General features: G+C 60.6%; 1 protein-coding gene across 1 annotated transcript; it reads left to right on the forward strand.

The window, feature by feature from the left end:
- The first annotated feature begins 273 nt into the window (after window positions 1-273).
- RTN4R (reticulon 4 receptor) lies at window positions 274-27,866 on the forward strand. Its single transcript, XM_039462526.2, has 2 exons — window positions 274-594; window positions 26,173-27,866. Exons 1-2 carry the CDS (start codon window positions 573-575, stop codon window positions 27,570-27,572), a joined length of 1,422 nt encoding a protein of 473 aa, XP_039318460.2. The 5' UTR covers window positions 274-572; the 3' UTR covers window positions 27,573-27,866.
- Window positions 27,867-53,942: the final 26,076 nt, after the last annotated feature.

Here is a 53,942-nt window from a genome sequence, read left to right on the forward strand (position 1 = left end):
CCGCCAAACCCTCGGCCGCCTGCAGGGGCCGCCGCCTCTTCAGGAATGCGCCGCCTTTGTCTGGGGCCGCGCGGCGCCGGAGCACCCGGCGGGCTGAGCGCCTCCTGCGGCCCGGCCTGCACGCCCCGGCTGCCGCGCCGCCCACGCCCCCGCCGCGTCCCGCGCCCCGCGCCCGGCAGCCCCAGCCCGGCCCGCGCCCGCGCCCAGGTGAGCGCCCCGCCCGCCGCGAGGCCCCGCCCCGCCCCGCCCCCGCCCCGCCCCGGCCGGCCGAGGGACCGGGCGGATTCCTCGCGCGTCAAACCACCTGATCCCATAAAACATTCATCCTCCCGGCCCGCGCCGCGAGCGCCCCGCCAGTCCGCGCCGCCGCCGCCCTCGCCCTGCGCGCCCTGCGCGCCCGTGGCCGGAGCCCAGCCCGAGCCGGGCGGAGCGGAGCGCGCCGAGCCTCGTCCCGCGGCCGGGCCGGGGCCGGGCCGAAGCGGCGGCGCCTGGATGCGGACCCGGCCGCGGGGAGACGGGCGCCCGCCCCGAAGCGACTTTCGGTCCCCGACGCGCCCCGCCCGACCCCTACGATGAAGAGGGCGTCCGCCGGAGGTGAGTGTCCGCGCCGCGCCCGGGCCCGGCAGGCGGGGGGCGCGGAAGGGGGCGGCCTACCCCCTCCCCGGAGCCGCAGGGCCCGTCCCGGGCTGCCGAGGCGGGGGAAGCGTCACCGGGCGGCCGGGAGGGCCACCGCAGTGCCGCGCCAGGCTGGGGCCGCGGGCGCCCCAGCCCCGGGAGGGCGGAGCCGGAGGCAGCAGGAAAAGTTGCTGCTTCCCGGGAAAGTTGACGGCGACGGCGGGGCCGGAGGTGGCGGTCCGGGGGTCCCCGACGCTGGGCCAGGTCCTGGGTGGGGGCCGCGGGCTGGAAGGGCGGGGTCCAGCCTCGGAGCGCCCCGGCCACGAAGGGGTTAACGATCGGGTTTTTGCAGAAAGGTGGGTACCGGGGGTGGGTGGGGGTGTCGAGCCGCCTCCGCCCCTGCCTCTCGGACTGGGCTCAGAACCTCCCGTGTCTCTGAGGTCAGGCCGCAGTGGGATGAATGGGGGCGTTGGCGGCAGTAGAGGGCGTGGGGGACAGGGTTGTCCCAGCGCTTCCACCAGGGCGGGCGGTGAGAGGAGGCAGCTATGCCCCGCCATCCGCAGCCCGAGGGACATTGAGAGGCTTGGCTGGGCGAGTCAGGGGCGGTGGGGCAATCAGGAACCCCGCCCTGGCAGTCCTTATGGGACTCCCCCCGCCCCCCGCACCGAGTATGAGGCAAGGGAGGGTGGGCTCCATGTGAGTTGGGCATGCCCTGCCTGGAGGGTGCTCCCCAGGTGCCCACCCAGGCTGCCCTGCTGATGTACATGGTGCCGCAGGCTGCACACACGTTTCCTTGCACGTGCACGTGTCTACACGGACTGCACACTTGCACACCGCTGGTGCACATGCATGCCAACGCCGCTCCAGTGTGCACATGCACAAACACTGGGTGCACACACGGACTCTGAGGATGCATATCTGTGTCCTCGCCCTCGCCTGCACGCCCACGGCCACACATGCATGCACGCGGCATCCCTGCTGTGGTCTCCACGGGTGGCACATGCTGGGGCCCCTTTCACAAGACCCACTCCCGCACCCACATGCCCATGTGTTGAGTGGGGAGGCCGGGCCCACTTGCCTGCCTCTGTGTCCTGGGGTTCTCCTCCTCGGTGTGTGTGTGTGCATGTGTGTAACTTGATATGCGTCTGCACGTGTGTCTGTGCGCGTGATCATGTGTGCCTGGGGCACATAAGCATATGTCTCTTTGCCTCCGGGGTGTGGGTACTCCTTGTGTGCCTAGGTGGGTTGTGGCCTCATCTGGAGCAGAGGCCCTGGGACTTGTGTTGGGGGCTTGATGAATGCCCGCAGCCCAGGGTATGAGGGGCAGGGTCTCCCAGACACTCCCCACCCACCAGGGCGGAGGCAGTGATAGGCAACAGTGGGCTGGAAACTGCCTGGGCAGGGAAGACCCATTTCAAGCCATGAGGTCAACACTGTGGCCAAAAGGCCAGACCCTGGCATGCTTGGTGGCCACTGCAGCTTGGGTGACTGGAGCACATGACCCAGCATGACTGCAGAGAAGCCCTGCCTCCAGTGCCTCAGTTTCTCCATGGTGAGGACCTTCTTGGTGAGGGGTTCTGTGGTGGGCTCCCCTGCCTCAGGTGTTGTGTAGGGTGCTGAGCAGGTGGATGCCCTGCTGCATGATGAGCAAGGGTGGCCCACTAGCACTGTGGCAGGGGCCCTGGGCTGGGGCTCGGAGTGGCCGGCCACACCTCCTGCTCCCCTGGCCACTACCAGCGGCTCATCTGTAGAGCGGGGACCAGCAGATCATTCTTGTAGGTTGTGTGAGGGTGAAACATGCCAGCAGAGGGGCGGCTGGAGCAGTGGGGCTGGCCAGTCTCTTCTTCTAAGCCTCAGTCTTCCCATCTATAAAAGGGGTACTGTTCTCCGTTCTGCTCCATTGAGGCGAGGAGGAAGCGAGCTCCATGCCAGGGGTGGGTATGGGTGGCCATCAGCACCTCGACCCCACCTGGCAGAGGGGCACGTGCAGGGCCTGCTATGGCAGAACCATGGCCTGGATTTGGGTCCTGGCTCAGCCACCTGCTGGCGGTGTGACCTCTGCCTCAGTCATCTTCACCTGCCACATGGGTCCATGTCAGGGATTATCGGGGCACTTCCAGGCTGAGGCCGGATGGAGTTGGCCCAACTTTCCCCATGGAGTTCTGACGCCAGTGCTCCTGCCCTCAGAATGCCCAGAACACCTCCCCATGCCCCCCCACAGCAGAGTCCTCCTCGGACCTCTGCACTGCTAGCTGGGCCCCTCACCCCATCCATTTGCAGAAGGGACAAAAGCCTCTAGTCAGGCAACTCAGGCCACAGGTGGGTAGAGGGGGTACAGGGCAAGGATGCTGCCCCGCTTGGGGGACACCCCCGCAGTCCCTTCACTCCCTTCCTGCCCTCCCCCGGTTCCTCACCTGGGGGAGCTATGGAACCCCTGAACCTCCGTTTCCCTGTTCCAGGGTCCTTCCACTGGGACTGGCAGAAATGTAGGTTTGCATGGAGTGAGAGGCAGGGGGGACGCTGAGGGAGGGCAGCGTGGCCCAGAGGGTTTCTGAAAGCCAGAGGGTTTGTGGAGGGTCTATGAAGGACACTGCCACAGGGGCTGGGGCCCTTGAAGGTGAGGGTGGGTCCTGCTGTCCTCGGAGGCTGGGGACTGGCCCACAGCACATGGAGGGGCTGGGATTTGTTTGCTGTTGCTGTGAGTGACAGGCGAGCGGAGAAGGCCAGGGTGTGTGGGATGGTGCCCGCCCCCTCCCTCTGCCCAGGGACGGTGCAGCTGCCTGGCACTGCCCCTCCTTGTCTCTGCCCCGGCCTTGAATTCGTGCTTTGTGGCTCGGACAGTCATGTGCAGCCGGTGCAGCACCAGGAGGGTCCAACTGGTGAGGCCAGGACGGGCGGGAGGCAGAGGAGCCCTCCTGCTGTCCTGGGCCTGTGGCCCGGAACCTCTCCCTGGGAGCCTCAGTCTGTGCACCTGGGAAAGGGGTCAAGAGCAGGAAGCACAGGGAGAGTTCCAGGATGACCTGGAAATGAGCAAATGTGTGTGTGAGCCAGGCGCCCCGCCCGGCCCTGGCACAGGGTTAGTGAGGGCTCCTGACACTTGGCTACTGTCTGATCAATGAGGTTCATGCTGTCCCGTCCCTATTCTGGTGAGCCCTGACCTCTGACCCCCACGCTGGCCTGCCTGACCCTCTGCAGCCACCCAGGGCATGGGCCTCGGGGTCCGCAGGAGCTGGCCTGGCCGCCCGCTGCCTCTGCAGCTATGCAGATGCCTTCTCAGAGCCCTCTCTGTACCCCTCAGTGGCCCTGCTCTGCCGCCTGGCTGCACCCAGGCCAAGGTCACAGGCGCCCTCCTCAAAGCCAAATCCCAGATGATGCATTTGCCCCAACCATCCATCTGCTTTCTCATCTGTTCATTCATTCATTCATTTGTTCCTGGACTGTCAGATTCTCATCTGAGCCAGGCAAATCAAGGGGTGTGATCCTTGGCGTCATGTATCTCTAGGATTAAATGCTTTAAAGGAGAGGAGGTCACAGAGTGGCCTGGGGAAGCCTGACCAGAGTGGCGGGCGTGCTGTCCCACCCCGCAAATCTCCCTGCACTGTCCCTGGGGCCCAGCTGGGTCCCCCCACACCAGGTGTTCTGTGCTGCCGTTTCTTCTTTTATCACTGTATTTTAAACATTTTGCACATCGGGAACTATTCTTGTGCATCATGGGTTTACTGGTGTGCGTGGAATCCCTTCCTGAGAATGCACCATCTTTTATTTATCCAACCCGGCACTGGCCTCCTGCACTGCCTGCAGCCACGGGGCTGGGCACCCAGAGACGCCGTTCGGCACAGCCCTCCCCACCAGGTCCAGGGCTTTTCACGTGCCCCTCCCCTGGTGCTTGGGCTGATTTCAGGGGGCTCAGCAGCAGGGCCAGATGCCCCCGCTCCTAGCCCACTGAGGCCTTTGACAACCGTGGGCCAGCCGGGTGGGAAATGGGAGTGAATAGAGCCTGTTTCCAGCCATCAGCTCTCTGGACGGCCATTTGTGCAGTGGTGTCTTGGGGCGGCTTCTCCACTGCCCTTTCACCTAGCCTCTGGTCTTGTCTACTATTGCCCGTGGGGCCTCTTCTTCGGAGCAGCGGGGCATGGGGTGATGCTGGCAGCGTCCCGCAGCTGTGTCCTGTCTGATGGAGGCAGCCCATGGCAGCCAGACCCAGGAGGTGGAATAGAAAGGCAGGGATGGGGGGCCGGGTGCGGTGGCTCAAGCCTGTAATCCTGGCACTTTGGGAGGCCGAGGCGGGTGGATCGCAAGGTCAAGAGATCGAGACCATCCTGGTCAACATGGTGAAACCCCGTCTCTAATAAAAATACAAAAATGAGCTGGGCGTGGTGGCGCGTGCCTGTCATCCCAGCTACTCAGGAGGCTGAGGCAGGAGAATTGCCTGAACCCAGGAGGCGGAGGTTGCGGTGAGCCGAGATCGCGCCATTGCACTCCAGTCTGGGTAACAACAGGGAAACTCTGTCTCAACAAAAAAAAAAAAAAGAAAGAAAGAAAGAAAGGCAGGGATGTTGGCACATCTCAAGAGTGGCTTTAGGAGGGGCTGAGTGGGCACAGGCCAGGGTCCCCATGTAGGTCCACACAGGCCTGGAAGGCGGTGAGTCCCATTCAGGGCCCTGGCACATGGAGCCGGGCTGATCTGGGAGTGGGTGTCAGGTGCCGGCCTCACTCAGAGCAGCCTGCCCTGGGCCCCTGGGTGCCTCCTGGCTCTCCAGTAGGCACCCTGGCATTCTTAGCTGTCTGTCATGGGTCACGGTCCATGGCGTTGAAGTTCTTTGGAATGTTGGTGGGTTTCACATAAAGGCTTTGTGGTCAAATGTGGGACCTGCAGATCAAATGATGCTGATGGCGCTCCTTTCCCACAGGGCGTCTTGGGCCCTGTTTTGCGGGGGCAGTGCCTTCTCTGAGAGCCACCCCTATGCGATGCACCTCAGGGCCTGGTGTGCCCAGGAACCCGTTTTGGGAAGGTGTTTGAGGTGCCTCAGAGGACCAGAGGAGGAGACCCGCGGGCCCCCAACAAGGGCTCCGGGATGGGCCCTGCCACACAACGCCCACACCCACGGGGCACCCAGTGGGTGGAGGGACCACTGCTTTTCCCAGCAGTTTGAGGCGATGTGCAAATTTAACCTTTGGATTTATGACTCTATTTCTTTGCAGCAAATGTCACGGGAAATGTCAGGCCGAGGCTGAGGCTGGGTGAGCGGCCCGTCGAGGAAGTGGGTAGGGCTAGGCAGGCTGGAGTGTCGAGGAGGGGCTCAGGCCAGAGAGGGCTCCAGGCCCCCTCACCTCCTCCTGGGAGCCTTCCTGGATTGTCCCTTGCTTGCCTGGATCCCCGGCACCGTGTCCTCAGTTTGTCCCGGCTGACACGACCTTGTTGAGATGTTGCCTTTATTTGCCTTCTGCCAGGGCTCAGATGAGGCCAGCTTGGGGACATGCCAGAAGTCACACCTTCCCCAAGGCTGGACAGCCGTGAGATCAGCTTGTGCAGTGCCGGCTTGCTGTGTGACCTTGGGCAGCTCCACCCTTCCTGGTCACTGTAAGCCTGGTCTGCAGTCCACGGCTGGTGGCCAGAGGTAGCGTTCCCAGCTCAGTGCCCTCAAGAGTAGGAAAACAGGTAGAGTCCTCAGTGTGCGGGCTGTGGGGCTCTGGAGGAAGTGGGTGGGGGCTGAGTGCAGGGCTGGGGTCGCAGAGGGCTGGTCGTTGGTGGTCCCAGGGCCTAAAGCAGGCCCTGCACACAGTAGGCACTCAGTAAAGAGCAAAAGGCAGTGTGTGGATGTGGAAGATGGAGGTAGATTCCAGCTGGGAGTCCCCAGTCCCCAGTTATGTGTCCCCCTCCTCTGCCACATGCCACATGTCATCATTCCAGGGCCCCAGCCTGGCCTGTCACCAGCTTCGCCCTGCCTCCCAGGTCTGGGCGGGTCAGGGAATGGTGCCTGCCCCCTGCCGCGTGCCAGGCCTGTACACTGGTGCAGGGACTCAGGCTCCCAGTGTCCCAGGAACTCGGCATCTCTCCCTCACGCACAGCTTCCCCCACTGCACACCTGGGCCTCCACATCCAGCCAGTCTGCTAGTGTCACGTCCTCCGTACCCAGGCCAAGCCCAGAGTCCCAGCCTCTTCCCACCTGTCCCCAAAGGCAAAATCAGTGTCAAACGTGCACCCCGTCTCCCGGTCCGTCCCCTTTACTCCTCACTGAGGGGGGGCCTCAGACCTGGCCTCCATCCCTGGCCTGTGGCTACCATGCCTGCCCGCCAACTCATTCCCCACCTGGGATTCCAGTGCTTCCCTAAGACATGTTACCAGCCAGGCGCTGCCTGCCTAACCTCCCCCATGGCTGCCCCTAGATGAAACCCTGGGCCCTTCGTTCTCAGGGCCTGGGCTACAGGGTCTCATGTAGGAACCTTCTTTTCCATCCTCTCTGGGGAAGCCCCTGTCCCTGGATCCCAGTGCCTGGCACCTGTGCCTTCCCCTTTCCACATGGCCTAAGGAGCTCAGGCCTAGCTTGAGGGTGCAGAAAGCCATGAGGGGTGAGGCAGCACACTGGCAGGGATGGAGGGCCCAGGTGCCGGTGAGGAAGAGCCTTTGCACCTTCATGGGCAGAGCCTGGTTCCTGTCTGTCCCTGGGTCAGCTCTGGGAGACCCCAGGGCTGGTGACCCTTCAGGCTGGCTGTCAAGTGCAGATCCGTTGGCCCAGATGGCTGCACAGGGTCGCGCTCTTTCCCCGGGGGAGCCACCTGCCCTCTGAGCCGCCTGCACGTGGCTATTGTGAAGCTGGAGCAGTGGTCTGGGAGCACCGCCCACAGGGCCTGGCCGTAACGGGAGCTTGATTTGGGCGAGCTGGAGGCTCCTGGTGGACCTGGCTGCAGGGACCCCTTGAGCACCCCCGTGTGGCATGGGCTCAACTAGCTGTGGATATCGAGACTGGTGATGGGGCCTTGGGGCCTTCTGGGCAGGGGTGGCGGGGCCTTCACCCCTGTCCTGCCCTCGGGGGATCCAGGGTGGACCCTGGCCGGCCCGTGTGGCCAGTGAGGACAGGCATGTGGGCCCTGCTGAACTGGAGCTGGAGCCTCTGCAGAATCCTGGGGGTACAGAGAAGGAACTGCTGCCTGGGGCCGCCCCTTCCATCGGTCCTTCTGCCATGAGGGTCCTTGTAGGATGTCCTGAGAGACACATTAGTTCATGCCAGGGGAGCCCAAGTGACAGTGGGGCTGAGGGAGAGGAGGCCTTGTCCCTGCCTGGTCCTTGGGCAGAGTCCTTAGTGGTGTCAGGGCAGGGTGGGACTGAGCAGTGGGAGGGTGGCCACTTGTCTCCGGGCATGGCCCCCAACCCAGAAGCCCCTTCCGCCCACTTGGGGAACTCGTTTGCCCACGCCTGGCCGGCTAGCAGCACAGCTGTGGAGGGAGGGCTGAGGCGCTGGCCCCAGGGCAAGCTGGATGTGCGCGCTGGAGTTCCTGCCGCCACCGCCTCCATGCACGCCACCAGGAACCTGGGAGTCGGCCCTGCACCCCCTCCTTTGGGGAGCCCAGCCAAGTTCCCACCCACACACTCTCCACTGGCGTCTCCGCTTCCCTCCCGGCTCTCCCTGGACATCCAGGCCCCCTTTCAGGGAGCATGGAGCTGGCTGGTCACTGCCCTGCCCAGCCCAGGGCCTCCTTAGGGCCTCCCAAGGGATGAGGCTGTGTGAGGTGGTACCCCATGAGCCCAGCAGGGATTGGCTGCTTGGGGTTCCCTTTGGGGCTACAGATGAGCCCCCCAGGGCCAGTGAGACAGCAGCAGGACTGCCATGGTTCCCTCAGCTGGGCACATCCCCTGCCCGACCTGCTGGGGCCGTGGGAGGGGCTGTGGTGTGAGTGTGGCCTGGCAGGTGAACCCCAAGTGTCCCCTGGGGAGGGCCCTCCCCCCGATCCTTGGTGCAGTTTCCGGCACCGAGGTGCACTCCCAGGGGACCTTGGCCCCCAGGGTCACTTGCTTCGCCCTTCATTCTCTTAGCAAATGCTTCCTGGCCTCAGTTCCAAGAGAGTCCTGTGCTGCGCAGCAGGGACCTCGAGATTCTTGACACGCTGTACCCCCAAGAGCCCCAGATTCCAAGGAGACACGCAGAAACCCACAAGGTCCCTAGGAGTGCCAACAGGGTGGGGGTTGAGGACTCTGAGCCCCCCGAATTAAGTACACATGGAAGCCACACTGGCCCCAGGACTGAAAGAGGAGCTGGAGCTGCTAGCCTGGGTGCTAGGGGGTCTCCAGTGTCCCCTAGTGGAAGCTGAGTGGCTGCAGGACAGCCCACCACCCGTGTGAGACGGTTAGGGGGGCTCTGGTTTGGGGGAGGGCGGGTGAAGAACTTGTGGGTCTGGAGGGGAGCAGAGGGAGGGTGGAGGCTGCGGAGGTGGATGGTGGGGCGAGCCCCCCTCGGCCCCAGCGGGAGGCTGCCCGTGGCTCTGGTGCTCCTGCGGCCTGACACGTGGCCCCCGCACACCCGGCCGCGTCCAGGCTGTCTTTTATCTCCCCGCCTCGGCCCCAATTTATGTCAGGCAGAGGCTGACACAGGGACAGGTGTGACAAGTGTCTGGCTTCCTACTTGAAAATTGGCAAAAGGAAAACTCTCCCCGTAAAGATATTCTATCTACATACCTCCTGGATGTCACTGCGAGGACCCGTCAGGGCCAAGACAGATGGCGGCCCTAATGGACTCCATTCTTCACTAGCTGCCGGAGCGGAGGCTGGTCCCCTGGGGTGGCCTGAGGCAGATGATGGGTGGCGGGTGGGGCACCAACCTCTCTTCCAGCCCTCCCCTACGCCCTGGCCTGCCCCCAACCCTGACCTGCCACCAGGGCCTCTGCCACAGCCAGGAACTCCAGGGGCAGGTGACCCAGACACCTGAGACCCCAGTGGTTCAGCGCCTCCACCCTCCTGGCTGAGAACCAGTGCACGCTGGACCCCAGCCTTGGTGCATGTCAGGACCGCCCCCACTCCCCCTTCCTGGCTGAGGTATCACTTCCTCCAGGAAGCTACCCCAACCACCTCACCTGAAGGTGCTGCTAGTGTCCCCTGCAGGCAGAGCCCTCCAGGAGGCAGGGTACTCAGGATCCCCTGGCCCTCAGATCGCAGGGAGCTTGATGTGGCAGGATGGTCTCCATCACTGCCTCCGGGTCCGTACATGATGAGGACCCTCGGGGCCAGGGGAGTCACAGGTTACCCTCTGGTGAACTGGGGGAGGGAGGGGCCGCAGTCCTGCACAGCCCCTGTGGCTCACTTTCTGCCTGGGGGTCCGCTATGTTCATCATCCCCACTGGCATGGGGCTACCCCAGGCCCAGAGTGAGGTCAAGACCCACCCAGCCTGTCACTCATGCTCACCAAGCTGGTGCCCCTCCCAACCTGAGTACTCCAGGCGCAGGAGGTGATGGGCCGTTACCCGGCTGGGATCCCATGGTGGCCCCACTGGGTCTGAGGATGGACACCTGGGGCAACACGGTGGTGCAGACAAGGGAGGGATTGGAAAGGGGCCAGCCTCCTTAGGGGTGGCAGGGGTGGGCCTGGGGTAGAAAAGGCCCCGGAGGGAGTGTGTCTGGAAATAGGGCAGGGCATTCTGGAGGGGAAGCTCCTTGAACAAAGGCCAGCAGGGGCGATGGCTTTGGAGCAGCAGAGCTCCGGGTGGTGCTGGCTTCAGGCCGGGGGTCAGGGCCAGGTAGGATGCCAGCAGAGCCCTTCCCCGCTGCAACTTGGCCTTGGAGCTGGGCTTTTGTTTTCTGTGGGGTGGGGATGGTGGTCCCTCCGGGGGTGATGTGAGACGGTCCTCCAGGGAGAAGCCAGGTGCAGGCTGCCCCATTCTGAGTGGGTGAATCAGGCACTTCCTGTGCACCCACCATAAGCCGTGTGCCACCCCCGCCACGAGGTGGGCCTTGCTATCTCCATTTCCAGCGGAGGGAACCAGTTCTGAGAGACTGGGGGGCCTGCCTGAGACCTCCCCAGGCAGAGCCAGGACCCCAACCCCTGGCCTGTTTGCAGGACTGCCCTGCAGGGCTGATCACGATGGGCAGGCACCACCTGCAAGACAGGCTCAGCCACCCTTCCTCCTGTCCCAGTGTCGGCATGAGACCAAACAGACAAACGAAAAACACCCTTGATTTTACGAGGTCGTCGTAGAAAATCTAGAAAAATACACCAAAGTTTTTTTTTTTTTTTTTTTTTTTTTTTTTTTTTTTTTTTGAGACAGAGTTTCGCTCTTGTTGCCCAGGCTGGAGTGCAATGGCACGATCTCGGCTCACCGCAACCTCCACCTCCCGGGTTCAGGCAATTCTCCTGCCTCAGCCTCCTGAGTAGCTGGGATTACAGGCACGCGCCACCATGCCCAGCTAATTTTTTGTATTTTTAGTAGAGACGGGGTTTTACCATGTTGACCAGGTTGGTCTCGATCTCTCGACCTTGTGATCCACCCGCCTCGGCCTCCCAAAGTGCTGGGATTACAGGCTTGAGCCACTGTGCCCGGCACCAAAGTTTTAAGAAAGAAGTTGTATTCGTCTGATCAGGCCGCCATGACAAAATACAACAGACAAGGTGTCCTAAACAGCAGAAGCATATTTCCTGAGAGTTCTGGAAGCTGTGAGTCCGAGATAGCATGGGCTGGTTCTGGTAGGGGTTCCCTTCCTGGCTTGCAGATAGCCACCTTCTCACTGTGCCCTCACATGGTGGGGGAAGGAAGGGTGGAGAGACAGGAGGGCATGCGTTTTCTGGGGTCTCTTTCTCCTCCAGGCCACTAATACCAGGGTGAGGGCCCCAGCCTTGTGACCTTATCTAACCCAATCGTCTCCCAAAGGCCCCACTTCCAAATACCATCACACTAGGGGTTTGGGCTTCAGCACGTGAACATGGGGGAGATGCAGACGTTGTAAGAGAAGTAAAGCCATCCGTGGTGCTACCTAAAGACGGTGCCCTTGGCACTAGGTGTGGGAGCCATGCCCCCACCCCGGGAGCATCAGTGCCTCATGGGCTGTGGGCCAAGGCTCTCTCCCAGGGCAGGACATCCTGGGCAATGCTGTCTCCAAGCTGCACGGTCTGCCACGTGCCCTTAGTGATGAGCATTTAGTGCATTCACATGACAAGCATTTATGGAGCACCTCCTGTATGTGGGCCACCAGCCCCTGTGGAGCACAAACCCCAGGGTGCTTCAAGCGACAGAAAGACCTGCTAAGCAGGCCAGCGAGGTGTGGAGTGGAACCTGGCAGTGGGCGGAGGTGGAGGGGCATCGAGGAGACCCTGGGAGCAGGGCCGCAGAAGTGCCTCACCCAGACCCAGCCCTCCCATTTCTCAAACGAGAAACCTAGCCAAGAGGCACAGCTGGTGCCTGAGTAGGGCCATGTGGCGGGGCCTGGGGATGACCCGGCCTCCAGGCCCGCTGCAGCCAAGACCGGGGTTGGAGAAGCAGCCAGCGGAGGAGTGGCCGGGGTGGGCGGGGCTTCCTGCAGGCCTGGGTCGCAAGGTTTTAAACACGCATTAACAGAAGAGGTGCTGAGGTCTGGTCCAGGGGGCTGCCCCGAAGAGTCTGAGTCTCCGGACCCTTCCCTGTGAGGCTGGGGGAGGAAGGAAGGGGGATGGGGGCAGGTCTGTTGTAAAATCATCCAGACAATTTTAGGAGAATGGTTTATGCCTTTGAAGATTTGAGAAGCCACCGTTGGGTGGTCTGGGCAGGCCAGGAGACCAGCTGGGTCCTGGGGTGTCCTCTGTGGGATGAAAGGTCAGGCCGCCCATTCTTTGGGGCTTACATGGGGGGATGAGTGCAGTGTGACCTGTGCCTGGTCCCCTGACCCCTGATGACCCTGTGTGGCCTTGGGCTTGGAGACCTCTCTGTGCCCTGGGCTCAGTGAAGTGAGTCCCAGACCAGACATGCTGAGGCAATGAGGCTAGACTGCCCGGCCTCCCTGAGGGCAGCTGACCCCCTTCCACTGGCCCTGCCCAGTGGGGCGGCGCCTCAGCCTCGGGAAGTAGCCGAAATACACTGACCTCGTTTTCCAAGAGGCAGCGGCACCTGGGCCTCCCACCCTCGTGGGTGAGAAGCCGCCAACAATTTCCATCCCAAATTGATTTCAAATAAGGAAGAGTTATCACACACAATCATATAGGAATAATTTATCACTTGTTAATAAAAGAGCAATTACTTATTCACGTTGCCGCTGCGTGCGCGCCTCGGTTTGGTTGCGGGGACACACTGGGGGCTCTCACAGCAGCTGAGAGAAGCCTGTGTGCATTCAGCCAAGGTCAGGAAGGAGGCCCAGGGCTGCCCACCCACCCAGTGTCAGGCGGCCCTTGCCAGGTATTGGCCGTGCACCCCTACCCCTTGCTCCTGAGGGACCCTGGCATGGAGTGGGGGCTCGGATCTGTGACAGAGGGGATGGGAGCAGGCAGGGGTAAGGGGAAGCTGGGAGTGGGGCTTCATCACAGGGCCAGGGCTGGGCAGGGTCAGCAGGCAGGAACTCTGAGGCTGGGCGAGGGGAGCAGCTGCCCGGCCTGCAGGGAAGGCCCAAGCACAGAGCTGGATTTTTAAGCCAGAAGCTGCCCCTCCAAGGTGGCTGGATTGCAGAGTCTCTGGGGCCAAGAACCCATCTTGTCCTGGGAGACCCAGATGCATCCTCAGCCACCCCCGGCTGAGCAGGGGATGGCAAATCAGCCGGGATCCTCCCTGGCCAGACGCCAGCTGCCCTGGGGCTGCGTGTCCACGTGCTCTGAGCTCTCACCGCCCCTCTGTCTCTTCCTGTACCTCGGAGATACCTGCTTCTAACCCACGTGTCTCCGCCTTCTGGAAGATACACTTTCTTTTTTTTCGTTTTATTTGTCTCTGTTTTCTGAGATTTCAGTGCCAACTATGCCGTTGTTTTTAAAACAATAACGATCAGTCAGCACTCTCTTGCACAGGGTTAGCACCTGCACCCAGCCTCGGAGGCTGATCTGGAGAACGGGCTCAATCTGCCCCTGCCCCAGTCCTGGGAGGCAGCCGATGCCTGCTCCCTGGCTTTGCCAGCGGTTGCCATCACATTCCCACAGCTGCTACTCCAGCTCTGTCTCCTCCAGCACACTCCCCAGCATGGCCGTCTCACTTCCATCAGTTACATTCACAGCCAGTGTTTCCCGACCCAGGTCACATAAATGATCTTCACCGTCCTGCCGTGGGGTAGGTGACCTTCCTTCTCCTTCATGGCCTTTTGTTTTTATTGAGGTTTACAGTTGACCCTTCTTCCCCCATCCACCACCCTCATGGGGTTACTCTTCCCTCCATCAGGGCTTGTAATGGGGTCTCATTTCTTTCCCTGGATAAAGATTCACCCCAAGCACTTATCCTGCTGCCCCATAACGTTTCCCTCTACCACCTGTTGAGGTTCCAGTTAATGCTTCCTGGATCATGCGTTTCCCTCTCTCCGGGTTTGCACCTTGTTTTGGCTGAAGCCTAAGCCTGACTAACTCTCTGAAGGAGATACAGTGAATCATTCCAGAAGTCTTCCTGTATTTACAAGGATGTTCAAGCTGGATTGTCTCAGTCCAGAATTCCGTGTTGAAATGAGTTTCCCCTCAGAGCTATGAAGCTGTTGCAATTTTGCTTCCTGGCATCTAGTGTGCTATGCAGAAGGCCAATACCACGCTGCCTCTTCCTTTTTGTGTGTTTTTTTTGGAGAGTCTCACTCCGTCACCCAGGCTTGGAGTGCAGCGGCATGATCACGGCTCACTGCAGCCTCAAACTTCTCGGCTCAAGCAATCCTTCCACCTCAGCCTCCCAGGTAGCTGGGAGGAAAGGCTTACATCATCACGCCCAGCTAATTTTTCAGTTTTATGTTTTCTTGTTTTTGTTTTTGTTTTGTAGAGACAGGGTCTCACTGTGTTGCCCAGGCTGGTCTCAAACTCCTGGCCTGAAGCTGTTTTACACACCTCAGCCTTCCAAAGTGCTCGGATCCAGGGAGTGGACACTTCCTGGATCACCAGGCATGCATGACTGTACCAGGTTGCACGTTGCATCTTTGTGACCAGCTTCTCCTCCTGGAGCTTCAGGCCTCTCTTGACTCTCAGGTGCCTGAAAGTGCACTGTGAATGCCCAGTAGAGGACTGGCTACCCAGCTTTGGGAAGTTTTCTGGTGTTATCTCTTTGTTAACTTTTCTCCGATTTTTGTTTTCTCTTCTGAAACTCCCCTTAGGTGTTCAACCTGTATTTGTCTCCTGAATCTCATTCATTTTTTTTTTCTCCTTTTGTTTTGCTTTTTGGAAGATTTCTTTGACCTTGTTTTCCAACACTTGTATTGATTTTTTTTTTTAATTTTAGCGATTCTATTTTTAATTTCCAGTCACTCTTTCTTCTTGCCTGATGCCTCCTTGTTCATAGTACCCTGTTCTTGTTTTAAATCTCCTTCTGTGCCTAGGAAGACACAAATTAGATGCTTCTTTTAATTTTTGTCTTTTCCCCACACTGCCTGCTTCCTCCAGTGTCATTTCTCCCTCTTTTTCTGCATTGATACGTATTCCAGAGGCCTGTTGGTCACTGGTTTTCTGGACACTTTTATGAGGGAGGGTGGTTGGCTGCTCTTTTGAGACGTCGCTTGTCTTCTGCCCATCTGCCCCAGGCGCTCCTGGGTGCCAGCGGTGGAACCCCTTTCTCTGGGTGTTTCTCCAGGGGAGCAGCCTGCCACTGTGCTCCCCACCCCTCACTCTGCATCACCCTCATTTTAGTGGATCTCTGGAAGGAGGAACACATGTCTCTCATGCAGATCCCTGTGTCCCTGTGTCTAACACACGGTGGGTGAGCAGGGGAGGGGGACCATCCGAGCTGCCTGAGAAGCCCCAGCAACTCGACTGAGCACAAACCTGGTCTCCCGTGAGATGAATGGGGCTGCACGGCCCCAGGCCTGTCCTCCAGCCTCCTTTCTCTGCTGAGGCTGAGATGGCAGAAGCAGCGAGGAAGTGGCTCCAGGTGGGTTTGTAGCACAGCCTGGCTGCTGCCCCCTCCTCCAGTCCAGATGCAGCCTGGCCCCTGCCTGCCACATCTCCGTGATAAAGCAGGGCTACTGCCAGCTCAGGCCAGAGTGGCCTTGCAAGACCACTGGAGCAGAGGGGTCCTTGTGGCTCTGAGATGCTGTGAGCTGTGCCTTGCCTCCCTGGGATCCTTACCTGAGACAAGGCTGACCTAGGTCCGAATGGCAGGCCTCTGGGAAGGCAGGATGCTGGCCCCGGGGCCCAGGCCTGGGTGGGGGCTGGGTGGGGTTTCTTTGGGGTCCTGCGGGGAGGTGGGTGCTGGTCTCTCATTGACCTCACATCACTGGTGTGGGACAGACTTGGAGGGGGCTGGCAGATTCTCTGCCTGCTCTGTGAGGGGGTACAGAGGCTGCCTCTGAGCCCAAGGCTGCAAGACCCCAGGGCCCACCCTCAGCCGTCCCTGGGGAAGGCAGCCTGGGCTGAGGTTGAGGTGCTATGGGGGATTAGGGAGCCCAGAATGGCTGCCCCTCCTTGCTCTGTCATCCCTGGGGCTCACGGTCTACGCTGGTCTCCTGGGGATAATGGTGATAAGGATATTGGTGATGAGGATGGGGGGTGGGCAAGGATCTTGGAGCCCCGATTTCGTGCACTGGCTCCTGGCCTCACAAGATGGCCAGCAAGGTGCTTGCCTCAGTGCCTCATCTGAGGAGTGGGGTTGACAGTCACCCCCTGACTCTACTATGGGAGGCTGCAGCACAAGGATGTCATGAAATCTCCAGGATTAAGGACAGGCTATACCTTGGGCTGTCCCAGGAGGCCAGGGGCCCTCATCCCTCACTCCCCCTCCCTTATCCTCTTCCCCTCCCCATCCTTGGGCCAGGGCCACACAATACTGTCCCACTGCTCACCTGGGGTTTCCTGTCCTCGTGTGAGGTCAGCCCCAGGCTGCCCTCTATCTAAGGAGCTTGCACAGAGCTGGTATGACGGTGGTAATGATGATAATGATGGTGATGAGGATGAGGATGGCGATGATGGTGACGAGGATGGTGATGGTGGTGATGGTGATGAGGATGGTGATGGTGATGGTGATGATGATGATAGTAATGGTGATGACGATGCTGATGATGATGGCGATGATGATGATAGTGATGGTGACGAGGATAAGGATGATGGTGATGATGGTGATGAGGACGGTGATGGTGGTGATGGTGACAAGGATGAGGAGGGTGGTGATGGTGATGATGGCGATGATGATAATGATGGTGACGAGGATGCTGATGATGATGGCGATGATGATAGTGACGGTGATGAGGATAAGGATGATGGTGATGATAGTGATGAGGGTGGTGATGGTGATGATGGTGAGGATGCTGGTGATGATGGTGATGATGATGATAGTAATGGTGATGACGATGCTGATGATGATGGCGATGATGATAGTGATGGTGATGAGGATGAGGATGATGGTGATGATGGTGATGAGGATGGTGATGGTGGTGATGGTGATGAGGATGGTGATGGTGGTGATGGTGATGAGGATGGTGATGGTGATGGTGATGATGGTGATGGTGACGAGGATAAGGATGATGGTGATGACGGTGATGAGGGTGGTGATGGTGATGATGATGATGAGGATGCTGGTGATGATGATGATAGTAATGGTGATGACGATGCTGATGATGATGGCGATGATGATGATAGTGATGGTGACGAGGATAAGGATGATGGTGATGATGGTGATGAGGACGGTGATGGCAATGATGGTGGCAAGGATGAGGAGGGTGATGATGGTGATGAGGGTGGTGATGGTGATGATGGTGAGGATGCTGATGATGATGGTGATGATGATGATAGTAATGGTGATGACGATGCTGATGATGATGGCAATGATGATAGTGATGGTGATGAGGATAAGGATGATGGTGATGATGGTGATGAGGATGGTGATGGTGACAAGGATGAGGAGGGTGATGATGGTGATGAGGGTGGTGATGGTGATGATGGCGATGATGATAATGATGGTGACGAGGATGCTGATGATGATGGCGATGATGATAGTGACGGTGATGAGGATAAGGATGATGGTGATGATAGTGATGAGGGTGGTGATGGTGATGATGGTGATAGTGATGAGGTGATGAGGATGCTGATGATGATGGCTATGATGATAATAGTGATGGTGATGGTGATGAAGATGAGGATGATTATGGTGATGATGATGGTGATGATGATGATAGTGATGGTGATGAGGATGCTGCTGCTGCTGATGGTGATGATGATAGTGATGGTGATGAGGATGAAGATGATGGTGATGATGGTGAGGATGCTGATGATGATGGCAATGATGATGATAGTAATGGTGATGAGGATGCTGCTGCTGATGGCAATGATGATAGTAATGGTGACGAGGATGAGGATGATGGTGATGATGGTGATGAGGATGGTGATGGTGATGATGGTGACAAGGATGAGGATGGTGATGGTGATGATGATAGTGATGAGGTTGTGATGGTGATGGTGACGATGAGGATGAGGATGATGATGGTGATGATGACAGTGATGGCAGTGATGGTGATGAGGATGGTGATGGCGATGAGGTAATGGTGATGGTAGTGATGGTGGTAACAGTGATGAGGATGGTGATGATAGATGGTGGTGATGGTTATGATAGTGATGGTGGTGATGGTGATGAGGATGGTGATGATAGTGATGGTGGTGGTGATGGTTAGGATAGTGATGATGGTGATGGTATGGTGATAGAGATGAGGATGGTGATGATAGTGCTGGTGGTGGTGATGGTTAGGATAGAGATGATGGTGATGGTATGGTGATAGTGATGAGGATGGTGATGATAGTGATGGTGGTAATGGTTATGAGGATGATGGTGATGGTGATAAGGATGGTGACGATCATGATAGTCATGGTGATACTGATGGTGATGGTGATAAGGATGGTGACAATCATGATAGTCACGGTGATACTGCTGGCGATCATGGTGATGAGATGATGGTAATAAGGATGGGGGTGATAGTGATGTGATGTTGGTGATGGGGATGGTGATGATGAGCATGTTTACAATGATGATAACAAGGACAGAAATGCCTCTGCAGCCTACTTTTCCTTCACAACCCTGGCCATGGGTCTGCAGGAGCAGCCAGGTCTTAGGCCATGGAGGGTGCTCCAGGGCATCCCGTTTGCAAGCAGGGACTGTTCTCCCTTTCCTCTTGTTTCCTGGACCAAGTGTTCTCATCTTCAACATTTCTTTGTTCTTAACTGTGAAGATCCTTTTAGCAGAGGCTGGAATCCTGATGTCTTGGGAAGCACATCGACACGTCCGGGTCACCTCCTTCAAGGCCCTGACCAGCCCAGGGAGGCAGCTTGATGTTAATGGGTCATAAGCCACCTTGGTGTGACCTGGCCAGAGTCCCTGGTACAGGGTACAGGGAGGGGCCTCGGCGCAACCTCTGCAGTGTTTCAGGGTGGATAGACTGGCATGGAGGGGCGCTGGCCCCAGAGAACCCCTACCTCAGTTAAACCACCGCCCTCCTCAAAACTACCTGCACTAGATTTGTCTCCTCTGAAGTGCCACCGAGTCCTTTCCTCCCAAGCCGGACTGTGTCATCCAGCACGTCCTCTGCTGTCCCCTGCTCCTTACAGCCATTTTGTTCTGTATGTGTGTGTGCGTGCGCATGTGTGTGTAATCCCAGCTACTCAGGAGGCTGAGGTGTGAGCCACCCCTCCCGACTTCTTTGTGTTAAGTTGTCCTTTTATGCGTGTTTGACTGTGAGCCTCTCGACAGCCTCTTTTGCAAAATGATGGTTTTTCTTTTGACCTGCAGAGTATTTCAGTATTTCTGAGTCTCCTTCTTGCCTAGAACCCCTCACCCCAGGCCTCCATGAGACGCTGACCTTGCAGACCTCAGCCTGCACCGAGGTTGCTGGGCTCTATTCACCTGGCCATGTGACTTCAGCAGGACGGTGGTCTTCTCTGACCCTTGGTTTCCTTTTTATTAGGCGGGGGTTTGAGTGAGCTCTGCTGGGGCCATTGTGAGGGTGAAGGTGGCAGCACCCACACCCGGCTTGCTCACAAACCAGGTCGGCAAACTGTTTCTGTGAATGGTGTGATACTAAATAATTCCAGCTTTGTGGGCCACACAGTGTGTCATAACAACTCAGCTCTGCTGTTGTCGCGGGAAAGCAGCCATGGACAGTGCGTGAAGACATAGGTGTGGCTGGCTGCCAAGAACACATCCTTTACAGAAGCAGCAGCCAGCCCTGGGGCCAGTTTGCCAGGTGCCAGCAGAATACCAGGCCTGAGGCCTGAGGCTCTGACAGGGGTTCCACTCTGGCCCCCGACTCAGAGCTCTGGCCTCGGCTGGGACGATTCCAATGGGAACATCCCAGGCTGAGGAGGATCCTCTGCTGCCTCTTGGACCTCTCATCCCATGAGGAGCGCTGGATCCCACTGGCCCTGCATGGCTAGGCTTCTCCGTGGTCTTAGCAGGCGCTGTTCACGTGTCGTGGGCTGGCTGCTGCGCCCAGCTCAGTTTCTAACGTGAAGGGCTGGGCAGTCCCGGGGACAGCTCCAATGGGAGCCTGTCCAGCTACTCTCCTGCTGACTGAGACTGATCTGAGGCTGCTGAGAATGAGCCAGCAAGAGCCTCAGGACCCACACGTGTCTTTCAACAGCAGAATAAATTCTGCTCGGGCAGAGGCTGCTCGCCTGCCTGGTTGATCATGTTTTACAAGTGCCGAGGGCACGAGAATGCATGGGGATGTGCCCACCCATCGTCCTCCACTGCAGTGGCGGCAGACCTACCAGCCGGGCCTTGGCTCCTGGGAGGGGCTTGAATCCCAGCGACCCTCTACTGCTCAGCAGATTCTGCCTGAGCCCTGACCAGCCCCGGGGGCTCTTATTGTGTGTTTCTGGTTTGCACACCTACTGTGTGCACCCCAGGGTCCATTGCATGCACGGGGTCTGTGCTCCTGCCTCCTGCACCCTGAACTTGTGCTCCCATTCTTCCTCCTGCCCTGTCCATGCGACACTCTGGGCTCACAGGCAGTGGTCAGCCTTGTGCATACAGCAGATCCGGGGGTCCCGGGGCGGGTGTGGAAGGGCTGGGGCTTAGGTCTGGATGCTAGCTCATGGGAATGGGCGTGGCCCTGCAGAGCTAGGCACCAGGTACTGGGCAGGATCAGGCAGGCAGATGGGCGTCGGGGGGCGGGTGTGTGGCAATGCTGGGCCCAGGCCTGGCTCAGGGTGCATCCCTAGGGTGGGGGCATGCCAGCCACCGGCCACTTCCTCATTAGCATCCTCTGGGGACTCAGCTGGCTCTGGCTGCTGGATTGAATTAGCTGCGGGACCCAGATGAGCCCTTGGTGGAGACAGGATTCTCCAGATAATTAGGAAGCGGGTGTTTGTTGGCTCCTGGTGGAGTGTGGAAGAGCAGGGTGGGCTCTCGCTTCCTGTGGGGCAAGGGGGAGCTGGCTGAGCAGGGGTGGCTGAGCCTTTAGTGCCCAGCAAGACCTTTTAGCACCCCTGGGGCCATGAGGCTGGGAAGCCTGCTAGCCCTGGGGCTGTGGCGTCTCCTGCTTTACTTAGTATTATTTGTCTGATAATATCTTTAATTATAAGATTTTGTGTACTTTTAGGCATGTTTCTTGTAAGTAGCATGTTGCATTTGACCTTTGGTTGTGTTTGCTATTGATTATACCCACATCAGTTCTCACGTTCCTCAACTTGACACCCCCTCCAAGAGAACTGGCTGGACTGAAGGGCCCAGCCCTGGCCTAGCCTGCTGGCCCTGGACCCACCCACATCCCGTTGTCTCGGTGAGCTCAGCATCACGGGCAGGGACAAGCCCTGCTCTCCAGGGCAAGGCATGGAGCCGAGGGGGCTGAGGGAGCACCAGGCATACTCGGGAGGCCAGTTCCAAAGGCTCTGCTGACACTGGGCCTCAGTTTCCCCCACAGCATGTAGCTAAGTCCGGTACCCTCTCAGCAGGCAGGTGTCCTTGCCAGTTATTGACCTGGCCTGCCCACCCCACCACTGCAGCCAAGATCAATAAGGAGCAGGAGCCGGGGCCAGGGCAGCAGGGACTGGTGCCCACAGCCCCAGGAGATGTGGGGCCCCTCAAGGGCAGACTGCCCCCACCAGGAGTTGCTGCCAGCCTCCTGCCCCCGCACCCGGAGCCCCGGAAGGGCACAGGAAGCGCCGTGGGAATGGAGCTGCCCCTGCACGTGTCTGGGGGCCTGAGGATGGACGGTGGGTGGGTGTGCATGTGAGAAGCAAGCGAGGATGGGGGACAGATGGATGGGGGGCGGGGGGAGTGAGTCAGTAGTGGAGGGCCAGGAGTGGGGAGCAGGTGTGGGAGGGGTGCCCTGACCCTCTGTGGTGTGGGGATGACACAGGCCCGCCACCCCCGCCCAGAGCTATTTCTGGCCTCGGTACGCTGAGCTGTGGCCTCTTGTTCTGCCTCATAACTGTGGTCTGTGACGTGACCGCCTCACGGGGACATGGCTGCTGTCCGAGAGGATCCTGAGCTGACTGATGTCCCGGCTGTGCTACAGCTGGCCCCACCCCGGCCCCAGCCTTGGGAAGCAGCAGCTCAGAGCCTCCCTGGAGACTCCCCTCCCAGCCACCCATGGCACAGGAGGGCAATGCCTGCCTCTCCGCCTGTGGCTGCAGCCCAACCCCTCCATGCCCTCCCCCATTACTAGCCAGGCCACCAGCCTCTGTGCTTGGGCAGGACACGCCTCGTGGCCCCTCCGGGCAGCACTGTGACTCCCTCCTCCGGCTGCTCCTCCTGGGTAGTCTGGGGTGGGATCAGGCAGGGCTTCACCACTCATTGTCTGTTGCTTCATCTGTAAATGTATTGCTGACTCACATCTTTTTATAGCAGATGATGGGACCCTCCGGTGATCCCAGCCCAGGGGTGGCATGGGGGCCTGAGGGCGCCAAGCTGCACATGGATGAAAGCAGGTGCTCGGGGCCTCCACAGCTGCCTGCCCTGTGCTGCCTCCTGGCCTCGCTGGGCAGAGGCAGAAGCTTGCCTGTGGGACCTCAGGCCAGGCTTGGCGGGGCATGGAGGTGGGCAGGGCCCCAGGAACAGTGGGGGCCAGGGATGACATGAAGAAGGCCATTCCCGCTCCGCTCAGCTCTCTGGGCTCCTGGGGTGAGCTGCTGACCTCAGCAGCCGCCTGCCAGGAGCCTCCCACTACCACTCCCCCATCCCCCTTCTCCACCCCTCCCTTCTGCTCCTGCCCTCCTGGCCCTCCTCCCTCTGGCTCCTCCTACCTCCTCCCCTCTCTCCCTCCCTCCCTTCTCACCCGCTCCTGCAGTGAACATGAACAGACCTCTGCTCACCTGGGCCGCTTGCCGTTCCCGTCGGGGGGATGCGTCCTGCACTGTTTTCTGCCCGGCCTCCTGGGCCTTCAGCCTGGTGGTCCTGGGTCCTGCCCTGCCCAGTCTGGCTGCTGCAGGGAGAGGCTCCGGTCGGTATCCAGTCACTGTCCCCCACTGGGAAAGATCAAAGCCTTCCAGGCAGGACAGCCAGCCCTCCCCCCACTGTGGCTCCTGAGCCAGGCCTGGGCTGAAACAGGACCACCCAGCCACGACCCAGCCCTGACAGCAGCAGGGCCATCCTCTGGGGGGCGTCCCGGAGGAGACCCTGGAGGAAAGAAGAGACGCAAATTGGCCTGGGATGGTGGGAGAGGCACAGAGGTACCAGTCTGTGTGCAGCTTGGGGGTCTTGCAGGTTCAGGTGGCCGCGGGGCCAGCCTGGGGGGGACAGTGGACAGGCACACTCTGCAGTTTCTCTGGGAAGAGCTGGGGCTGCGGCAGGGCTGCTTGCTCACCCCACGTGCAGGGAGCAGGAAGGACAGAGCACATACTGGATGCTCCGTGAGAACGGGGGGCCAGGGTGAGAGTGGAAAGGGAGGTCAGGGAGGCAGGGAGGCCAGGCTGTCTCCGGAAGGATGGTAGAGTATCCTGTTGGAGTCAGCCAGGCAGAGAGAGGAGAGAGAAAGGTGGGCGAGATGGCCAGAGAGGCCTGGTGGCCTTGAGGCTGCAGAGCCCACGGGGACGGGTCATGGGCCCTGGGCCAGGGAGGTTTTTGGGGTAGGGAGGGGCTGCAGTCCACCATGGGGACGGGGGGAGGAGGCTGGTGAGTCACCAGTCGGGCCCCTCGGGTGGGGTCAGAGGACGCCCTCCCACCACCTGCCTGGGTCGCCCTCGTCCCAAGGCCCCGGCTGTGAAGACAAACCCATGCCACAAAGTTGGGTTTGATTATCTCATAAAAGATGCCCCCTCCTGCTCGCTCAGCAGAGGGGTTGCCATGGAGACCAGCGGGCAGGCCCCAAGGGGGGCCGGGCTGGAGCCAATTACCGTGGCTGCAGTGAGAAGAGAGCCCACCTCACCCAACTCTCAGAAGTTGGTTTACGAAAAGCAGTTGTCTCGGCAGGAACCGAGCCGTGTCTTTGCGCCCGATATCCACTTCCTGGCAGAACTGAGCGCCACGTGGCCACTCCCCCACGTCCTCCCGTGTCGTCCCCCCTCCCGCCCCCAAGCCCGCGCCACCATGTGGCTCAGTCCTGGCACCTCACCGGGGTGTGTTTAGAGTGGACACAGCGGCTTCGGGAAGGAGGAGATTCCTGAGCACAGGGCTCTGTTCCGGGGGAGTGAGCTAAGCCCTGACCACAGCTGAACTCACAGCCCACAGCTTCGGGCCTGGAGCCACAGGACGGTGGCGATGTGGCGGGCGTGGTCACCATGCATGGCTAGTCTTTGGTGGGTGCAGTCAGTCGCATGGTATGGTCGGTGACAAGGCTCAGGTGGTGACCCCCACAATCAGTGATGTGGTGTGGTCAGTAATATGGCAGAGTCCCCCCGACACAAGCACCTGGGGCTTCCAACCTCCTGGCCCCCGGACAGGAAGTGCCATTTACATAGCACAGTTTCCCTCTGGTGACAGCAGGTGAGACACCAGTGGGGAGCTGGCATGGTCAGGCCCCACCTTCCCAAGAAGAGTGTATAGAAGGAGAGCGGAGGGGTGTCCGCCGTGTAAACAGCACCAGGGCCAAGCGCTTTCCTCACCCAGCCCACCCAGGGCAAGGCCTCCAGACCGCCAGCCCTGGGCTGCCATTCTCTCCTTGGTAGCCAATAAATGGCCCTGGGGCAGGCATGGCACGGGAGGCCCCCAGGCTGTGGGGAGGGGGTCTCGGGACCTGCGAACCTGAGTCTGGAAGGATGCACGTGACCAGGGCCCACTGTGTGTGCTGGGCTTGCTGGGCTCTGCATTTGGGGCGTCTACACTGTCCGCCCAAGTTGAGAGGACCCAGCGGGGCGGGGGCCACAGAGTGGGTTGGAAGGCCCGGGGATCACAGTTCTGGGTCAGGGAAGCTGGCTGTAGTCCGCTCCTTCCTCCTGCCTGGCTCCAACCCCAGCACGTAGCCTCGTGTCTGCAGAATCCTGCTCAGGCAGCTGCCGAGGAAGGTGTTAGCTGTCAACCCAGGTGTTAGCTGATAACTCAAGTGTTAGCTGATAAGCCATAACCCTCCCAGGGGGATTCACTTTTTAATAGACTCGCTCCTGAAGGCGGAAAGAATCTCCAGCATTAGAAAAGGGGTGGGGGCTCAATGGCGGAAGGCGAGGCAGGAAAGCTTGCTCCGGGGTGATTGGCTCCGCTGGTGAGACCAGCTCTGGATGCGGCACCCCAGCAGGGGCTACTGCCCATGTAGAGCCTTGGTGAAGCCCCAGGTGCGTCTGGCCCTGCAGTGGAGGAGGGGTTGCAGGCCCCAGGGGCTGGCGGGGGAACCGACTGGGATGCTGTCCCTGCTGACGGCATCTGGGTGGGAGGGGCGCAGGCAGCTGGTACTGCAGGGGTTGGCTGGGGAGGAGTGAAGTCCTCCCAGGGAGGAGATGGAGCAGAGAATGAGGCCAGGGGGCGGAGGCTGCAGGAGGGGTTCCTGCCAAGTTAGGAAGTGCTTGAAAGGAGGAAGTGTGGAGGAGAGAGCAGCCTGCCTGGGTGGCTGTGGGACGTGACTCCTCCTCCCGAGCCCTGGACACACTTGCTCTCTACCCCGGCCCTTGGGCAGCCAGGCACTGTCTCTAGAATAGCAGAGGTGCCCAGAGGGACCCCAGCCCCATAGCAGTGTTTCCTAGGCCTTGTGGGTGGACCCTCCACTGGGCCCCCTGGGACTCCTACAGTGTGGGCTCCCTATCACTGCCGTCCTGAGGAGGCACCTGCAGTCTCGAGTGCCCATTTCAGGAGGCCCTTGTGACCCGGCGGGCCGCTCCCGAGTATGTGAGCACTGGACGTGTGGTGTGGGGAGTCTGCAGATGTGGCTTCCAGGGGGAGTGTGTGGCTCCGAGCCGTGTTCTAGCCCAGTGTTGGCCATGGAGCCTGTGAAGCGGTGATCCTAACATCCCAGTTCCCAGGGGTGGCGGCCACATCTCCGTCCCAGCCCCAGGACCTCCTGAGACCCAATCCCCGGGGCCACCTGGCTCCAGAACCTCCAGCTCCTCCAGTACCCCTGCCCTGCCTGCTAACCACCCTGTCCTCTGCCCGTAGGGAGCCGGCTGCTGGCATGGGTGCTGTGGCTGCAGGCCTGGCGGGTGGCAGCCCCGTGCCCAGGTGCTTGCGTATGCTACAATGAGCCCAAGGTGACGACGAGCTGCCCCCAGCAAGGCCTGCAGGCTGTGCCCGCGGGCATCCCGGCCGCCAGCCAGCGCATCTTCCTGCACGGCAACCGCATCTCACACGTGCCGGCCGCCAGCTTCCGCGCCTGCCGCAACCTCACCATCCTGTGGCTGCACTCGAACGTGCTGGCCCGAATCGACGCGGCCGCCTTTGCCGGCCTAGCCCTGCTGGAGCAGCTGGACCTCAGCGACAACGCGCAGCTCCGGTCCGTGGACCCTGCCACGTTCCACGGCCTGGGCCGCCTGCACACGCTGCACCTGGACCGCTGCGGCCTGCAGGAGCTGGGCCTCGGCCTGTTCCGCGGCCTGGCCGCCCTGCAGTACCTCTATCTGCAGGACAACGCGCTGCAGGCGCTGCCTGATGACACCTTCCGCGACCTGGGCAACCTCACCCACCTCTTCCTGCACGGCAACCGCATCTCCAGTGTGCCCGAGCGGGCCTTCCGCGGCCTGCACAGCCTCGACCGCCTCCTGCTGCACCAGAACCGCGTGGCCCACGTGCACCCGCACGCCTTCCGTGACCTCGGCCGTCTCATGACGCTCTATCTGTTTGCCAACAATCTATCGGCACTGCCCACCGAGGCCCTGGCGCCCCTGCGTGCCCTGCAGTACCTGAGGCTCAACGACAACCCCTGGGTGTGTGACTGCCGGGCGCGCCCGCTCTGGGGCTGGCTGCAGAAGTTCCGAGGCTCCTCCTCGGAAGTGCCCTGCACCCTCCCCCAACGCCTGGCAGGCCGCGACCTCAAGCGCCTAGCTGCCAGTGACCTGGAGGGCTGCGCTGTGGCTGCCAGGCCCTACCACCCCATCTGGACCGGCCGGGCCACCAGCGAGGAGCCACTGGGGGTCCCCAAGTGCTGCCAGCCAGACGCCGCCGACAAGGCCTCGGTGCTGGAGCCTGGGAGACCGGCCTCGGCAGGCAACGCGCTGAAGGGGCGCGTGCCGCCTGGTGACAGCCCGCCGGGCAACGGCTCCGGCCCGCGGCACATCAACGACTCCCCCTTTGGGACTCTGCCTGGCTCTGCCGAGCCCCCACTCACCGCAGTGCGGCCCGAGGGCTCCCAGCCACCCGGGTTCCCCACCTCAGGCCCTCGCCGGAGGCCAGGCTGTTCCCGCAGGAACCGCACCCGCGGCCACTGCCGTCTGGGCCAGGCGGGCAGCGGGGGCGGCGGGACCGGTGACTCGGAGGGCTCGGGTGCCCTGCCCAGCCTCGCCTGCAGCCTCGCCCCCTTGGGCCTGGCGCTGGTGCTGTGGACAATGCTGGGGCCCTGCTGACCCCCAGTGGACATGACAGTGTGCTCAGCAGCCAGGTGTGTGTACATACGGGGTCTCTCTCCACGCCGCCAGCCAGCCGGGCAGCCGACCCGTGGGGAGGCCAGGCCAGGCCCTCCCTGACGGATGCCTCCCGCCCGCCACCCCCATCTCCACCCCATCATGTTTACAGGGTTCGGTGGCAGCGTTTGTTCCAGAACGCCGCCTCCCACCCAGATCGCGGTATATAGAGATATGCATTTTATTTTACTTGTGTAAAAATATCGGACGACGTGGAATAAAGAGCTCTTTTCTTAAGCTGTGGCTTCTCAGGCTAGGGTGCTGTGGGTGGTGAGAAACAGGGGTGGGTGCTGGACGGGCAGCCTCTTCCCCCATCACAAGGCCCCAGAGGAAGAGGAGTTGCCCAGCACCACAGGCGGGGCAGCCTGGGCCAAGGGCAGCTCCAATGCCAGGTGCCCCTGCCCCCCTCCACCGCACAGATGGTGTGTGCTTGGTGGCTGACATCATTGAGTCTGGCTGACGGAGCACACGCCGGGTCCATGGGTCTGGACATAGCAACCTCTGTGGGAACGTTTGCTCTGAGGCCCTCCAGTCCAGTCAGCCTGCCTGGGCAGCCCCCAGGAGGAGGCTGAGGATAAGGGATGCTCCTCCTAACGCTGGTGGGAGGCAGAAGAGGAAGGTCCTGAGGAGAGGTGGATAGATCAGGTCCCCCACTGGGGGCTCCATGCACCCTCACACCACTGCTGGTGGTCACACTAGACCCCACATGCGGGTGCCCGGGGCACCTCCACTTACACCATGCCCACACCCCAAACACAGGCCCTGGTGGGTTTGCACGTCCCCGCACCCATGTATGCATACACACATTGCAAACACAGCATGGCAGGGGACATATGTGCACACACACACACACACACACACAGCAGGGCAGGGAACACACATGCACACACATGCACACAGCAGGGATCACATGTGAACACATGCACACAGCAGGGAACACGTGCACACACGTGCACACACCGCAGGGCAGGGAACACACGTGCACATACGTGCACGCACCGTGGGCTCTCAAGCAGCCGGCATCCAGGCAGAAATATGCACAGGCACGCTTTCCCACGGCCTGGGCCGAAGAGGACTCAGAAACAAAAGGCAAGGGCCACGTGGCCAGGAAGCCTTCCCAGGGAAGGGCCCCCTCCCCACCAGGGCAGTGGCTGGGGATGGGGAGAGGGAGAAAAACAGGGACGTGGGGGAGGGTGTGGGGGAGCGTTGCTGGTGGAGCCAGATGGTCGTGGGGGCGGCCGGGGCTCCAGAAGCCTGGGGGGAGGAGAAGGAGGGAGAAGTGGGGAGGACGAGCAGCAGCCAAGGCCCCAGCTCCTCCGCCCGCCCCTCTGCGCCTGTGCCGCAGCCCAGGCGGGAGCCCAGACCCTCCCGTCGCGCCAGGGCACTCAGGATTCGGTGGGCCTGTCTGGCCTGTACCCTCTTCAGGGTCCTCCCACATGCCCTGTCTTTTCTTCTGGGAGACCCTGTGCCTCTGCCCACAGGCGCTGAGGCCCCCCCATGTGGCTGCCCACACCTCCACCTGCAGTTTGGCCCTCTGCTTACCTGAGCTCCAGGGCTGGCAGCCTTACCAGGGGCTGGGGGTAGCTCAGGCAGGGCAGCCCTGCCGGGGCGGGGTGCTATTTGCCCGGGACTCCCTCTGCCGCCCCTCTGGGCCCAGGAGACCCTTGCAGTCCCAGCAGAAGCCTCTCTGTGGACAGCCTGATGTCAAGATGTTGCACGGTCTCTGCCCTGTGCCCGGAGCCCCACATCAGCACCCCTGGCACCCCCAGTCTCTGCGACCCCACAGCCAGGCCCAGGAGTCTGCCAGGCTGTGCCTGGGCACTGGCATGGGCAGGGATTTATTAATCCCGTTTTTCTGCCAAGTGGCCCCTGTCATGCCTGAGAAGATACAGCCAAACTGCTGGATCTGGGGTAGGGCTCTCAGCTGAGGCTGGGGGCTCCTGCAGTCAGAGCCAGGAAACCAAAGTCACCCATTTGCAAAGAGCCTTGAGCCCCGCCTGAGTGGCCCACCTGCAGTGGATGCTGGTGGCCTCGGAGCTGCCTGGCTTGCGGAAGGACAGCAGGACCCACCTCAGCTTGCACCTCCAGGATGAGGAGCTCATGACTTCTGCTGGGCCTACTCCTCACCAAAAAGCCAGCACCTGTCACCCTCAGGCCACCTTCGGTGCTGACTGTCACTACCAGCTGCCCTCAGGGCTCTGCATCCTCCCCTCCCGGCCAGAGTGGGGGTGCAGTGGCAGGGGTGAGGAGTGGGGCACAGTCCCACCAGACCTGAGGGGGGTGAGAGGAAGGAAGTGGACGAGTTTTAAGTCGGACTCAGCAGGATGCATGGACGCTTCCATGGGGTGGAGGCGGCGGGTGGGGCTCCCAGGCGTCCGCCCTGAGCAGCCGGCACGGGGCACCCGTCCCTGAGATGGGGGCGCCTAGAGGAGCGGCCGCTTTGTCGAGGCCCAGGAGACATCTGGGCGGGGGTGTCGCGTGGGCTGTGCAGGCTGAGCTCAGCAGAGGGGCCCGGCTGGAGGACACATTTGGGAGTCGTGAGCACTTGGGTGATATTTACAGCCCAGGAAGAGATGAGCTCACCGGCCGGCCGCTGCTGACGAGGGGCTGGGAGGGGGCGGGGCGTTGGGCCAGGGCCCAGGGACTCAGCTCCTTCCTGCACCCACCCCGACACTCCCTGGCTCCGCCTGCCCAGCCCTGGCCAGCTGGGCCCCTGAGGTCGGGTGCTGGACAGGCAGGGGCTGGGGGTGGCAGCTGGTGTCCAGCCATGGTCACCCAGACCCCAGAGCAGGCGCAGAAAGCTAATTAAAGCAGCATGAATCAGCCGAGTGTGTCAAACCCCACCCCCTACATGCGGGCTGCTGGTCCACCACAGACTCTCCTGGCCCCATCCAAAGATGCCCGGCCAGCCCCGGGCACCTTGTGGACCAAATCCTTCACACATCAAGGGCCCGCTCCTGCATCCCAGGCCCAGCCAGGGCAGCATCACCCAGCACAACTGGTGGAGGCGACAGCTGGGCTGGGCTCACGGTGGCTGCAGCGGTCCTGGGTGGGGGACAGTGGGGAGCAACGATCAGATGTTGGGGCCAGGTTGGGCTGCTCCGGACACCCTCTCAGCCACCCCGACTCCACCCCAGTCTCCACCTGGGGGCCGAGCTGCCCCGGAGCTGCCCTGTACACCTGTCTGCCTGGGACTGCAGGGTTCGCCCTATCCTCAGTGGGGGCCGCCTGCCCCCTGTTTACCTGGCTGCCCGGGGCTTTGCACAGTAATTGGGAGAATTATTTTTTAATCCTTAAATTAGTTCTGAAATAATAGAAGCCGCAGAATGTTCAGCAGCCGATGGTAAACTAACGTCCAGCGAGACCAAGAACATGCCGGAAACAAGTTGAGAGGGAAGCAAGTGTTTGTGTGTGGTGTGAGCGGGGGCCCCGGGGCTGGTGACTGCTGCGGAGGCAGGGGTGGGGGGCTCCTCACTGCCAGGCTGCCTGCAGCTCTCAGCCCGGGCTGGGTGGGCACCTCACACTCATGTCCCCCTGGAAGACACTGCTCATGTCCTCAGGGTGCAGATGAGGCCACAGAGGCCCAGAGGCATCAAGCCGCGTGTCAGGCAGGACTGGACTTGAGGCCACTCGGGAGCAGACCCTTCGCTGCCCACGGTGGCTGTGGCCCCGAACGCTTTTTCCCTCACAGTTCCCGGGGACATCATGAGACCCTGGATGTCAGTTCCCTCCACTGCGCGCAGCCTGGGGATGTCACTCGGGGGTGGCACCCTGAGCTGTGGGGAGCTTGTGACTGAGGCAGCTCTGTGTCTGGTCAGCTGGCCTTTGGGTGGCCTCTGGACACAGTGAGGAGGCCCAGCCCTCGACTCAGTTTCCCCCGTGGTGCCAGCCCGCCTGGCGGCCACTCTCACACCCACATTTCTCACTGGTGGCCTTGTCCTTGGTCCTGCCTGGCCCCCAGCTGGCTCCTTTCCCACCTTGCTCCAGGCTAGGCCTCTCCAAGGACCCTGCCCAGCAGCCCGGTCCTTGTGCACACCACAGCCTGGGCTTGGCAGGGCTCCCCACGTGAGGCCCGGGTGGGTAATAGTCCAGCGGCCAGTGTCGGCAAATGGCGTACCTCAGCCCCCCCGCCCCGGGCACAGCAGCTCCAGGACCCCATCATCCCAAGGCCTTGGAGAGGGGCTGTGACGGGTGTGGGCCCGGGGCCCCCAGAGCCACTCCTTTTGGGAGGGTGCATGTGTCGGGGCCCAGGGCCCCCCAGCGGCTGGCCTGACCCCGAAGTGCCAACCCCCATCTAGAGGCCAAGCTCCTCAGAGGAGGCCGTGGGACTTCCCTGGCTGGTCAGGCTTCTCCGGGGCTAGGGCCCGGTGCTCTTGCCTTTTGCTGGGGGAGGTGGGGCTCTGCCAGGGCACAGCTCTCCAGAAGCCCCATCCAGGTAGGTCGCACTCCCCACCTGCCTCTGTGCTGCAGGGGAGTCCTGCTCCCAGGAGCAGGGGACCCTTCCTGGGCCAAGCCTGGAGTCCTGAGCCAGCGGGCGAAGGAGCAGACCCCTGTCCAGCTTCGTGTCCCCTGCTGCCTCCAACCCCCACCCCCACCCCAGAACACCTTAGGATCTTCTTGGTCCTTCCATTCAACATTCAGTTCTGCCACCACTCCCTCCTCCAAGAAGCCCTCCCTGATGCTCCAGGCTGGTCCTCACCCAGCCAGGTGGTCATGGAGTGGATCTACAGTGCCCAGACCCGCACGGCCAGAGCCAGGGTCAGGTCACTACCCCTCAATGGCCCTCTGCTTCTGTGCCCGTTTTAAGGAACGAGTAAACCCTCATGGAAGAAGAGGTTCCCACTTAGGCCCAGCCCTGGAGGAGCTCTCAGATAACCATGCTGGCTGAGGCCCCCAGCAGAAGGGCCACACAGTCCCAAGGCTGAGGCCGACGCCGCTCCTTCCTCCAACTGTCTTCACCCACAACCTGCCTTCCTGGACTCAGACCACAGAACCAAGCTCACGCCTGGTTCCCCAGGCCCTAGAAAGCCAAGGGAGTAACCCCCTGCCCCCAAGGCCACCAAGTGGAACAAGGCTGGGCTGGGCTGGCTGCCTGGACCCCCCTCACGCCCTGTGGGCCCCCAGAGCTGGCCCAGGGACTCCTGACCCTGACCTCAGCAGAGCACCCAGCCCGGCGTTCTACACCAACAGCAGACTGCACGTGGGCTCGGCAGAGGCCTGCTGAGCAGGGAGCAGGGCCAGGCTCACAGCCACCCGGCTGCAGGGAGGGGTGTCAAGCTCGGCAGGGGTCCTGCCCTCCCAGCCTGCGATGTGGCTGGGCTCAGTGCAGGGTCCCTCTCTCTCTGACCAGTTTACCACGCATTTATTAGGCACCTGCGGTGTGCTGGTGAAACAGGAAAAGGTTCCCTTGCCCTCCTCTCAGGGCATGCAGTGAGGAGGTGGCTCGCTTCAGTGCCCTGCTCCTCAAACCTCTAGGGGCACATAGACAGGCAGGCTGTGCAGCTCTGACCCCACGACAGTGTCTAGGGGTCGATGTTTACAGCTGAAGTCCCAGTGTGCGTGTTACAGGACGCTCTTTTTATTTATTTATTTGTTTATTTTGAGATGGAGTCTTCCTCTGTCACCCAGGCTGGAGTGCAGAGGGGCGATTTCAGCTCACTGCAACCTCCATCTCCCGGATTCAAGCAATTCTCCTGCCTCAGCCTCCCGAGTAGACGGGATTACAGGCACATGCAAACATGCCCAGCTAAATTTTTGTATTTTTAGTAGAGACGAGTTTTCACCATGTTGGTCAGGCTGGTCTCGAACTCCCGACTTTGTGATCTGCCCGCCTCGACCTCCCAAAATGCTGGGATTTCAGGCATGAGCCACTGTGCCCAGCCTACAGGGTGCTCTTTTAGTTCTGCTGTTTTAGTTTAGCCCTCTACAGGCAGCTTCTGTTACTCAGCTCAGTTAAACCCCAATTAGAGCCCTGCCTTATCGCAAGGACAGAGGGCTTTCTGCATCTCAAGGTCCTTGCCTCGGTGTACCGAAAGAATCGGAACGCACGTGGGCTCGGAGAATGAGTGCAAGGTTTTATTGAGTGGAGGTAGCAGATGGGAGAAGCCAGGAGAGGATGGAGTGGAAGGTTTTTCCGTGGTGTCGGGCCCCGGCTCTCCTCTGGCTGCCCCCGCCAGACTCCAGGTCGTTCTGCTGCCGGTCGATAGCCTGCTGGTATACCAGTGCCCACTGGTGCATTCCCCTCCGTGCCCAGCCTCCTGCGTGCTCCTCTGCCTGTCTGCCCCTCCCCACGTCCAGCAGCTTGTGTGTGCCTGGTAGGGTCTCAGGGGTTTCATAGGCACAGGATGGGGGTGTGGCAGGTGAGGGTGGTCTTGGGAAATGCAAAAATGCCTGTCCTCATCTAGGTCCGTGGGATAGAACCCTAGCTGGGGATAACCCCCTCCTGTAGCCAGCCCCTCCCCTCTTCCCCGTCATTTAAAGGGACTAAGCTCTTCCCTTCCCAGCACTCCCATATCGCGGGAAAGAACCCGTGGGCCTCCTTCTCGGACAGGGGAGCTGCCAGGGCCCCCTTCCTGCCAGGCTGAGCTGCTGAAGCTGCAGGCATCACCCCGTGGGCGAGAGAAGGCCCTGCCCGGGCCTGGGCTGCTGCTGGCCACGTGGATGCAGGGAGGCCATCTTTCGCAAGCATGAGGGAGGAGCGGCACATTGTCTCTGCACATGGCCCTGCCTCAGTCCCTAGACAAAGTGAGGGGCAGAGAATGGCCTCTTCCGCAGACGCAGTGTGCCGGGCCTGGCCCGCTGCGAGCCTCTCCTGCAGGGGCAGCCTCCACAGGAAGGGCCAATTAAACCCACCACCAACACCAGGGAACGGGAGGCCTCCGATTTGTCTTCACAAAGGGCTGTGCGGAGATTTATGGGCAATAAATGAACATCCATCTCGAGGCGGGCAGAGGAGCGGCGGCAGGGCCGGTGGGGGTGGGGGGACGGGGGCAGCCCCCTCCGATCGCAGCGCAGAAGCCGCATTAATGACGCTCACCAAGGAGAGACAAGGCTGAGGCTGGCAGGGCCACTCACCAAGGAAGGAGAAAAATAAATGCGAACAATTAGGGAGCGATGAAGACCTTGCAGGGAAAACGCCGTGCTGTACGCCACGAGGCCGGCCTGGCAGAGTCCGGGGACGCCGGGCCAGCGACCTGGCAGGGTGGCGTTGCAGGCAGCCTTCGGGAGGGGCGCAGAGACGGTCTGGTGCTGCTGCGCAATTATTTTTGAAAAATGATGGAGCAGAGAGAGCGAACGGAGGCGGGGCGGGGGGCTGCAGCCTGCAGGGATGCCGGGGGCTTCTGGCAGGCAGTCCCTGCTACCTTCACGGGGAGCAGGAGGGTCTTAAGGCCTTGGGAGCCCAGGGGCCCACCCTCTGAAGCCCTCCCTGAGGTCGGTTAGCCAACAGGGATGGAGGAGCCACAGCCCCACCCCTCCAGGCTCCCCACGGCCACTCCAGCCCCCAGCCCCGCCCCTCCACCTCAGACTGCAGGGTGTGAGCCTGCGCTGTCCATCCATCCCTGCGGGTCTGTCCCTTCACCCACTCCTTCCACAGACCCTGCTCCTCCCAACAGGGCCCCCTCTGCAGGGAAACCACAGACGGAGGCCTTCCCACCCCCAGGTCAGGATCATCCGGACCCCCCGCTGCAGCCAAGGACCCCTCCAGATCCACAGAGGGACACACTGGCCATGAGGCCACAGCCAAGCCCGACTTGGGTGGGGATCCAGCCTGGGGCGGTCCTGCTATTCCCCACGACCCCCCAACATCTTGTCACGCCCGGGGGAATAGGGAGGCACCAACCTCTCGGACCCCTCCTGGCGCCACCTCTGGGCCCAGTCATGGGATCCGGAGGACGGCATCAGCCCTGGCTGCCTGCTGTGGGCCTGCGGATAGCTGTGCCCAGGGGCACGGGGGAGTGAGGCTGCACCCCAAGCTCACTCTCCACTTTCCAGTTATCCTAAATACCAAGGCTGTGCAGATTTCCCCACCCCATGAGGCTCGTTCTGTAAAAGCTGGTCTCAACACAATCAAACAGAAGCACCCAGCACTGCGCTCTGGAAATAGGACGCCCTTGCCAGGGTGAGGGGGTGCCCGACACTGTCCCTGAGGCAGCCACCGGCCTCAGCAGGCACCGGCCTCAGCAGGGAATTGGTGCGGACCCTGCCCAGAGGCCTCCTCTCCTCGAGGGATGGGACAGTGGGGCCCTCACCCACCGACTCCCCACATGACAGACATTTCTAGGCACTTCTAGGCCAGCCAAGGGGGACAGAGTAGCTCCCCAGAGGGGCAGGTGCGACCTGCAGACAGCAGGGCTAGGGGTCAGCACGCCAGCTCCCCCCGCCCATCAGCGCCCACTCAGCTCAGCAGGGACAGCAGCGTCCCCTGCCCAGCCACTGCCACACCACCACCCAGGTTGGGGGCAGGCTCCCAGAGCCTGGTGACAGCAGTTCCACCAGGCACGTGGGTGGGGGTCACCATGTCATCACTGCAGATAAAGAGAGGGCAGCCAAGGAGTCGCACATGGACGCAGCCTGTCCATGGGGATGCCCGCTCTGCACCCGGAGCTGCCTCCTGCCCAGGACACCCCAGACAGGGCCCTGAGGATGGGAAACACAGCCTGCCAGTTTTCCCCAGGTCTACCAGGTACAGTGAGAGGGCCAGGCTAGGCCCCAGGAACTACGGCCTTTATGCCCAGAACCAGGCAAGATGGGGAAAGTGGGGTCCCCTGTGAGTCCAGGACTCCAGCTGACCCCAGTCCCTCCCTGGGCCCACCAGGGTGTCCCTGCAGAGACTGGCTGGGCCGGCAGCTTGAACCTCCACTGGTGAAGGCCTGAAGGCCAGAGAAGGTGGGACCATCCTCCCTGAAGCTGGTCTCGATTCCCAAGGCCATGTTGTGGACCCGTGCCATCTGGGACCCTCTGGGTCAAGCAAAGGGTGCGTGCTAACGAAAGACAGGCCGCCAAGGATGCCAAAGGCCCGCGCACGCCCGGTGACCGTGGGAACCTTCTGCTGACAACCCCTGCAGGTGCTGGGACCACGGGGAGTGAGGGTGACTTTGCCCTTCGGCAGCCAAAGAATTTCACTCTTTTGGCAAAAGCAGCCAAGTGACAAGTAGGCCTGCACCTGTGTCTGAGGCTGAGCCACAGTGGACCAGGAAATTACCGGGAAGGCCACCGGGAGCCACCGGCGGGGCTCGGCGAAGGGCCCAGCCCCTGAGCCCCATCCTTCCACTGACCAGTGCCCACCCCCAGGGCCGGGGAGGAGCGAGGGCCACCATGGAGGCTGTCCATTGGATGGAGCCTCGGTGACCTCGCCGGCCGCTGCAGGTGTTCCAGGAAGAGAGGCACAGGGCCCTACACGCAGACTTCCCCACCCAAGACCCGGCCTGAGACCAGACACATCTGCCATCCTGAGTCCACAGGACCAGCCAGAGCCAGAGCTGGGCCACAGCTGGCTGAGCTGAGGGGCAGAGCCTCCTGCGACGTCCTGGTGGCTGAGACTGGGCCACCTGCCATACTGGCCGCTGTCTGTCTCAGTTGAGGTATGTCTGTCTCCTGCGGCCCCCTGGGGCCGGGCCCCGCCGTCCCACTGGGTACAAGGAGGGAACTGGGACTTCCAAAGAAGGAGACGCTGGGTGGGCAGTGGGAGGCCTGGGAAGGGTAACTCGGGGGCCAGAGGAGCTGGAAGGGTCACAGGCCAGGCGCCAAGACTGCACACCAGGAACCCGGTGCCTGCAGCCCCTCACCTTCCACCCTGCAAGCCGCAGAATACGCAAGCAGAGCCGAGCAGGGCACCATCCAGTCCGGGGGTTCTCCCCGCCTCGGAGAGAGGCCGAGCCGCACTTGCCCCGCAGAGAGGCGGCTGAGGTCATCTCCTTTTTCGGGCATCCCAGCTGCACACTCTGAGAGCCACTTGGTCCCTGAGAATCCCTGGAAAGAGGGACTTGCTTCTCCCAGCCCACCGGCTGGGCAGGAAGGTGGGGACAGCCTGTGTGCAGAGGGGACACCCTGTCCGGGGCCCTGAGGATCACCCACCCTGAGCCTGGCTCTTTGGTGGCGGTGTGGTGCCGAGCCAGCAGGAGACCAGGGGTGGGAAGGGAGTGACCCTGGACACCTGTGGAAAGACAGGGCTTGGGAGTCCACCCCACCTGGCGCTGGGCCCCGGGTCCCCTGGCCGGCACGGGCTGCCGCCTCATTGCAGAGCCTTCCCGGCTCCGGCTGCTCTCCAGCTCTCCACGCAGCAGGCTGGAAACAGAGCAGGAGCGCAGTCATGCGGGATTTGACTTGCAAAATCGGGCGAAGCAGCACTAATAAGGCCAGGCTTACAGGAGGCTGGGGGCTGGGGCTGAATCCAGGTCCTGACCGCAGGCGAATGACTGGGGTCTGTTGGGGGTGGGGCGGTGCAGGTGGAAGAGGCAGGATTAGGGGACCCTGGGTCTGTCACCCCGCCCCTGCCATGCTCAGGGCTGGGGAATTCCATGCCTGCCCATCCCAGAGCCTCAGGTAGGCAAAGCCAGGATGGGGGTGCCAACTCATGGTGTGTGGCAGCCCCAGCCTTCCCTGAGCCCTTGTGGGCCGGCTGGGACTGTCCCCTCCGTCACGCGGTGTGGTCTACCACAGCTCTCCTGCCCCTGCCTGCCGACCTCTGCAGTGGCCGGAGTGCGAGGGGTCCTCAGTCCTGAGCCAAGCGGCTCACCCTGCTTCTCTGCCCGTCCCCCCACTGGCTGACCAGCCTCCAGCCTCCAGACCCTCCATGGGGACTCGGGGACTGACAGGGTGGCCCAGCAGGGCCCAGGTGCTGAGCTGGGCTCTGAGATGGGTGGCCGAGGTGGCATGGAGGGAAAGGGACACTAAGGGGCGGGGATGGTGCCTTGTGGACTCACTTCCCTGCTGATCCTCCAGCTCCAAACCCAGGCCAGGCCTGGGGAAGCAGGGCCCAGGGTAGGTCGTTGATCCAGGGCCAGGGAGGCCCACAGCCGGGTCTGTTCACCGGGTCCTGCTGCTGCTCCCAGGAACCACCCCCAACACAGGGTGTAGACCCTGGGGATCGCTCAGGCAGGGCAGTGGCTGGGTGGGCCTCCCTCCCCCACTTCGCCTACCTGACTCAGGATTTCCAGACCGCTCTAAAAGGGGGAGGGGCCAGGACCCTGGAGCCTTCTGCAAGCAGAGCAGGCCCCCTGGGTGGGGGCTGGGGCCTCGGCTCCTGGCTGCACACACTTGGACCAAAAATAGAAAACACACGCCCCTGTGCCTGGGGTCTGTGTCTCGGGGGACCCTGGCCTGGGGTGTCATGTGCAGTGTCTAGCTGGAGAGGCGCCCAGGCCCGTGCCCTGCCCACTCCCCACCCATGTGCTGCTCCCTGAGACTCGGAGGTGGGTCCTGGCCACCGGCAGCCCCTTCTGGTGGGCTCTGATCCCAGGCTAGCTCTGCAGGGCTGGGTCCTGCACCCACATGTGCCAGCTCAGGAGTCTGGCAGGCTTGGCCCCACGCAGATCCCTGGGGAGAAAGGCACCCTCCCCAGACTCACAGCACCGTGCTATGCAGTCCAAGTGCTGGTCTGCTGTGGAAGGTCCTGTCCTCACGGTGGGCCGGCTGGGCCCCGGGCTCCCGCTGCACGCCCTGCACAAGCCCCACCTCACCGGGTCTTCTCCCTGACAGAGCGCCACAGCCTCTCCTTTCGGTTCTGTTGACATCGGCACAATCTTTGCTCACTGAAGCCTGGCGGGAGTGGAGAGGCCAGTGCAGCCGAAATAGCTCTTGGCCCGGGGAGCCCACAGCCAGAGCAGAGAGGGTGCTCCTCCCGGGGATGGGGACGGCCTCCCCTGCTCGGACCACCGCTTGGTTCAGGGCCCAGGCAGCTCCCAAGAGACTCAGGGAGCCCAACGCTCAGCTCAGGGCCTGACAGCATGCAGCCAAGTCAAAACGTGCCGGGGCCAGCGCGGGCACAAGATTCAGAGGGATCCAAGAGCCACTGTCATCGCATCCACCATGCAGCACCGGGAGGGCTGGGGAGCCACACGGGACTTGAAACTCGGGGTGTTTTTCCCTCTGCGGACTGCCTCCTCCCCAGGATCTCTTGGTTCAGGCCCCTTTGCTAGAGGGTGGGGGACGTGTTGTCTCAGACCGAACCAGTGCCCTGAGTGACTCCTGTGATTGGGTACATTTAGGACACACCCCAAAATGCTGCCCTTCAAATGAAGAGAATTCAGCAAGAAAGACCAGGAATAAGTGGGGATTTTTGTAACTGGGAAAACTACAGATAGAGGCCTGGATGGGAGCCCAGGGCCGGTGGGGGACCGGGCTGCTGGGCTGGCCACCTGCTGCTGGGGCCCCCGGGGGTCCCATCTCCTCCCCGTGCCTCAGCTGCCTCTTCAGTAACAGGGACAGTGGTGAGAATGGCAGCAATGCCAGCAAAGGCCATGCCAAAGCCGGGACTGTCCCAGCAGCACCCAGGCCCACTCCTCAGCCTGGCCGGTGGCTCACAACACAAACGTGCTAAGAACCTGAGCCCCATGCACAGCCCAGCACCACAAGCTGGGCTTAGGAGGGGGAAGCCGGAAGCCACGCATGGACTCCCATCCCCCCACACATGTGCACAGGACACAGGGGGCGACCTGCGCACAGCCCCCACCTGTCACCTTGCTGGTTATCTGTGAGGGCTGGGATTTCGGCAGACATTTTCTTCTGGATCATGTCTCTGCAGCCCCCTCCCCTAGCCTGTGTCCCCTGGCCTGGGGACTGGTGTGCTGGCTGGATCTTCACCTCAGGCTCCTCACACATGGGCCCCTCTCATCACCAGGCAGCCCATGCCAGCAGACACATCGCCAGCCAGTGACCCTCAGCAGGGTGCAGCACCCGGGACTTGAGCTTCCATCATGGGCACTGAGCAGCACCAGTGGGTTTCTCCTGACGTGCTGACCCAAGGAAGCCCCCTGGTGCCCACACTGGCATTTTCTGGCACCTCCAGGGGCTGGCTGGTGCTCACCTCACAGCCCTCCCATCTGCAAGGAGCTGGCCTGGCTGATCCCAAGCAGGAAATGGTGCTGTTGCCAGGAAGGCTGCCTCCAGGCTTGGGCAGGGTCCGCCAGTCCTGGCTTCTTCCTGGGCAGCAGCTGACCTGGCTGTGGACCCCTGCACTCAGTGCAGTGACAGGGGACGTGGGGGAGCGTGGCCTGGAGGGTCTGTTCCGAGAAGGCCCCAGAAGCCAGAGATCCCAAAGCCCAGCCCCACTCAGCGCTCACCCGGGCTCTTGGGTGCTACGTGCTGTTATTCGCCAGCCGTTCGGCATGACAATTCAAAGCCGCTGCTGAAACCTGGGCAGATCCCAGCTGCAAAGGGCAGTTCCTTCCCCGAGCTGCAGAGCGTGGCTGGAGGGGCTGGCTCGGCCTGGGGCGAGTGTCCACACTGAGGCTGAGTCCAGAGATGAGTGGGTGGGAGGGTGCAGCAAGGTTCCTAAGGGCACCCACAGGCCCTGAAGCCCCATGGGGGAGACACTGGTGATAAGGCTCTGGTCCAGCACAGGGCCCCGCGGTTGGACGGCAGTGCCAGGGCCAGCTGGATTTTGCCGGAGTCCTTCCAGGGACATCTGTGGCGTGGTCGGGCAGTGGCTTAGAAGTGGTCATTGGAAACATCCCCCTGGTGTCTTGGGGGTGTCGCAAAAAACAGCTGTGCCCTGAGGCTCTTGTGCCATCGCACGGGAGGACCCCAGGTCAGGTCAGGCACTGGAGCCCAGCCTGGCTTGGCTTCTGCACAGGAGGGGGATCCCCTGCCTGCACCCCCAGTTTTTTCTTGGCTGAAAGCTGGGCCTTGAGGTCCCACGCATTCGAGGGCTCTGCGTCTCTCATCCCAAAGTCCAGGCTCAGTGTCTTCCCAGAGAAGCCCCGCTCCCAAGACCCCACAACGACTCAGGCCAGCACTGTGAGGTGCTCTGGTGGCCTATAGGGGAACAACTGGCTTCTCAGACACAGTGCCAGGAGCTGGACCTGAGGGCCTTCACAGGGTGCCTCTGACTGATGTCCCTGTCCCGCCTAGATTGCTCTAGGAAGTGCCCCTCAGGAAGTTTTTGTGTGCCCCCATCCTAGGCATTCAGCTCATCTGTCCCTGCCCGGTCACAGGGGCCCTCTCCCCAGCCCTAGAACATCCCCAAGGGATCCTCGACCTCTGAGGATATAGGTTCCAGAGAGACAAGGAGCTGCCCCATCTGGCCATCCCCACCCCTACCAGGTCCTATGCCAGGCAGGTGGGAATTGGCAGGTGGCTTTGAACCTCAGAGGTGCCCAGAGGCGGCCGTGCCCTGCCCCTGCACTGGCCTCCAGACCTTTGCCTGCCTGGGTTCCACCCTTGACAGCTCCTCATTCTGCACTCAGAAACAAGCTCAGGGCTGCAAGGGGCTTGCAGGAGCCCAGAGTGTGCCCAGCCCAGGCCTCCATCCTCCGTCCACGGCTATTGTCAGACCCAGCAAGTGTCTGTTGAGCGCCTACTGTATATGCAAACAGTTGAAGAGGAATGTTGCTCGGATCCCACATTGCACATTACTCTGGCCCAGTTTAGAGGTGTTGGGGCCCCGTCTCCCAGGGCATTGCTACGCCCACTGGGCATTGCCCCCACCCTGCCCCCGCTATGCACGCTTTCCAGGCCTTGGGCAGTGCTCCCTGCAGGCCTTCTCGGAAGGCCTCCCTGACCTCTGCACTGCACCCCATGCCTCCCACAGTGGTCCTCCCTCCTGACACCTTTGCCTCACCATGCCACCTCGTATCAGCCTCAAGGGTTTGCCCTTCGCTGCCTTCTCCCAGGGCAGCACATAGGACAGCAGCCGAGGGGACGTGGAGTGGCCAGGAAGATCATGGCCTGGCCCCCAGTGGTCTGCTCTGCCCACCCTGACCCAAAGCCTGGGATGACCCCTCCTCACCTGAAGCCAAGGAGGGGACTGGATCAGCAGAATCCATCACCCAGGGGGCAGCTCCCCGACGCTGACTGTAAACAACTGTTAGCTTTTTAAAGAGCAAAATAAATTGTTTCAATAGCAGATCAGTAGCTGAGGGCCTGGGAGTTCCCGTACCCTGCTAACTGCCCCTCAGCCTGGGCCTGGCCCCAGACAGCTGCAGATACCCATATGCCTGAGGCCCTCAGCCTGGAGACCTGGGACCAGCCTGTTCGGCATCCCTGGACTCAGAAGCCTCCTCCAGGGAGTGAGGGATCTGACCCAGGCCTGGCCTCAGGTCTCTGACACCCTCACAGGGCCCCAACCAGACCTGGAGTGCTCTTACCCACACTCCACTGAGAACCCAGGGTGCTCCTACACGTCCAGACTCCTTCCCCCCACCTTCACATCTCCACTCCCCTCACTGCTGCTGCGCTGGCGGACCTGGGGATGTGGGGGTTTGCAGGGGCCTAGGCATGCCCAGCTAGGCCAAGCCTCAGGGATCACAAGGCAGAGTCCCGCACCCCACAGCACCTGCTTGGGATGCTCCCTGCACCTGCCAGGAACTGCAAGGTGAGGGCGGGGCTTCAGAGCCCTTCCCCGGAGCTGAGGGGTGGCAGCCACCTTTTGGCTTTGGAGAAGGTGAGCCAGGCCTGTCTACCAGGGCCTAATTATTTCTGCAGCAGCCGCTTTGCCTGCCCCGCGCCCCCGCTGCCTCACCACAGGCCCCACGGCTTGTTCTGAGTGTGCTCGTGAGCATGCTGCCTTGTGTATGTGTGCCGCAAATGTGTGTGTGAGTATGCTGTCCAGGTGTGCATGTGTGTACATGCGTGCACTGCCCACATGGGTTTGTGTGTCTGTGAGCACGCTGCCCAGATATGCCTACATGTACACATGTGTGAACGTGCTGCCCCGTGTGCATGTGTGTCTGTGAGCATGCATCCCATGTGCATGCATGTGTGTGTGAGAATCTGTGGCCCAGGTGTGCATGTGTGTATAGCTGTGTGCTGTCCATGTGCACACATGTGTGCTTGTGTGTGAGTGTGCTGCCCATGTGTGCATGTGTGTGCTGCCCATATGTGAGAGTGAGCGTGCTGCCCGTGTGTGTGTGCTGCCCATATGTGAGTGTGTGAGTGTGCTGCCCGTGTATATGTGTGTGTGTATGCTACCCATATGTGTGTGTGAGCGTGCTGCCCATGTGTGTGTGTGCTGCCCATATGTGAGTGTGTGTGAGCGTGCTGCCCGTGTGTGTGTGTGTGCTGCCCATATATGAGTGTGTGTGAGCGTGCTGCCCGTGTGTGTGTGCTGCCCAATGTGTGTGTGTGAGTGTGCTGCCTGTGTGTGTGCTGCCCATATGTGTATGCGAGTGTGCTGCCCATGTGTGTGCTGCCCATATGTGAGTGTGTGAGGGTGCTGCCCATGTGTGTGCTTCCCATATGTGAGTGTGTGTGTGCTGCCCGTGTATGTGTGTGTGTGCTGCCCATGTGTGCATGTGTGAGCGTGCTGCCCATATGTGAGTGTGCTACCCATGTGTGAGTGTGTGTGTGTGCTGTCCATGTGTGCATGTGTGAGTGTACTGCCCATGTGTGCATGTGTGAGCGTGCAGCCCATATGTGTGTGTGTGAGCATACTGCCCATGTGTGAGTGTGTGTGTGAGCGTGCTGCCCATGTGTGCATGTGTGAGCATACTGCCCGTGTGTGTGTGTGTGAGCGTGCTGCCCGTGTGTGTGTGAGCGTGCTGCCCGTGTGTGCACCTCTCCCCACCTGGCTGTGTGACTGGGAGCTGAAGAGGCCTCTCTGGGCTTACTGCCATCGCACTGTCTCCCAAGTGAGGCCACTGTGCGCCTGACGCAGGCTGAGCTCAGCAATGGTGTTCCTGTCGCGCCCGCCTGGAAGGGGCCCTGAGGATAGGCCCGGGGTGGGAGGTAGGCTCCAGGAGGGACAGCTGCCCACATGGCAGGGGAGGCCCAGCACCCACGCCAGACAAACAGCTACCGAAGGGAGCCCCAGAGTGACAGGCCAGAAGAGAAGCCCCAGCTCTGGAAGGGGGAAGGGTCCCCTCGGCCCCTACCCCCCACAAACGAAATTCATGCCTTGGCCTGACCGCCGCTCAGCTCCTGCACCCCGCCGGCCGGCGCTGTGGCTCGGTGGAGACAGAAAATCCATACCAGGCTGAGGGATGCTTCCAGCGAGGTCAGACCCACTGGCGGGGGAGGTCAGTGCGGGCAGCGCTCAGCAGCAGGCCCGCGGCTCCCCTGGTCCGCTCCCAGGCTGAAATCAGGCTCCCCGCAGGCCTTCTGAGTACGCCGAGCCGGGCCGTCACAGGCTCAGGTCCTGCTGGGCTCTGTCCAGCTTTGCCGGGTCTCCAGCACACCAGCCCTGAGCCTGGGGCCCAGCGGCAGCCCTGGCAGCCAGGTCCTCGCACGTGGGCAGAGGGAATGCAGGGTCCACTCCACATCCCAGGAGCCAGCCCAGGGGCCAGAACACAAGAGCCCTTGCCAAGCAGGACAGAGCAGCGCAGCAGAGGCACAGCCTCCCCCTCCAGCCCCTCCCTGCAGCCTCTTCCCCCTCCCCCACCTGCCCCAGGGGTGCCAGAGCCTCAAAGGCCCCTGCTGGGGTTCCACTTCGCCCTCTCAGGGCACAGCCAGGAGCTGTTGCCCTGGATACCACCTGCACCCACGGCAGCTCAGAGAGGCTTCCTCTGGGCCTCCCAGACCCCCTGGCCAGGCAGGCTACTGATAGGACCAGTATCCGTTCTCCCCAGGAGACCAGCCAGCCAGCTTGGGGGCATTCGTGGATGAATAAATGAATGAATGAATGAACAAAAGAACAAATGCCCCGGGACTCCCCTCAGAGCTAGGGTTGCCCCGGTGACTGCAGGAGCGAGGCGCTCCCGGGCTCTGAGGATGGGGAGCTCAGTCTACAGGGCACTGGACTCAGCTTTGTTCTTGGCTCCTATCGGTGTCCAGGATAGCGATGCCCAGTGTGGGCTCAGGTGTCTGAGGCCTGGTGCCAACTTCCCCACTACACACGGCTGGGCTGGACGTGCCATAGGACCTGCTGGAGAGGTGGAGGCGGAGGCAGTGGAAGCTCCTGCCCCTGCTTCCCAAGTCGCTCCCATCTGCCCCTGCCTGCCTGGCAAGCCGGCCCTTTCTGGTGTGGCGCCACCACGTGGCTGCTTCTGGCCATTGTGGCACGGGAGGAGTGGGCACAGCGCGCCTGGGTTCCATGCAAGGCCTGCGGGCTCCCCTCTCTCCCTCTGTCTGGGACCCAGCAGCATCTGAGAGGCTGGTCGGGGGGCTACAGAGCATGAACCCAAAAGAGAATGCCTGGTGAACTCCCAGCCCCGACAGATAACCGGCTGGGTGACAGGTGGGGGCTGTGCTCAGATCGCCCCTCTGGGCCCTGTGCACACGTGTGGGTGCATGGGAGTCACCCTGGGTTCCATGCGAGGCCTGCAGGCTCCCTGTCTCCCTCTATCTGGGACCCAGCAGCATCTGAGAGGGTGACTAGGTCATCAAAGGTCTTAGAACAGGGCCTCGCCCACCCACCCTGTGGCACTTGCCCAACCTCTGGCCTGGGTGCCCAGACATGTAGCCACTGTCCTCTGGCACTGGCCAGGGTGGCCTCTGTCCTCAATTCTCTCCTCCAAGAGATGGCTCTGCTGCCCAGCCAGCCCTTCCTGCCACCCCCTCCCTCCTCCAGGTCAGGCCCGGGCCAACCCATTCCCCAGGCCTGACTATGGGAGGTCACTCACTGTCCCTTGTGCCTACCTGGTGACTAGTCCCCACTGTGACCTCCCCCAGGCCAGCCGAGCCTGCCGCACACTGGGTGCTTCCTAAATAGCCATGGAGGTTATCACAGCCACCCCCGTTTTATTCAGGGGTCACCAGCTCCTGCCCTTACAGCCAGGCTTTTCCTGAGCCCTAAATCTTATTTGGAGGGAGGGGGACTGAGCTGCAAAGCCATGTTTTCATTAGCAAGAGATGAATAATTAATGCCACAGAGCCTTTGAAAACTGTTTTGGTTTTTATTTTAAACATTTTTTTCTATGTATAGAAACAGCACTTCCGTTAGGCACCAAATTTATTTTTTAATAAACGTGGCAGTTATTTATTCAATCCCTGGTGCTCCCCGGGGCGGCTGGCATGGGGTGAAGAGAACGTACCAGGTCTCCGCTAGCAGGCTCTGCCATGTGCCCACCCAGCCCCCGCGTGCACGGCCCGGGTGGAAGACACCGGGCAGAGGCAGAGGGCAGAGGTCGGTGGGTGAGGCCAGAGCTTCGGGGCAGATGCACGTGGCCAAGCCCTGTGGCACACTCAGGCCCTGCCTGGGTCCTGAAGCTTCCCAGCCTGGAATGGGGTGACCGTGCAGGGGACCCCAGGTCTGACCACACCACCCAGGTATTCTAAGCAGAGGCAGGGAGCTCCCCTCACAGAGATGGCAGGAGGCACAGAGGGCCCGGCAGAGCGACCTGTCCCAAGACGGCAGGTTGAGCCAGCCATGAGTGGCAAGCCCAAGCTCCGCATCACCCCCCAGGCCCACCTCTCTTTGTGTGCAGAGACTGGGACCCGAGCTGAGGCCCAGATAATTCATGGGCTCCCTAATTCTCCAGGTCGGGAGGCAGCCAGTGTTGATTTCTTAGCCCTTCGAGACCATCCACAAATCCCATTACTCGGCGCTTTCTCAGAAATTAAGTCGGAAACATTTTTATTTATTTTTGAATTACAAGTTGGGGAGAGTTTGGGCAGCAGAGCGCAAACAGCATGTTGACACTCTCCAAATGCATCTGCCCTGGCCAGGTGCCACAGCTCCTGAGCCCTCTGGCCCGTTCACAGCCAGGGGCCAGGGAGTGACGTCCCAGCTCCACACCGCCCACCACCGCCCGGCGGCTGCCCCTGCCTGGCTTGCACACAGAACTAAACAAAAGAATTAGGATGTAGACATTTCTCTTTGCAAAGAGTCATCGTTAATTTTTTAAAGTGTGCAATATTGTTCTCAACAAAACACATGAAAAATGAGTTGTCTGCTCCTAATAAATATTTTCTAGATTAAGTATTTGTAATGCTATCAATTATTCATCTCCATATATAGAGAATGTGTAATTTGTAATAAAATACAGAAAGGGTTTTAATTTTTTCCACACAATATATGAAATTGAGTTTTTGACTAATACATGAATAAATTGACTCTAATCCCTTCCTGTCACGGTATACAGTATTGTTTTAGGTATAAATCTCTTATTTTATAGATGTTTTCCAAAAATTAATCTACAATGTTTAAGGATCAGTGTAAATCTCTGTAACAGGGCATTCCGGTAGGTTCCCATTTATAAGGCCTGTCATTTGCACATGTGACATCGTTTACAAAATCGGTGCTGTTTTGACTGTAATGAGGCGGTGTGTGACCCACGGGCAGCCAGGAGGAGCCGAGTCGAGCCCCACCCTGCAGGCCCATGGGCTCCATGGGGCTCTGGATGGCTCCAGGCTCGGGACGGGGCCACTGACAGGCAGAGGCACAGCCAGGCCCTGGTGTGGCTGAAGGAGCAGGTCTGGGCCCGGTTGCACAGCTGAAACAGAAGCAGGGCCTGGGCGAGCCAGTGTGTGTCTGGCCAGGGCCATCAAGGGGGTGGACGGTAAACAAGAGAGCTGAGGCCCGGCCAGCCCTACCTGCCGCCCCTCCCTCCTCCAGGTCAGACCCCAGTCCATTCCCCAGGCCTGACTGTAGAGGGGCACGGACTGTCTCCTGTGCCTGCCTGGTGACCAGCCTCCACTGTACACTCTCCCAGGCCAGCCGGCCTGGCACACACTGGATGCTCCCTAAATAGCCATGGAGGGTATCGTGGCATGGAGAGCTGTCAGTTCCAGAAACCTCCTAGACGTAGGCTGGGAGCTCATCTGTGGAAGCTGCCTGAATCCAGTAACTATGTCCTGGACACTAGTGACAGGTGCTGGTGGGAGGGGAGCACTTGGTCTCAAGGGGAGGTGACATCAGGTGGTGACCACCCCAAGCATGGCTCCACCAAGCCAGGAAGGCTTCCTGGAGAAGGTGGTGCAGTGTAGGCTGGAGAACCAAGTCATGCCACCAACTCACTGTGTGACCCCAGTGAGTCTGCCCCTGCTCGGGGCCTCAGTTTCTCCACCTGAAATCAAACAACCCAGGTGTAAGTCCCCATAAAGTTGTGGATCAGCCACAGGGCTAGGCAGAGCACTCCCATCTCAGAGCCAGCTCACCTGCAAGGCAGGACTGACGGGACTGACAGGCCCTCAGGGGGCAGCACGATTGGAATGGCGGAACCCCCCTCTGTCCTGGAGACAGACCCTCCTGCAGGCGTGGGGGAAGGCTCCGGCCCAGGCTGGGCCAGTCACAAGACCTCATCCTCTTGGCCACAGTGATCGGACGAAGGGAGTGTCATGTGACCTGAGCCAGGCCAATCAAGGTGCTTCCCTGGACTTTTTCCCAAGCCAAAGCAGGAAGTGGAACCCCTTCCTCCCTGGAGAGGCATGAAAAGTACAAGCCTGACCGTCATCCCTGTGGCCCCAAGGCCATCCTGGGAGCCCATGAAAGTGGTCCCCAGCCTCTGCCCCTCCTGGGTTTAGGGGTGCTCAGTTGGCCCCTTGTGCAGCCCGCAGCACTGAGCAGGGCACCAGTCCTGAAACTTCCCGCTAGGGAAACACGACCCCCCCAGGGCTGTGGGAGGCTTGCACTGGAGCCTGGGTGCTCTCAGGATCATGGTTACAGAACTGATGTGAATGTTCTAATACCTCAGCGTTACCTTTTTTTATTGGATGACGAGGTGGAGGAGGTGTGGATTCCCAATGCTTGACTTAATCCAAATCCATGTGTGCACATCCATGTTCACTTGAGCACATGTGTGCTCGTGTGCATGTGCCCAAATGTACTCATGTCCAAACCATGGTGGCTGTCCCCCGCATGAACATCCAAGGATTGGCTGAGATGTCTCTTACAGAGTCTGCAGTGCTAGGGAGCAGCAAGTATCATTTCATGGCAAATGCTTGATAATTGGAGAACCAGAGATTAAAGTGTGTTTTTGAAAACTGAGAAGCGAGCCCTCAGAATTAAAAGCAGGACACCCACCGCCACGGAGCATAGAAAGCCAAAGCGCCACGCAGCAGAAAGGCATAAAACAGAAGGGTGAAATAGCCAGTCACGAAAAGACAAATGCTGAATGATCCCACTTAGAGACACTGTAGTCAGATCCATGGAGACGGAAAGTCGACAGTGGTTGCCAGGGGCTGGGGAGGATGGGGATTTGTTATTTAATGGGTACAGAGTTTTAGTTTGGGAAGATGAAAAAGTTCTGTGGATGGGTGGGGGTGAGGGTTGCACAACAATGTGAATGTGCCTAATGCCACTGAACCGCTCAGCTGGAAATGATTCAGGTGGTCCATTTTATATTATGGCTACTTTACCATAATTAAAGAAAAAAAAAGGATATCCCCGAAAAATATTAGAATTCTGTATGCCATTAAAAATTTTTAAACATATAAAAATAGTTGTCTTTTTTTCACCCAAGATTTACTATGCAGGATCACATACTGAGTGACCGTCTTGAATATACGATCTTTCGCTCAATAAATGGATCATTTTAGTTAAAAGAAAACAGGAGGGGAAGAAAATGAGTATAAAATGGGACACATAAAACTGGATGACAAAAGCAAGACTGGGCATTTGTCGTGCTGTGATGAAAGGTTTCAAGTCGCCCTTGTAGAAGGAAGGTGCCCCAGAACAGGTCAAAGCAATGAAATGCCCGGGGCGGGAGATGCAAGGACAGGCATGCGCTTATAATGCCGAGTGGCCTCTCTACTGTGGAGCTTGCCCCGGGCTCAGGGGTACAGCAGCTAATGGGACAGATGGGACATTCTCAGGAGGGCAGAGATAGGTGGCAGAAAGCTACAGCCACAGAGGAAAATGCTGATGTCAGAGAGGTGCTGACAGATGGCCCCACTGGGAGGGGATGGCTTCTCTCCCAGGTCAAGCAGCCCCCAGACCCACCCGAGAGCCAGGGGCTGTGGATGTGACGGAGGTGGGCTGACGCCCCTGCAGTCTGGCCACAGCCAGGGGTCGTGGGCAGCTGGGGGACCCAAGGAGCCCAGGAGGAATGGGCCGTCCCAGTGTGGCATGTCCGGTGGGAGAGGGTTATGTATTTTTGGTGCACATTCTTTTACTTTTAAAGTTTCTCCAAACAAAAATTATAATGAAAAGATGAAAGAACCAGAAACCATGTGAAGACAGGCCACACAGCAGCCAGGAGAGACCAGGGACCAGCTGGTCACAGGCAGCAGGGGTTGAGGCGGCATGGGGTTCCCCTGCAGACAGGGAGACTGGGCTGTCACACCCGCTGGGTACACTGCCATCTGCCCTGCCATGGGCCCTCCCGGCAGGAGCAGTATTAACTCTGCTTCTTTTTCTCTGTATTTCTGATGCTGTGACATCGTGGGACCTAGTTACCTACAGGGAGGTGGGGGGACAAGCAGAGAGGCTGGCTTGACCCAGGCCTGGAGTCAGAGAGCAGCATCTGAGTGGCCATGTAGATCAACTCCTGGAGCAGCATGGAGGCTCGAGGCCCAGAGCCTGACGCTGGCCTCACTGTGATCAGCAGTGCTTCGGGGGCTCTGCCCCTGGGCATTGGCTGGGCACCATCCTGCTCATCACAGCCTGGCCCACCCACAGATACTTGTAGCATCTGGTCCCCGACCTCTGCCCCTTCTGGGCTTGGGGTCCTCAGTCGGCCCGTTGTACAGCCTGCAGCACTGAGCAGGGCACAGGCCAGTCCCTGTGGGCTGACAAGCCTCCTAGATGCTCCTGCAGCCTGGGCAGCAGGTGCCCACCACACTAGGAGGGAGACTTAGCATGCCCAGGGAGAAAGATGGGATTCAAACCCCTGACTCAGATTCCAAATCCCATGCCCTGTGGGCTCCCTGCTTCGTTGGGAGACTCCCCGCTCGGATGCCGGAAGGGCCCGAGCCCCAGCGCACCACAGAACCTCCCTCCCCTGGGTCCCATCCGGCCTTCCTGCCCGCCCCACTGTGTGTATGTGCCCAGGGGTGAGTGTGTGTGCATGCACATGTGTACATCCATGTTCATGTGAGCACGCGTGCGTGCACATACATGTACATTCATGTTCACGTGAGCACCTGTGCGTGCACATACATGTACATCCATGTTCACGTGAGCGTGTGTGCACGCACACGCGTACATCCATGTTCACGTGAGCATGTGTGCACACACGTGTACATCCACGTCCATGTGAGCGCATGTGCACACACGTGTGTACAGCCATGTTCACATGGGCACGTGTGCACACACGTGTGTACATTCATGTTCATTTGAGCACATGTGTGCTCGTGTGCATGTGCCCAAATGTACTCATTGTCCAAACCATGGTGGCTGTCCCCAGAATGAACATCCAAGAATTCTGTGCCTGTGACTTCTCGTGCCACTGCATGATGGGGCTGTGTTCTGAGAAATGCGTTGTTTGGTGATTTTGTTATTGTGCAAACATCACAGAGTAACTTACACAAGCCTAGATGGCAGAGCCTGCTACACGCCGAGGCTGTTTGGTTTGGCCTTTCGCTCCTAGGCTACACACCCATGCAGCGTGTTACTCGACTGGACACCGCAGGCGATCAGAATGTGGTGGTATTTGCATATCTAAACATAGAAAAGGGGTATAGTGAAAATACGGTATTCTCATCTCATGGAACCACTGCTACCTTGGTGGCCCACGGTTGACTAAAATGTCATTATACAGTATATGACTGTATTTGGAATATCTTGGGAACAATTTTTTTAATGGGCAGGGGCTGAGGCAGCCATGGGTAAGTCACCCATGCCTAGGCAAGGCTGCAGGAGGTCAGAGGCCAGGCAAGGGCCCTGCCACGGCCATCTGCCACCGCCAGGTCCAGGCTTGGGGCACGCAGGTGGAGGAAGCAGCCCCCAAGGTATGGGTTCTGTCACTAGGGGAAGGATGGGGTGGCCTCTGGGGCTGCAAGCTGATGGAGGAGCTCCTGGCCCAGTCCCTGGCCTTGGAAGATGGCAGCTCTGTCCCCAGTGAAGTAGGCTCCCAGGCCACCAGACCAGCTACACGCCTGCTGAGACAGTGATGGAGGATGGCAGAGGCCCAGAGGAGTGGAAAGGCATCATGCCCCACTTAACTCAGGGAAACCGAAGCTGAGGGTTGCAGGCCTAGGCCCAGGAGCCAGGACTTGCTGGCTCTGGCCTCAGTGGGGCCTATGTGACCTTAAAGGGAATCCCCCCAATTCCGAGAGCCCCCGGGGCAAGCACTTTGGAAATGCTGCTCCCCCTAGCATGGGGACGTGGCTAAGGATGGGTCTGAGGATGGGACATTGCGTCAGGCCCTGGCAGGGCCCTCAGCTGGACCACTCCCCTCCCTGGAGCAGCGTGGAAGCCCAAGGGCCAGAGCCTGACACTGGCCTCACTATGGTCATCGGCGCCTCGGGGGTTCTGCCCCTGGGCACTGGCTGGGCACTGTCCTGCTCATCACAGCCAGGCCCACCCACAGATACTTGTGCTCCTGCCATGACCCCCCAGACAGCCACCCTGTGTGGGTAGAGTACGCCATCTTTGGCTTCACCTCCTTTCCTGCCTTTTCCTGCCCACTTGTGGATGAAAGGCGAGGCCCACCCGCATCACCTGAATTCACCAAGTGGCAGGGGTGGCTGCTGGCCAATGGGACCCTCTGTGACCGGAGGAGCGTCTGCCCAGGCAAGGGAGGGTCATAGATCAGGAGCCCTCTTGGGAGGCATCCCAGGTGGAGGCCACAGCATCAGCAAAGGCCTGGAGGTTGGACCCAGTGCTGTGCCAGCAGCACCCTGAGCCTTCAGTGTCGGGTCGGGGCCCAGAGAGGAGCGGCTGCCAGGGGGGAAGCTGAGTTAGGGAGGGCAAACAGCCCTGGGTCACACGCCTGCTCTGTGGAGGGGTGGGATTTGCACCCAGCACCCCTGAGGCTTGGTTTCACAGCCATCGGTGGACTCTCACCAGTGGACTCTCACCGGTGGACTCCCATCGGTGGACTCTCGTCGGTGGACTCTTGTCGGTGGACTCTCAGGGAGACCTAGACCTGGCATTGCACCCTCAGGCCCCGGCCCCGTGTGGTGCCTCTGCAACCACCTCACATGTGTGAGAGCTCAGGGATCCTGCTGTGGCCACCGCCACCCTCTTCCTGTCTCAGAAATCAAAGACCAAGGCAATCCTGATTTCAGCTGATGGGATACCACCTCAGGCCTCCAGCCATGCTCCCTGGCCCCTACATGCCTCAGTTTACCCTCTCCTCCTTGTCTGGATGTGCCCTGGTGGTCAGCCTTGCCCTT

Source organism: Saimiri boliviensis, chromosome 21, assembly GCF_048565385.1.
Source record: "Saimiri boliviensis isolate mSaiBol1 chromosome 21, mSaiBol1.pri, whole genome shotgun sequence".
In the NCBI taxonomy this organism is placed as follows: Eukaryota; Metazoa; Chordata; class Mammalia; order Primates; family Cebidae; genus Saimiri; species Saimiri boliviensis.

Coding starts and splice junctions, on each gene's coding strand:
- RTN4R (XM_039462526.2), top strand. CDS start 573: ATGAAGAGGGCGTCCGCCGGAG. Junction 595..26,172: donor GAAGAGGGCGTCCGCCGGAG/GTGAGTGTCCGC, acceptor CTCTGCCCGTAG/GGAGCCGGCTGCTGGCATGG.